Source organism: Pituophis catenifer, unplaced genomic scaffold (genome assembly GCF_029215685.1).
Source record: "Pituophis catenifer annectens isolate HBS135680 unplaced genomic scaffold, rPitCat1.0.hap2 SCAF_2, whole genome shotgun sequence".
In the NCBI taxonomy this organism is placed as follows: domain Eukaryota; kingdom Metazoa; phylum Chordata; class Lepidosauria; order Squamata; family Colubridae; genus Pituophis; species Pituophis catenifer.
The window spans coordinates 35,926,428-35,998,516 of record NW_027256882.1 but is presented as its reverse complement, the minus strand read 5'-3'; the positions used below and the strand labels follow the sequence as shown (position 1 = coordinate 35,998,516).

The 72,089-nt window shown below is 38.8% G+C and overlaps 2 protein-coding genes across 2 annotated transcripts; both read left to right on the top strand.

Moving 5' to 3' along the window:
- The first annotated feature begins 14,858 nt into the window (after positions 1-14,858).
- On the top strand, positions 14,859-33,170 carry LOC139310109 (vomeronasal type-2 receptor 26-like). Its single transcript, XM_070934265.1, has 6 exons — positions 14,859-14,923; positions 15,596-15,881; positions 19,052-19,879; positions 28,250-28,477; positions 31,710-31,836; positions 32,269-33,170. Exons 1-6 carry the CDS (start codon positions 14,859-14,861, stop codon positions 33,168-33,170), a joined length of 2,436 nt encoding a protein of 811 aa, XP_070790366.1.
- Positions 33,171-40,621: 7,451 nt separating this feature from the next.
- On the top strand, positions 40,622-71,686 carry LOC139310107 (vomeronasal type-2 receptor 26-like). The gene is made up of 6 exons (XM_070934264.1): positions 40,622-40,779; positions 53,263-53,548; positions 54,345-55,172; positions 68,787-69,014; positions 70,219-70,345; positions 70,785-71,686. The coding sequence occupies exons 1-6, from the start codon at positions 40,622-40,624 to the stop codon at positions 71,684-71,686; spliced, it is 2,529 nt and encodes an 842-aa protein (XP_070790365.1).
- Positions 71,687-72,089: the final 403 nt, after the last annotated feature.

The following is a 72,089-nucleotide window of genomic DNA, read 5'->3' as shown; positions in this document are numbered from 1 at the left end:
TGCTCTTTAACATCTATATGAAGCCATTGGGTGAGATCATTCGAGGTTTTGGGGTGTGGTATCATCAGTACGCTGATTATATCCAACTGTACATCTCCACCCCGGACCAACCTAGGGATGCCCTTTCCGTGATGTCTAAGTGCCTGGAGGTGGTATGGGTCTGGATGGGTAGGAACAGGCTCAGACTCAACCCCTCCAAGACAGAGTGGCTGTGGATTCCGGTGTCCCATGATCTAGCTGCCCCATCATTGTTGATGGGAGGGGAGTGTCTTGCTCCCTCGGATAGGGTCCATAATCTTGGCATCCTCCTTGATTCATGGCTGTCTTTAATGGACCATCTAATGGCTGTGACAAGGGGGGCATTTGCGCAGGTTCACCTGGTGTGCCAGTTACGCCCTTTTCTAGACAGGGACGCCCTCCGTACGATCACTCAGGCTCTCATTATCTCTTGGTTGGATTACTGCAACGCCCTCTACATGGGGCTGCCCTTGGGGTGTACCTGGAGGCTCCAACTGGTCCAGAATGCGGCTGCGCGAGTAGTTACAGGTGCGTCCTGCTACTCCCATATAACACCACTATTGCGCAAGCTGCACTGGCTGCCGGTGGTCCTCCGAATTCGCTTCAAGGTGCTGGTACTCATCTATAAAGCCCTTCATGGCACAGGCCCAGGGTATTTGCAGGATCACCTCCTACAGGCCTCCCACCGCCCAGTGCGCTTACATAGGGCTGCCCTCCTCCGGGTCCCCTCAGCTAGACAGTGTCGGCTGGCAGTCCCCAGGATGAGGGCGTTCTCTGTGGCCGCACTGACCCTCTGGAATGGGTTGCCCACCGAGCTCCGGACGGCCTCTGACCTCTGCACCTTCCGCGCCGACCTAAAGACATGGCTCTTCCACCAACTTCCCTGATCTGCCGCGGATTTTAATTTGGATATTTGGGTATTTTTAATTTTGTTTTAATACTATCTAATTTTTACTTATTGTCGGTTTTTTTCTATTGTTGTGAGCCGCCCCGAGTCCTATGGGAGAAGAGCGGCATATAAATCTGACTGACTAAATAAATAAATAAATAAATAAATAAATAAATAAATAAATAAATAATGAAAGGTTGCTGATTTCTATTGAGTTGTTACTTTCTTGCTTGGTTTTGGGAAAGAGGACAAGTTTTGAGAGCTGATAATCACATTCATCTTCAGCCTTTAAAAAGACAGTTTTTTTAAAAAATATTTTTTATTGAACTTTTTTTTTAATACAAACAAACCAACAAAAAAATAGATATTTACATCTTCTTTTCAACATCTTCACATCAGTAATCTATATTTATACATTTTCTCTTTCTTATCTTAATCTATCTCTTATACATATATTCCTAGTATATCATATACAGTATGTATATATATATATATATATATATATATATATATATATATATATATATATATATATTCTCTTAATCTAAATATTTTATTTACATTTAACATAAACAGGTACCTAGTTTCCTTTCCACAATTTATATCTTTCCATTTGTTTCCATATTTCTCCACCTAATTTAACCATTGTTTAGTTTTCTTTTGTCCCCCTTTTTTTCTTTTTCCCCTTTCTCCTCCAACCATTTATACCATTTCTCCCAGACTAAGTAGTAATCTGTTTCATCTTTTTCTTGTATCTCCTTTGTGAGTTTATCCATTTCCGTACATTCCATAATTTTTCTAATCACCTTGTCTTCTGATGGTATGTCATTGTTTTTCCAGTTTTGGGTGAAAACTATTTGTGCTGCTGTCAAATATGTGAATAATTAAGTATCTTATTTCTTTTTCATATGGCCCGGTAATTATTCCCAGTAAGAAAGTTTCTGGCCTCATTTCTATTTGTTGATTTGTAATTTCTTCTTTTTGTGTTTTAATTGTTTGCCAAAATTGTTTTGCCTTCTGGCAGGACCACCACATGTGATAATAAGTTCCTTTTTGATATTTACATTTCCAACATAGCGGGGAAGTATTTGGAAACATCTTTGCCAATCTGGCAGGTGGGAGATGCCACCTATAAAACATTTTATACATATTTTCTTTATAGGGTACAGACATTGTTAGTTTGTAATTTATATTCCATAGTTACTCCCATTTATCTAATTCAATATTGTATCCAGAATTTTTCACCCAAATTATCATATTTTCTTTAACTACCTCTTCTTCCAATTTGTATCTTAATAAATATAGTTTTTTAAAATCAATTTATCTTCTGTTCCCCGAAGAATTTAATCTAATTCATATGTTCCCTTTTGAAATCCAACTTGTGCCAAATCTGTCCTGTATCTAGATTTTATTTGCATATAGGGCCATCAATTAATGTCTGTATCCAATTCTTTCAATTCCTGTCTTGTTCTTATTTCTCCTTGATTATTCAGCAGATCTTTGTAAGTTTTCATTTTGGCAATATCTAGAGCATTTGGGTAGATTTGTGTCTCCATAGTGGATAGCCATTCCGGAATTTTGTCATAATGTTTCTTTTTTATCCCCTGCCATGTCTGTGGCAGGGGATAAAAATGCTTCCCTGATCAAATGTCTTTGAAAATATCCAGGCTGTCTACCTTTTCCCTCCCACAGGAAAGCATGCCATCCTCTTTGTAGGTCATACCCCTCTAATGACAATATTCTTTTGTTTTTTTTAGTTCCATCCAATCTTTAATCCATATCAATGAAGTTGCTTTGTAATATGTTTCCCAGTCTGGACGTGCTAATCCTCCTCTCTCCCTTGTGTCTTATAAATGTTTTATTTTGATCCTTGCTTTCTTGCCCTGCCAAATGTAATTCGCTATATGTTTGTTAAAATCTTTAAAAAAAATTCTTCCCCAGTTTTATCGGAATCACTTGGAATAAGAATAACATTCTTGGTAGCACATTCATTTTAATTGAGGCTATCTTCCCAAAAAATGGTAACTGTAGTTTGCTCCAAATTTCTAGATCTTTTTTTATCTGTCTTGTTAGTTTGTTGTAGTTGTCTTCTCTAATCGATGATCCTTTGTTTGTTAGCCATATTCCTAAATATTTTACTTTTTTTGTCATTTGTATACCCATTCTGTCTTCTAGTTTTTTCTCTTTTTGGTTTGTAAGATTTTTCATTAGTACCTTTGTTTTTTGCCTATTAATTTTGAGTCCTGCTACCTTCCCATATTCTTCTATTCTTGATAACAATTTGGGTCTTGTTGATATTGGCTGCTCTATGATGAAGACCAAGTCATCGGCAAAGGCTTGAAGTTTATATTCCTCTTTTTTAACTTTCAGTCCTTTTATTTCCTTGTCTCTTCTAATTTCATTTAACAGTATCCCTAAAAATAGTATGAACAATAAAGGGGATAAAGGGCATCCCTGTTTCACTCCTTTTGTTATTATAAATTGTTCCATCATATCTCCGTTTATTGTTATTTTTGCTGTTTGAGATGAGTATATTTTCTTTATCATATTTACAAATTTATCGCCGAATTTCATATTTTCCAACTGTAAAGTGAGAAATTTCCAATTTAAATTGTCAAAGGCCTTTTGTGCATCCAAGAATATTAGTGCCATTTGTTTATCTGAATTTGCTTCATAGTATTCCAAAACATCAATTATTATTTTCATATTATTTTTTATTTGTCTTTTTGGCAGAAAGCCATTCTGATCAGAATGAATATATTCATTTATTAGTTTTTTTAGTCTTTCCGTGATAATCAATGTGAATAATTTGTAATCTACATTTAGTAACGATATTGGTCTGTAATTTTTGATTCGAGATTTGTCTGTCTCCTCTTTTGAAATAAGTGTGTTAATGGCTTCCATCCAAGAATTGGGTATTTTGGCCTTCAAAAGTGCATCATTAAAAGTTTTGAGTATAATTTCATCTAGTGGTTGTTGACAAGACATAAAATTCTGCCAGGATGCCATCTGGACCTGGAGTTTTATTATTTTTCTGTTTGTTTGTTTTTTGCCGCTATTAATTCAATCATACTAATTGGCCTATTCAATATTTCCCTGTGTGTCTCTTCTAATTCCTTTAAATGAAGTAATTGATTTCTGATGCGGTTTTCATGCTCCTACAGCTGCAGAAACAGATTCATGCTAAGCATTTTTTTTCTCAGATGCAGCCCATTGTGAAAAGTGTCCAGATGACCAGTATTCCAATAAGAAGCGAGATCAGTGTGTCCCCAAAAATATAAGCTTCTTATCCTATGAAGAGTTGCTGGGACTCATCCTGGCTTTCTTTGCCATCGCTTTGTCCCTAACCACCACCTTTATTCTGGGATTCTTCATGAAATACTGAGACACTCCCATAGTCAAAGCCAACAACTGTGAACTCACCTACATCCTCCTGGTTTCACTCCTGCTTTCTTTCTTGACCTCCCTTCTATTCATTGGTCGCCCCGTGAAAATGACCTGTCTCCTTCGACAAACCATTTTCAGTATTGTTTTCTCAGTTGCTGTGTCTTCCTTGCTGGCCAAGACTGTCATGGTGGTGGTGGCCTTTCTGGCCACCAAGCCAGGCAGCAGCATGAGGAAATGGCTGGGGAAGAGTCTGGCCAACTCTATTGTTTTATCCTGCTCTGGTATTCAAGTAGGCCTCTGTATGATGTGGCTGGGAGTCTTTCCCCCATTCCCAGATTCTGACTTTCATTCCCAACCAGAACACATCCTGCTGCAGTGCAATGAAGGCTCTGTCACCATGTTCTACTCTGCTCTTGGCTACATGGGTTTTTTGGCTGCCATCTGTTTCTTGGTGGCATTTCTGGCTCGAAATCTGCCAGGGGCTTTTAATGAAGCCAAACTGATCACCTTCAGCATGTTGGTTTTTTGTAGCGTTTGGATCTCCTTTGTTCCCACATATTTGAGCACCAAGGGGAAATACATGGTAGCCGTGCAGATCTTCTCCATCCTGGCCTCTGGCCTGGGTTTACTGGGCTGTATCTTTATCCCCAAATGCTACATTATTATCCTGAGACCTGACATGAACACCAAAGAACATCTGAGGATAAAAAATCATTAAGTTTCTTTGTGTTGGGTTTTATTTTTGTACATTTACATGCAGCATAAAATCACATACTTTGAAGTAATGTTTCATGTGTTGTCACTTATCTTTCTTCATTCCATGTCAATTTTGAATTATAATAATTGAGTAGTAAAGTTGCTAAAACAACTCAAACTATTTGAAATAATCATATCCTTCAATTGTCCTAATCTGAATTCATATTATGACATTAATAAAATTTCTGAAACCAGGCCAGATAAACTGTTACCAGAGATGTTCTGATATGGTTTTAGATTAAATTAAAGTCTATGGCTAATGATGATGTGTGTTTTTGTCACTATATAGGTTGGTGTGCTGGTGTTATATTTTATTTTCTGGGGTGATGTTCTGACTTTGTTTAAAAAAAATAGTTAATTTCAAATACTGTATATATTTGATTGATCTCTTCTGGCTCGGTAATGTAAGATCATTCATAGTTAGATAAATGAGATAGATAGATAGATAGATAGATAAATGAAATAGATAGATAGATAGATAGATAGATAGATAGATAGATAGATAGGTTATCTGAGAGAGAGAGAGAGAAATCAAGAAAAACAGAGAGACAGATAATATTCTAGATGGTTTTAGTCTGCGTAGTAACTTTTCAATGTTATTTTCTGTGAAATCTATTTGTGTTAGAAATCTTTACCTATACCCACCTAAACCTTTACCTATCAATATATAAATTTGTTTTTGTGCATGTGTCTTTTCTTTGTCTTTGTCTTTTTGTCAGCCAACCCTTCAGTGTATTACAGATTAGGAAAGTTACATCATATAAATCAGTGCTACTTTTATCTGACCTTGCCTTGGCAATTGTCTCTCAATGTCATTACCTCTGCCTTCTACACTATCTCTCTTTGGATATTGAGAAAGCATTCGAAAAGCAAAGCAGTTGCAGTATATTTTTATTCACATACTGATCAGTTTCACTCATTATGCTAAATCAGGATTCTAGATTATCGTAATTTTGATTTCTGTCATTGCAGTATCGAATCTATCCTAGCCACTTCTAGGTTATCTGCAAAGATAGGAAAGATTTCCTCCCTCCAATTGTTTAACAAATCAAAGTGTCCAGACTCAATCCAGCACTCAACAAGAATGAACTCAACAAGAATAAAATGTTATATGGTTTCCTGCCTAAGCAGGGGGTTGGACTAGAAGACCTCCAATGTCCCTTCCAACTCTGTTATTCTATTCTATTCTATTCTATTCTATTCTATTCTATTCTATTCTATTCTATTCTATTCTATTCTTCAAGCATGTTTTGTCATATTTGGCGCTCGGTGAGTAAAAGTTTCACCACCACTATCATATAGCAATTGGCCTGGGCTCAGGTCCTCAAATTTTGTTTAGCCCTTCACCTTCAGCCATTGTGGGATTGTACTCATATAGCATCATCTCTTGGTTCCCTACTAGATACCTTATGTAAGAGACAGCAAATGTCCTCACATCAGGAGGAGGAGGAGGCACAGTGGTTAGAATGCAGTATTGCAAGCTATTTCTGCTGCCTTCTGGCTGCCCGCAAATTGGCAGTTTGATTCTCACTGGTTCAAGGTTGACTCAGCCTTCCGTCCTTCCAAAGTTGGTAAAACGAGGACCCAGATTGTTGGGGGTTATATAAGTCTACTATTGCGATTTCTATCATGAAGAAGTCAATAACGGGCCATTGTTTCAGATTAATGCCCAAGGGAATTTTGAGTAGATCTTCTTTGTAACCATTGATACTCTCTTCTACATTTTGAAAGATATAAGATATTTAACAAGGGGCTCCAATAGCAATAGCACTTAGACTTATATACTACTTCATAGTGCTTTACAGCCCTCTCTAAGCAGTTTACAGAGTCAGCATATTGCCCCCAACAATCGGGGTCTTCCTTTTACTGACCTTGGAAAGATGGAAGGCTGAGTCAATCTTGAGCCTGGTGAGGTTCGATCTGCCAAACTGCTGGCAGCCGGTGATCAGCAGAAGTAGCCTGCAGTACTGCACTTAACCACTGTGTCACCATGGCTCATCATCAACAATAATAATAGGTTGTTTGATATGTCATGAACTGGAGTTAACCATTCTAGAGTATCTAACATTCATTGAAGAAAATGGCCTCATCCACACCAGACAAAATAAGAAGGAATTATAATGGCCCACTGCCTACTTCAAGAGTGTTGAACTGTTTTTCCACATTTTAATCTTTACAATCACAAGAATAAGTTTAGAGACTTAAAAATAATAAAACTTCCCTGAATTGTTCCTTTCTCGACTCTCAAATTAGGATTATTCTCCTGAGTCAAAGAAAACTCTTTTCTCCAACGACACACTTTTATGGCCAAGGCTCGTTCCCAATTCCCCTTCTAATTATTAAAATCATGATTATTTATTCTCCTTTGAACAAGGTTCCTGGGATTTCCACCACCACAATTAGTGGCCAACCAATGTGACAACAAATGGGATAGACAGCATGTGATAATCTGATTTGTAACAGCCTCCTGTGATGAGATCAGAGTTTGGGGTAAAGCTGGGCAAAATACTGTAGCAGTCTGAAATTGCAGATAGTTCTTCCAAATCTGGAGGCAAACTGGACCTTCTTCACTGTAGTTGTGGTCTTTTTGTGATCTCTGAGATTTAGCTCTGTGCCGAAGAAAGAACTCTAGGAAGGATCTCCTGCAGTATACTGTATGTCAAATGTTGCTGCTGCTGCATATCCAGCTTTTTCTGCTTCAGTTTCTCTCTCAAATTCCCTGTGCCAGTATGCTGATGAAGTGTCCATTTAAGGTAATAATAGAAGAAAAGGAGTGGTTCCATTACTACAAGCCAGGAGACTACTGGATTACGGGAATAATGTCTGGAATCTTAGCTGCGTTGTACCAATTTTCCTACTCCAAGCCTCCAACCCACCAACTGAGAAGGTAATTGTCAACTCGTCCAAGGATTCTGGTGATTTTACCTGCTCCAATGTCTTTTATAATTGTGGAACTATAATACTGGAAATATAAATACAAAAATACATAAAGAAGAAGGAAGAGAAGATAATAGAATAATAGAAGGACTTGGGGATATGACTGAAAGATTGAAGGAGACTGATGCAATACTGCAGACATGTTCAACCAGAGGTTAAGTAATAAAAGGAAACAACTGAAAATAAAACAAAATAAATATAGAATGTGAAGTATGAAAAAGCAATCAATAGAGCTATTTATTGAAAAGGGGGGGGAATGTAAATGATGGTAAATGATTAATGAAGTAACGAATGAGTTAAGTGAGACAAATATATATATATAATATTAATAATTATATTGTGCAATATATAAGTATATAGTAAGTGGATAGAAAAAATACAAATTAATGTTATAAGATAAAGATATTAAGATAGACTGTCTTGGAAGTGTGTGGAAATAATAAACAAGAATTAGAGAAATACGTGTATAAAACATAATTAGGGATTACTGGTTTACTTTATCTCTTATAATGGTTGTATGATATTGTGGAAAAATTTTACCCAAGGCTTAAAAATGTCAATCACGGCAACTGTAATCAAAACAGGGGGAAAAAGCAGCTACAATTCCCCCACCAATAGCTGCCTCCCTGTCAAAACAAAGAACAATAGAAAACATGTTGGGGAAAGAAAAAGATAAGGCAGACTTGTCAGTAAACAGTATGCAGAGTATGTTGCAGATGATACAGGAAACATTAATGAAAACACAAGAGAAAATTGCTGATAATCATGAAGAAGCAAAAGTACATCATAAAAAAATTAAGAATGAAATAGGAGAGGTAAAAGAAGACATTAAATATATGAATGACAAAATAGAGCCCATACAACAATCAATGTTGGAAAACAACTAAAGAATTAAAAAAATGGAAACAAAAATGGACCAAATAGATGTCAAAATAGAAATGGTGGAACAGAAGTCATTACAACTAAATAAGGAGCTGTCAGACTCAATTGTGTTCTTTGAAATGGAGAAAGTGTCATATTTCCTATGGTTCCAAAATATCACGGAAGAGAAAGAGGAAGACTTGGGTGAAAAAATGGCAGATATTTTGGCAGAATTATCACAAAGAAACAGGACGGAAATAAGGGGACAGATAGACGAAATTTACCATGTGCACACCAACTATACATGAAGACATCGGCTGGCAAGGGAGGTACATATAAGATTTACAATAAAAGCAGTGAGAGATGAAATTTATAAGAAATCAAGGGAAGAAACATTATCATACAAAGGTAAAGAAATTATAATTTTGAAGCAGATACCAAAAAGAATTCGGAATCAACGACAACAATACCAGTTTTTGACAACCCAAGTGACCAAATACAAAGTGATGTTTAGATGGTTAATACCAGATGGCATACTTATTACATGGCAAGAGAGAAAATATAGAGTGGACACAGTAGAGGAAGCACAGGAATTTTACAAATGTTATCTTTCACAAGAAGAAGAACAAGAAAGTAAGGAAGAATCAGAGAGCAAAAGCCAGGAGGAAGATCAAATAGAAGAAATGGAAAGAGAAAGAGAAATAAGAAAAATACAGGAAAAAGCACGAGGAGAAAGAGAGGGAGCAAAAGGGAGAGTAAAAAGAGAGACAAGAAACACCAAAAAACAACATCATTAAGAAATGGTAGAGGCAATAAATCTCTTCTCTGTGAACATAAATGGTTTGAATGGGCTTGAATGCACCAAAAAAAACTAAATTTTACTAAATTAAAAAATCTTGAAACGGATGTGATATGCCTTCAAGAAGTACACATTAAAAAAGGATACCAGAAATTATTAGAGAACCCAAAATTAGGAAGACTATATATATCATTAATACAAAAGAAAAAAAGAGAAATCACGATATATGTAAAAGAAAGAATAAAATCAAAATTAATTCATTCAGATGAAGAAGGTAGAATGTTAATGGTAGAATTAGAAGTCGAACAAAAACAATTGTTATTAATAGGAATATATGCTCCCAATAAAAATCAACATGATTTTTTTAAAAAAATGCACAATAAAATAATAGAATTAGGATAATATTTGTTTAATTGGGGACTATAACACAATAGTGGATATCAAAAAAGATTTTAAGAGTAAAAAGAAAAATTAAAAAAGAAAGATATATTACCAAAAGAATTCTTTAATATGACAACAGAATTAAAATTGCAAGATGTATGGAGAGAGTCAATATACATTTTATTCACACCCACGTCAATCCTGGTTCAGAATTGATATGGTTTGGATGACAGCTGAAATACGGACAGGATTGGAAGACGTAGAAATAGGAGTAAATGAGTGGGCAGACCAGGGGTGAAATCTAAAATTTCTTACTACCAGTTCTGTGGGCGTGGCTTGGTGGGGGAGCGGGTTAATGTGACTGGGTGGGCATGGCCAATTTTTTTTTTACTTTTAAAACCATTTTTTCTACAACCTCTTCGGCTAAGAGGTTGTAAAAAAATGTTTTCAAAAGGCTCTGATGATCCAAGCTGAGTTCCCTGATCAGCAGAGGCTTTTTTAAAAAGCCTCTACCGATCAGGGAACTCATCTGGGATCGTCAGAACATTTAAAAGAAAAAAATCCTTGTTTTCTTTTAAATGCCTTTGACGAGCCGTGCGATCATCAGAGACTTTTTTTTACTTTTAAAAGCATTTTTTTGGCCATAGTTGTAGGAAAAATGCTTTTAAAAGTAAAAAAAAAAGCCTCTGATGATTGTGCGGCTCAGCTGGGCATGGGGGGGGCAGGGATTTTTGCTACTGGTTCTCCGAACCACCCGACTCCATTGCTACTGGATCGGGCGATCCGGTCCAAACCGGGAGCATTTCACCTCTGGGGCAAACCATAACCCAATAACAATAAAATGTAAAGGACAAAAAAGATTTAAAAGATGGACTTTGAATCAAAATATATGTAAAGACAAAGAGTACAAACAGATGTTGGAAAGTGAGTTGATATTTTTTAGTGTAAGTAAAAAAGAAGATACATCAATACAAAACCTCTGGGACATGCTAAAGGCATATATCCAAGGACTGACAATGGCTTATAACGCAAGGAAGAAGAAGGAAAGGAAATGTCAACAAGAAAAATCACAGGAAGAACTTAAAAAGTTAGAAAGAAACCTACAGGAAGATCCCCAAAATAAAAAAATAAAAGAGGAATGGAATATAGTCAAACATAAAATAAATTTAACAATCCAAAAGGAAATAGCACAGAAAATAAAGATGTCAAAACAAAACTATTTTGAACATGCGAATAAAATGGGTAGATGGTTGGCCTATAAATTTAAAATAGGAAAAGATAAAAGAATGATATATCAATTGGAAGATGAAAACGGAATAACCCAACACAAAAGGGAGGATAAAAAGGAAATTATACAAAAGTTTTTCTCAAATTTATATTGTCAGGAAGAGATAGCAGAAGAAAAAGTTAAAGACTATATAGAGGGAACAAACTTGTGTAAAATTACGGAGGAACAACAAGAAATACTAAATAGACCGATGACGGAAACAGAATTTGAAATGGCAATGAAAAAAAAAACCCAACAAAACACCGGGCCCGGATGGACTCCCAGTGAAGTTATATAAAAACACTCAAGAAATCCTGGGACGGATGATGTTGGAAATATTTAATGAGGCTCTAGAACAGGCAAATATATCTAAAACATGGACAGAAGCAATAATCACTCTTATTCCCAAAGAAGATACAGACCATCAACAAATACAGAACTACAGACCAATTTCAATATTAAATACTGATTACAAGATATTTATGTCAATTATAGCTGAAAGAACAAAAAAAATCTTGAACAAACATATATATTCAGCTCAAAATGGTTTCCTGCCAGGCTGACAAATTAAAAACAATATGAGAACAATAATAAATACCTTAGAGGTTTATGAAACATATCCAGAAAAAGAAGCTTCACTGGTTTTCCTTGATGCCCAAAAGGCATTTGATAATTTGAAGTGGAAATTTATGTTAAATCAATTGAAATTTATGGAATTTGGGACTAAATTTGAAAACATGATCGGAAAACTTTATACAAAACAAACGGTGAGGGTAATTATGAATGAAGATATGACAGAAAAATTTGATATAACAAAAGGGGTGAGACAAGGATGCCCACTTTCTCCAATTCAATTTATATTAACTTTAGAAACGCTTCTGAAGAGAATTAGGGAGGATTGAGAAATAAAAGGGTTAAAGATAAAGAAAGAAGAATATAAGCTTCAGGCTTTTGCCAATGATCTGGTGTTTATAGTGGAGGAAGCATTAGAATCAGGCCCAAAATTGATTAAAAAAATAGAAGAATTTGGCAAAGTAGTGGGACTTAAAATTAACAAAAATAAATCCAAATTATTAACCAAAACTCTTACAAAGAAACAAGAGAAAGAATTAGAATATAGTACAAAAATTCAAATAACCAAGAAAATATAATACTTAGGGATTTGGCATACTGCAAGATGCTCCTCAATTAAGGAGGACAACTATGACAAATTACTACAGCAAATTAAAAAAGATTTAGATAATTGGAAAAATTTACAAATTTCATTTATGGGAAGGATCGCCATGATCAAAATAAATATTTTGCCCAAAATACTATTTCTCTTCCAAGTTATACCAGTAAAATTAGAGAAAACTTTCTTTGAAACATTAAATAAAACAATTACTAAATTTATATGGCAAGGAAAAAGACCAAGAATTAGACTAAAAACATTGCAAGACACAAAAGATAGAGGAGGAGTAGCACTCCCAGAATGGGAAATATATTACCAAGCATCTTGTATAATCTGGCTGAAAGAGTGGATGGAGTTAAGGGATAAAAGAATGTTACTGTATGTTCTTAATGTTTAGTTGCAGAGGAATCACATTAACTCTAGTTAAGTGTCCTTCATGTCCTCTACCATCCCCCAGAATCCATTTAATCTCACGCCTACTTCTTCAGTGACTCCATCCAGCCACCTCATTCTCTGCCATCCCCTTCTTCTTTTGCCGTCAATCATTCCCAGCATTAGGCTCTTCTCCAGTGAGTCCTTTCTTCTAATTAGGTGGCCAAAGTATTTGAGTTTCATCTTCAGGATCTGGTCTTCTAAAGAGCAGTCAGGGTTGATTTCCTCTAGGACTGACCAATTGATCACCTTGCAGTCCAAGGGACTTGCAGGAGTCTTCCTGAGCACCATAGTTCAGAGGCCTCAATTCTTTGGCGCTCAGAGTCATGAGTATTTTGCAGCAAATCTCTAGATCTAAAGAAGGCTTGCTAAAGAAATATCCACTTTCAGATAGGTAACACCACTTGCTAATCTAGCACTTGAATCCCAACTGTTAGTCTTCTCCAGGGTGATATAACAGGAAGAAATCATATGATCAAAACATGTACATGTGGTGTACATGTACACTTGGTGGCATCCCTTATTAGCATTCTTGAAGACTGGGAAGATCCGGATCTTGTATAGTTCTTCTGTGTAATTTTGCAACCTCTTCTTAATCTCTTCTGCCTCTGGTATGTCCCTACCGTTTTGGTCCTTTATCATGCCCATTTTTGAATGAAACATTTCCTTCATATCTCCAATTTTCTTGAAGAGATCTCTGCTCCTCCCTATTCTATTGTTTTCTTCTATTTCTTTGCACTGTTCATTTAAGAAGGCACTCTTATCTCTTTTAGCTATTCTCTGGAATTCTGCCTTCAATTGGGTGTATCTTTCTCTTTCTCCCTTGCCTTTCATTTCTCTTCTTTCCTCAGCTATTTGCAAAGCTTCCTCTGACAGCCATTTTGCTTTCTTGAATTACTTTTTCTTACTGACGGTTTTAATTGCTACCTCTTGCACATTCCAGACTTAGCTCTCTCAAGACTGTATCCCAAGATTATCACAGCGGCTGGAGAGGAGTGATCTCAACAACCCGCAAAATTGCTCCATTAGCAAATATTATTGATGACACACCCTGGGGGGAGGGAGAAAACAGGGCCATGATTGGGGCATAAATTATATGGGGTCAGAGTTGGCTTCACTTGGGAATGTGCCAACATGAAGCTCCTAATAAATAACTGGATTTCTTTTGAAGCTTGGCTCAAGGCTCATGAGTTAATTAGGGCATCTGTTGGATCTCTGACATGAATAATGAGAAGTTGATTATCTTTTTTGGAATTGCACTATATAGATATAAATTTAATTTAATTTAATTTAATTAATTCAATGTATATGCCGCCCCTCTCCAAAGACTCAGGGTGGCTATAGTAAATATAAGATGCTTTCATGAAAATCCAGACTGAAGATTTATTTACTTCTTTATTGGAATTTGTCAAAGAAAAATGAGAACAAGAATAAGAGAATAAATGTACAATGACATGGACGATAGCAGTTGTGAAATTCAATTTCTTTTAAGCCACACCAAGCCACACCCACACACCAGTCTGTGGGTGTGGCTTGGTGGGCATGGTGTGGCTTGGTGGGCATGGCTTGGTGGGTGTAGCAGGGGAATGATGCTGCAAAATCTCCATTCCCACCCCAATCCAGGGGAAGGATACTGCAAAATCCCCATTCCCATCCTACTCTGGGGCCAGTCAGAAGTGGTAATTGCCAGTTATCTGAACCACTCAAAATTTCCACTACCGGTTCTCCAGAACCTGTCAGAACCTGCTGAATTTTACCCCTGGATAATAAGCACATTAGTGCACTTACACACGATCCTTCTACTGACCACTTAAATATGATATAAGGTCCACGGAAGTCAATTTGTGATTGAAAGTGTGAAAATTTGTAGCTGAGACAACTGAATCAGGTAAAACATTCCAGACTTTAACAACTCTATTACAGAAATGATATTTTTACAGTCAAGTTTAGAACGATTTACATGGAGTTTAAAGCAGCTGTTCGTACATATATTATTGTGATTAAAACAGAAAAAGTCATTTACAGGTAAAACATTATTATGTATAGTTTGGTATTCAATACCTAGGCCTGACCGCAAGCGACACGGTTCTAAGTTATCCAAATTGAGAATTTCGAGCCTAGTAGCATAGGGAATTCTATTGTGTACAGAAGAGTGCAAGACTTTTCTCGTGAAATACTTCTAAACCCTCTCAATTGTACTGATGTAAGATATATGGTGGGGATCCCAAACAGTTGAACAATACTCTAAGATTGGTCTAGGATAATTTTTATAAACTGTAATGAGCAATAAAATGTTTTACAGAAAAAAGGCTTCACAAAATTAAGATTACAACTCTTAATGCTTTTTTAGCAATGCTGTTACAGTGAGCTTTGGAGCATAAATCATCAGAGATAAGGACACCTAGGTCCTTAACAAGATGAAGATCATCTGCTAGATCAATGCCACCTAGCTTATACTTGATATTTTGATTACGTTTACCAAATATGTAAGACAGAGCATTTATGAATCGATATTTGAAGTTGCCAAATAGATGACCATTCAGACACATAGTCGAGATCACTTTGCAAAACAACAGAATTATCTGTAGAATTGAATATTTTTACGTCATCGGCAAAAAGAATGCAATTGCTTTTAAGTTGATCACAAAAATCATTGATATAGAGCAAATAAAGATGATGAAATTTATTACATTGCAGTGAGAACACCTTCTACTACATTCTGCCCTTCTTGTTGGCTGTTCATGAAGTCAACCAGAATTCAAAGCTCTCACCCAACATCACCCTGGGCTACAACATCTATCAGAACTTTTTCAATGCAAGAATGACATATGAGGCCATGCTGGATGTGCTGTCTACAGGACAGGAAAACATCCCAAACTACAGATGTGGAAAAGAAAAGAACCTGCTGGCGATTCTTGAAGAGATGGATTCTGAACTCTTTGATCATATTTCCAATGTCTTGAGCATCTATAAAATTCCACAGGTATAAAGCCAAATGAAATTAATTCCGTGTTGTAAAATGTTCAGATTTGCCTAGAAGGCAGCACTTGTATATATTTCTCCAAATAAAGTAAAAGTCAGAGAGTAAATTTTAGAAGAGCTGAAAGAACGTTTAATACACAAAGTATGTGTTCCAGATGGAGCTTGGGCCATTTCCTGAGGCTCTGGCACATGCCTTGACTGGAGACCTAGTGGCCGCCTGGGATAGGGCGGCTGATGGAGCTCTGGATCGGGTTGTGCCTTTGCGGCCTCTGACCCGGCGCCAATCTCAATTGGCTCCTTGGTTCTCCGAGGAGCTGAGGGAGTTGAAGCACCAGAAAAGACGCCTAGAGAGTAGTTGGAGGGCCAGTCTTTCTGAATCTGACCGGACACTAGTAAGATCCCATATTAGGAATTACCTAGTGGCGATAAAAGCAGCAAAATGTAGTTATTTTGCTGCTCTTATTGCGTCATCAGATAACCGCCCGGCCGCCCTCTTTAGGGTGACCCTCTCCCTGCTCCACCAGTAAGCGCGGGAGGACCCCTTGGAGAGTAGAGACTAGGATTTTGCTCAGTATCTGTATGACAAAATCACTCAGATTCGGGACGATCTGGACTCTGACTGGGTAGTCTCAGGGGGAGGGGCTGGGGCAGGTCTTGAGAATGTTATCTGGGATGAGTTTGATCCTGTGACCCCTGAGGATGTGGATAGGATTCTGGGCAGACTGAATGCGACTACTTGTTTATTGGACCCGTGTCCTTCCTGGTTAGTGCTGGCTTCCCGGGAGGTGACGCGAGGCTGGCTCCAGGGGATTATAAATGCTTCGTTGGGTGAGGGTGACTTTCCCGCCGCCTTGAAAGAGGCGGTGGTGAGGCCTCTCCTCAAGAAGCCTTCCCTGGACCCAGCAATGTTGGTAAACTATCGTCTGGTCTCCAATCTTCGCTTTGTGGTGAAGATTGTTGAGAGTTTGGATGCGCAACAGCTCCCCCAGCACCTGGATGAAACAACGTATCTGGATCCGTTCCAGTCAGGCTTCAGGCCCGGGTACAGCATGGAAACGGCATTGGTCGTGTTGGTAGATGATCTCTGGAGGGCTCGGGACAGGGGGTGCTCCTCTGTCCTGGTCCTATTAGATCTCTCAGTGGCTTTTGATACCATCGACCATGGTATCATGCTGCACCGGTTGGAAGAGTTAGGGATAGGAGGCACTGTGTTGCAGTGGTTCTCCTCCTTTCCCTCTGACCGGTCGCAGTCTGTATTGACAGGGGGGCAGAGGTTGACTCCTGGGCCCCTCATATGTGGGGTGCCGCAAAGTTCGGTCTTCTCGCCCCTCCTGTTCAACATTTATGTGAAGCCGCTGGGCGAGATCATCTGTGGTTTCGGGGTGAAGTACCACCAGTACGCTGATGACACCCAGCTGTACATCTCCACCCCAGACCATCCCAACGATGCCCTTGAAGTGATGTCCTGGTGCCTGGAGGCTGTGCGGATCTGGATGGGGAGGAATAGGCTCAGGCTCAACCCATCCAAGACCGAGTGGCTGTGGTTTCCGACGTCCCGATATAGTCAGTTGGTGCCATCACTGACTATTGGGGGCGAATCATTGGCCCCCATGGAGAGGGCGCACAACTTGGGCGTCCTCCTGGATTCACGGCTGTCTTTAGAAGAGCACTTGACGGCCGTGACCGGGAGATTTTTCATCAGGTTCGCCTGATTCGCCAGTTCCATCTCTTTCTGGATCAGGACTCCTTACGCACGGTCACTCATGCCCTCGTCACCTCCGGCCTGGACTATTGTAACACTCTCTACATGGGGCTCCCCTTGAGGAGCATCCGGAGGCTCCAACTGGCGCAGAGTGCGGCCGCACGGGGGGTAATGGGAGCGACATGGCGCTCCCATGTAACACCCCTCCTGCGCGAGCTACACTGGTTCCTGGTGATCTTCCGGGTGCGCTTCAAGGTTTTGGTTACCACCTTTAAAGCGCTCCATGGCTCAGGACCTGGGTACTTGCGGGACCGCCTACTACCACCAATAGCCTCCCACTGGCCGGTACGCTCTCATAGAGAGGGGCTCCTCCGGGTGCCGTCAGCCAAACAATGTTGACTGGCAGGCCCCAGGGGGAGAGCCTTCTCTGTGGGGGCACCTACTATCTGGAATGAGCTCCCCCCGGAGATACGGAGGATCCCGGATCTGCGCACCTTCCACCGCGCTCTAAAGACGTTTTTATTTCACCAGGCGGGCCTGGCCTAACTTTCTCCCTCTTTTTAAACAATTTTTAAACAATTTTAATATTTTAATATTTTCAATATCTTTTAATTTTCAAAGTTTAAATCTGTTTTAAATTGATTGGGGTTTTAATCTGTCTGGGCCAAATTATTTAATTCGATTTTAGTTCTGTTTTTTAAATTTTGTATGTATGTATTTTATTGTTGGCTGTTCACCGCCCTGAGTCCTTCGGGAGAAGGGCGGTATACAAATTAAATAAAAGTAAAATAAGGTAAAGTGTGTGTGTATATATATATATACACATATATATGTTTGTGTGTAAACATACACGTATGTGTGTGTGTGTGTGCGTGTGTGTCTCTATATACATACAATGCTGGGCTGCTGCCGGTTCAGACTAGTTCTAGTGAACTGGTAGTTCTGGTGCTCATTTGTCTCTGTCTATGTCACCTGCCCCCATCCTATCCTATCCTATACTTTCTCAGCTCAGATGATTTGCATGCCTCAGCTGTTTTACTTACTGGGACTGCTAGACCGAAGGTAAGCTGTAAATGTTAAAATTGGTGTATTTTGAATGATGCGCACAAAGCACACACTCACAGAAACACACACAGACACACAAACACATATGTGGTTGGGCTAGAAGACTTTCCAGCTCTATTCTGATTAACTAATTGAATGAGGGGATGGGTGACCCACAGAGTTATAATGTGACCAGAAGGGTGTGCTCTATGAGGACCACCAATGAACGTACAGATAATTCAGAGCTCCCTGGTTTCAAAGGGAGCATACAAGAAAAACAGGACAGAACATCAAGGGAACCAGCAAAATTCATGCAGTTATCATTTGAAGTATCTCTCAGCAGTGTGGAAAGGCCCTTAAATTTACCATCTGACTTTTATCATTAAAACTGGTACAAACTACCACTATTTTCTCTTTCATCTTAGATCAACTATAGTGTCATCAACCAGATGGCTGAGCAAAATCATTGTTTTCCTTTTTCATATCGGATGACCCCAAACCAAGAACCTCCTGACTCAGCAATTGTCAATCTGCTCCTGCAGTTCCAATGGACGTGGATCGGCCTCCTTTCTCGGGACAATGAAAGAGGAGAAAAATTCAAAAGACGCTTGGAAGTTCTCGCTCTAAAAAATGGGATTTGCATTGTCCTCTCAGGAACCATCCCAGAAGCCAATATGCAGACAAGTGCTGGAGAAACTTTCACGCAAGAAAAAAGAAAAATGTTCCATTCTCTTATCAAGAGTCAAATAAAAGTTATAGTATGCCAACTGGATTTTCAGGCCTCGGGAATGTTAGCAGCAATAATACAAAGATTTGATACATCCATTGTGGGAAGGGTGTGGATTGCAACAACTTTGACAGCTCCAAGTGTAGATACTTTTTACCTCTGGGTTGATCTCCAAAATAAATATGCTTTGATTTCCTTTCTCATCCAGACAAAGAGAAGGACTCAGTATTATGACATTAAATCTTTTGAATCTATGGTCTTATCGTATGGAAAGGAAGTGTTCCAGTGTTCTTATTCAAGTCCTGTGTTATCAAAGAAAGTTTGGAAAAAATGCAGAGAAAAAGAGAATTGGGAATTCCCACCCCATGATGTGATTGCCAGAATCCTGTATCTGGATTCCTCCGGTATTTCCCAAATAATTCAAATTGTGGCCTGGGTCCTCAGTGCTGCCTCTTCCTCCCAACAGAGTAAGAGGAGAATGCAAGTTGGAGACCATCAACCACCCCAGATTGTACAGCCATGGCAGGTAAGTCTTCTCCCTTGAGGTTCCATGGATTCTCCCCTTCCAATTCCTCAATATTAAATTAGATGTAGAAAGGGGTGAGATATTGGAAAGAGCAGTTGCCCAGTTTGTGGTATTTGAGAGTGAGCGTCAACCCTGAAGCTGACCTGAGCAAGGCCATCTTGGAGGCTTCAGATAGACATAGCTTGAGTTTTGTAGCCAAAACAAAATCCTTTCTCCTAGGAACCAAGGACATTCCCATTGATGGCCGGAGGGAGGATGAGTGAAGTCACAAGGCAACTGGATGACACTTTGATTGGACCATGTGACTGATTGTTTGAAAAGAGGAGGAAAACTTTTACTTTTAATTAGGTGAAAATTGTGGGAATATTTAGAGTCAGTTTTCACCAGCCTATGCCTATATGAAATGTCCAATAAATCTAATATTTGAGGAACCTGCTTGCCTCAGAGTTTTGTTTGCTATGGGTGTATTACTTCTAACCCTGACATTAAACCAACTGTAAATGTTTTTTCTTTTTCTTTTTTTTAAATTTTATTTAATTAAAAATAGACAAACAAAAACATACATACATACAAAACACAACCTAAATAAACTATGCATTTAAATCAAGTCTTACAACTTGAACCTTAAGAAAAAAGGTCTCTCTCTCTCTCTCTCTCTCTCTCTCTCCCTCCCTCCCTCCCTCCCTCCCTCCCTCCCTCCCTCCCTCTCTCTCTCTCTCTCTCTCTCTCTCTCTCTCTCTCTCTCTCTATATATATATATATATATATATATATATATATATATATATATATATATCATTCCTTATATAACAATATTTTAAGATCATTTCTTGATTATTGTTTCCTTAGTTGGTATTCCCTTTCTATCCTACTAATTATTTTTTATATCGTTTTCCTTTTCTCTAACCAATCGTACCATTGTTGTGAAATCAGGTAGTACTCTGTGTCTTCCTTTTCTTGTATTTCTTTGGTGATTCTGTCCATCTCTGGACATTCCATTACTTTTTGTATTATTTTATCCTCAAAAGGCGTATCTTCTAATTTCCACATTTGTGCAAATGTGATTCTCGCTGATATCAGGATATGGATTATTAAATATTGTATTTCTTTTTCATAGTGGTTTGTTAGTATTCCTAATAGGTATGTTTCTGTTTTCAATGGCACTCTCTGGGTAATAATTTCCTCCAATTGTTTTTGGATCATTTTCCAAACATTTTTTGCCTTTTGGCATGACCACCACATATGGTAATATGTCCCTTTGTGTGATCTGCATTTCCAACAGTCCTGTGTGGTATTAGGGAACATCTTTGCCAAATGTGCGGGAGGAAGATGCCACCTGTAGAAGATTTTGTAATTATTTTCCTTATAAGGTACAGACATTGTCAGTTTGGTATTTACTTTCCATATTTTTTCCCATTTATCGAGTTCAATATTATATCCAAATTTTTTTGCCCATGTAATCATATTCTCTTTCACCACTTCTTCCTCCAATTTGTATTTTAGTAAATAATTATAAATTTTAGTTATTAATTTACCATCTGATCCCAATAGAATTTTGTCCAATTCGTTTTGTTCTTTTTGGATTCCAAATTTTTTTCATGTCCATTTTATGTCTTGATTTTATTTGTCAATACGGCCACCAATCAATGTCTGTACCCTGTTCTTTCAGTTCTTCTCTTGTCTTCACTTTTCCTTCATTGTTCAGCAGTTCATTGTTTGTTCTCATCTTGTCTATGTCCATTGTGTTTGGATATATTTGGGCCTCCATGGTTGAGAGCCACCTTGGAATTTTGTCGTAATGATTTTTCCTTATTTCTGTCCAAGTCTTTGCAAGTGCCTCTCTGATGAAATGTTTTCTAAAATGTTCATGTTGTCTGAATTTCTCCTCCCATAAGAATGCATGCCATCCTTTCAGTAGGTCAAATCCCTCTAGTGCCAACATGTGTTTATTTTTTAGTGTTATCCAATCTTTAATCCATGTAAGTGATGCTGCTTTATAGTAAATTTGCCAGTCCGGTAATCCTAGGCCACCCCTCTCTCTGGTGTCTTGAAGATGTTTCAATTTGATTCTTGCCCTTTTTCCTTGCCAGATGTATTTTGATATCATTTTATCGAGGTCTTTGAAGTATGTTTTTCCTGGATTTATTGGTATTACTTGAAACAGATACAATATTTTCAGCAAGATATTCATTTTAATGGAGGCGATTTTACCTAAGAGTGATAATCTTAGTTTATTCCATATATCTAGGTCTTTTTGAATTTGTTTAGCCAATTTATTATAGTTGTCTTCTGTATTTTATTTTTGTTGTTGTCTGTATTTCTAATATGTCTTCCAATTCTTTCTCCTGTGCTTTCATCAAATTTTTCGTTAATAGTTTTGTTTTTTGTTTATTAATTTTCAATCCTGCTACTTTTCTGTATTGTTCTATTTTCTCTAATAATTTCATTCCCGATTGCTGTGGTCATTCTAAGATAAATACCACATCGTCGGCGAATGCTTGTAATTTATATTCCTGATTCTTTATTTTTAGTCCTTTTATTTGTTTGTCTTTCCTAATTTCATTCAACAATATTTCTAATGCTAGTATGAATAGTAGGGGGGATGGGGGCAGCCCTGTCTCATCCCTTTAGATATCTCAAATTGGTCCGTTGTCTCTCCATTTATCCATATTCTCGCCGTTTGTTTGGAGTATATCCTCTTAATCATATTTAGGAATTTATCACCTACTCTCATTTTTTCTAATTGTGATGTTAAAAATGTCCAGTTGAGATTGCCAAACGCTTTTTGTGCGTCTAGGAAAATTAATGCCATTTGTTCGTCCGGTTTTTGCTCATAATATTCAAGAATATTAATCATCATTCTTGTATTATTTTTAATTTGTCTTTTTGGGATAAATCTGTTTTGGTCTGGGTGAATGTAATCAGTTATAATATTTTTCATTCTCTGTGAAATAATTAGAGTGAATAGTTTATAGTCCACGTTCAGGAGTGAAATAGGTCTATAGTTTTTCATTTGAGTAAGGTCGGAATCTTCTTTTGGTATAAGTGTAATAATTGTCTCTGTCTATGATTGAGGAATTTTGGCTTCTGAGAGTGCTTCATTAAAGACCTGTAATAAGATATTATCTATTAATTGGTGCCCAATTTTATAGAATTCTGATGGTATACCGTCAGGCCCTGGGGTTTTATTGTTTTTCTGTTTTTTTCTTGCCTCCATTAATTCAAACATCGAAATTGGTCTATTCAATAATTCTCTTTGGATATCGTTTATTTCTTGGATGTTGGTTTTACTTAAATAGTCTTTAAACTCTTCTTCTCAGATTTCTTCCTGTGTATATAAATTCTGAAAAAAGTTCTTTACAATTCTTTTTTTATCCTAATTCCTGTGGTACATTTGTCCTTGTTCATCCTGTAATTGGTATATTATTCTTTTTTCCTTTCCTTTTTTTAATTTGTAGGCCAGCCAATGTCCTGTTTTATTTGCATATTCAAATTGGTTTTCTTTTGCCATTTTAATTTTCCTCACTATTTCTGTTTTTTTTTTTTTTAAATTTGATTTATATGCCGCCCTTCTCCAGAGACTCAAGGCGGCTTACAATGAGTTAAGCAATAGCCTTCATACTTTTGTATATTTTATACAAAGTCAGCTTATTGCCCCCACAAACTGGGTCCTCATTTCACCTACCTTAGAAAGGATGGAAGGCTGAGTCAACCTTGAGCCTTGGAGAGATTCGAACCAGCAGAAATTGCAGGCAGCTGTGTTAATAACAGGGTGCGTAGACCACTGTACTATCAAGGCTGTTGTTGTTATTAAATTTATTTTATGTTTGGTAAGATTTTTTTTTCTTTAGTCATTTTACTGTGTGGTTCTTTCTGTAGTTCCGCTTCATATTTTCCAAGTTCTGTCAGTAGATTATCTTTCCTTTGCTGTTTGTCTCTATTTTTCTTCGCTTTATAGGAAATTGTTATATAGGCTTTAGTGGTATCCCATAAATTTTGCAATGATGTTTGTTCTCTCGTATTTATTTGAAAAAAATATGTTCATCTCTTTCTTAATCATTTCTATGTATTCCTTATCATTTATAATCTCTTTGTCCATCATCCATCTTTTTTGTTTTGGTTGGCCTTTCCAAATTACTATTATTGGGTTATGATCCGCCCATACATTCGGTGCAATTTCGATTTCTTTTATGTCCTTCCTTAACTCTGTGGTCATCCAGGCCATAGCAATCCTGGACTAGTATTGATGCAGATTCAAATAAAATGTGTATTGTTTCTTGATTTTGTTCAGTTCTCTCCATGTGTCCTGTAATTGTAGTTCTTGGGCCATATCTTTGAAGGTATCTGGAAGTGTCTTTTTCCTAAATTTATTATTTTTGCTACTTTGCTACTTTTGCTACTTTGGTAATCATTTTCTATATCTACAATCGCATTGTAGTCCCCTACAATACATATATGTTCATAGTCTAATTCTTTAATTATGTTATGCATTTTTTAAAAATATTCTTTTTGATTTCCATTCGGTGCGTAAATTGATATTAGTAATATATTTTTGGTTTCCATCTTAATATCAATCATCAGGACCCTGTCTTTTCCGTCTGTGTAAATTTGTTTTGCTTGTATATGATTTTTGATATATACTGCGATTCCCTTTTTTTTTTTTTGTTCTGTTAATGAAGTGAATAGTGTTCCTAGTCTTCTATTTTCTAATAACTTTTGGTGTTGCCTTTTGATATGCACTTCTTGTAGGTTTATGATATCCATGTTTAATTTTTGTAATTTTTTAAATGTGTATGTTCTTTTAGTTGGTAAATTTAGTCCGTTTATGTTGATTGAAATCAACCTTATTTTTTGTCCCATTCTTCTTACTTATCTGTTTGTTATTCTAAGTCTTCTTGTGTTCCTTGTTATCATTCGTGTTTTCCCCCTAGCTCCTTCTCGTTCCATCTTCTCCCTTTCAGTTCGTCTTTTTTCTTCTTGTTCTCTTTCCTTTTCCTCAGTAGAGTGTTCTTGGTTTTTGTTATCTGGATCTTGTCTGGTTTCCTGCTCTTCTTCTAATATGAAATAGTGATCAAAAAATTCTTGTGCTTTCTCTAGTGTGTCAATTTTATGTTTCTTATCTTCCCAGGATATCAGGATTCCTTCTGGCACCAACCAGCAAAACATTATTTTATGTTTATTCAATTGTGTTGTTAGAAAGCTATAATTCTTACTTTGTTCTCTAATTCGTGTCAGAATCTGTTTTACGTTATTATTTCCTTCCCCTTATAACTAATTGTTTCTTCTCTCATTAATTTGTAAATCTCTTCCTTCACTGTTTTGTGTGCAAATCTAATATGGATCACAGTTCTTATTTTACACATTTTCCTCTTTCACTTTCCTGCAAGAATTGAACTCGCAGTAATTGCAGGCAGCTGGCAGCTAAATACTACTTTAACAGTAGTGTAGTCCACTGCGCCACCATAATCTTACATTATTTAATTATTCAATATTTCAATATGTTATTTTTATGCCAATCACCATATTATTCAAACATTCTTAATACTACCATCGTTCACGTTCTGATTTCCCCTCTTATTATTACTTCACCTTATTATATAAAGATGTGTATTCCATTAATTCCTCTCTCTAGTTTCCGTTCCCTTTCTAACTTTTAATTTTGCCACTATTATATTGAAAAATATTCTATATTCTAAATATTCTATCTACATTTTAGTGAAGATTTAGAGTCAGTTTTCACCATCCTAGGCCTATATGATATGTCCAATAAAACTGATATTTGAGGAACCTGCTTGCCTCAGAGTCCTGGTTGCTATGGGCATATTACTTGGAACCCAGACGGTGAGTTAGAGAGAAATAATAGAGAAAAATCTTCCAAAGTTAAACAAACTGTTCTAGTTTGGGATGCTTTTGTGACAGAAATAGCTCTATGGTGACAACATAATTTTCAAAACTAAATAAGCATCAGAATATTCAAGCAATCCTCAATCTTTTATTGTGATCACAAAGTGATCTCTCAGCTAAGGAGTTCCGCTGGATTGTTTGTTCTGGATTAAGATTGAATTGTGCTGGCTAAAAGTTTCTAACATAGCAACAAGATATAAATCAAAGCATCTTCTGGAGCCAACAAAAGGTTCATCCACACATCTCCTGAACTAATCAATATGCTTCCATAGCTCTTCTTTGAAAGAGATAACATCACTATGCAACTTTTGTTACATTCCTAGCCCAAAGTTAAACTCCGCTAACTTCATCTTGATCAGGATTGATGGCAAAATTGTATTCTCCATCTTCTCCCATTACAAGTTTTCCCATGTCTGCCAGTGGTCTTGCCTCCGATGGGCTGTGATGGTGAAGCAGCAAAACATAGAACATAAAACATAGAATAATAAGAGTTTGAAAGGACCTCAGAGGTTTTTCTAGTCCAACCCACTAATCAAGCAGGAGACCCTATACCATTTCAGACAAATGGTTGCCCACATCTCTTTTTGAAAGCCTCCAATGATGGCGCACTCACAACTTCTGAAGGCAAACTATTCTATTGGTTGATTGCTCTCACCATTAGGAAATTTCTCTTTAGTTCTAGGTTGCTTCTCTTATTCGTTAGTTTCCAACCATTGTTTCTTGTCTTGCCTATTGGTGCTTTGGGAAACGTTTTGACCCCCTCATCTTTGTAGAAGCCCCTCAAATATTAGAAAAGTGGTATCATTTCTCCCCAGTCCTTCTTTTCCTTAGACTAGACATATCAGATTCCTGTAACTGTTCTTTTTATGTTTTAGCCTCCAGCCCCCTAATCATTTTTGTTGCTCATCTCTATAGTCTTTGCAGAGTTTCAATATATCTTTTTTATATTGTGTTGACCAGAACTAAAGACAGCCTAGGATTGCTTTGGCATTTTTTCTACTGCCAGATATTGTTGGCTCATATTTAAGTGATTGTCCACTAGGACTCCAAGATCCTACCCCTCCAAGATCTTTCCTATTCAATTCCCTTGCCTAGATCTTTTTTGAACATATTGAAGAGTGCTGGGCCTAAAATGGAAGCTTGGGGTACCCCATTGCTTTCTTCCCTCCATGTGGATGAGGTTACCCAGAGGACTACATGTTGAATATAATTTGTCAGCCAGTTACAAAGCCACCTGATGGTGTTGTTATCTATTCCATGTTTTCAAGAATGTGAGATCAATGCCATATTCTTTGGACTATGAAATGCACCTGACACACCTTAATTTAGACAAGGAAAAAAAGTTTTTGACCGCTGAACACTTAATTTTTTGCCCGCCCTTTTTTTGCCCTTTTTTTTTTGCCCTTTTCCAACCTTTTTCTAACCTATTTTTGGGGCTTCTCTTGCCATGTTTTTGAGGCTTTTTTCAGCCCTTATGCCTAAGTGTAAGACCTTACTTTTATCTATGTTGAATTTCATTTTGTTAGATAGGGGAACATGTTAAATTTGTCAAGATCTTTTTGGATCTTGAGCTTGTCTTCTGGGGGTGTTGGCTATTCCTGCCAGCTTAGTGTCGTCTTCAAATTTGATCAGTTCCCCTTCAATTCCCTTACCTAGATCTTTTTTGAAGATGTTGAAGAGTACTGGGCCTAAAATGGAAGCGTGGGGTACCCCGATACTTCCTTCCCTCCATGTGGATGAAGGTCCCCAGAGGATTACATGTTGAATATAATTTGTCAGGCAGTTACAAAGCCATTTGATGGTGGTGTTATTTATACTATGTTTTCAAGAATGTGAGATAAATACCATATTTTTTGGACTATAAGATGCATATTAATATAGAAATGGAAAACAAAAACAAAAGTTTTTGGCCTCTGCACCATCCTTTCTTTGTCCCTTTTTTATCCCTTTTCCAACCTTTTTCCAGCCTGTTTTCGGGGCTTTTCTTGGCCCATTTTTGAGGCTTTTTTCATCCCCCCAGAAAAGCCTCTAAAACAGGCCAAAAAAGCCTCAATAACAGCCTGATAAAAGCTCCAAAAATGTGCCCAAAAGGCCTGAAAAATGCTGAATAAAAGCTGAAAATGGGCTGTGCAGAGATCAAAAAATGGCCAGTGGGTGGGCAAGGCTTCAACAATATTTGGTCTATAAGACCCAAAGACATTTTCGTCCCCTTTTGGAAGACAAAATTGTGCGTCTTTTAGTCAGAAATATACAGTATTTGAAAAAGAGCTGTAAACTCCTGGAGAATGACTGAAAGAAGCTTCCCATGAAATGTTGAATCAACCTGTTTCAGACTGCAGTGATGATTTGAAGAGGTTGAAATATTAAGAGTACCTCCAATCCAGAATAATAGCAAAAAAAATAAAATAAAAAACAACACTGAATAAAGGCTCAAATTGAAATGTCTTTTTTTCTATGTTTCTGTAGCTTCATAGGTTCCTGAGAAACTTCCAACATCACAATATTTCCAGAGATGGGATTTCTTTTGATGAAAATGGAATTCCTGTTGGAGACTTTGATATCATGCAGTGGCCATCAGTTTTTAACAAATCAGATGTGGGGGTGAAAATTGGGAACGTAGAAAGACAAGCCTCCTCGGAAGTCAAGATTTCTGTCAATCAAAGTGCCATCCAATGGCCAACTTTATTTAACAAAGTAGTTGAGGCTGCTTGGATTTTGCACTTCTATTTATCTCCATATATTTCTGCTCAGAAATAATTCTTATTGAGGCCAATTGAGATAAATTCCAAATAAGAGAACTTAAGGCCTCATTAATTTATATCATTTTACTTTAGAGGTTTTATAATAATCTATCACACGCTGGAACCTGTTGCATTGTATTGAGGGATTTGCAATCTACATTATTAAACTGGGATATGTTGCCATAATTTATAGTACATCAAATTATCTTGTTTTCAGAAAGAGAAAATCCAGAATGTCTATGGAGATTCTCAGTCATCCAGGTCATGATTGTGGCAAAGGGGCTTTTTCAAAAGGCACCTGGACTTTGTTTTCCCTTCAGGAAGTTTCACTTCTCATCCAAGAAGCTTCTTCAGTTCTGGCTGAATGTTGGAGTATGGAAAGATTTGGAAATGCTGAATCGTCCGGCCGCCCTGTTCAGGGTAACCCACTCCCTGCTCCATCCGGGAGTGCGGGAGGATCCCTTGGAAGGCAGGGCGGAGGATTTCGGACAATACCTGTATGACAAAATCGCTCAGATCCGGGGGGATTTGGACTCTGACTGGGTAGATCAGGGCAGGGTGACGAGGAATAGTCTTGAGAATGTTATCTGGGAGGAGTTTGATGCTGTGACTCCCGATGATGTGGACAGGATTTTGGGGAGACTTATTGCGGCCACATGTTTACTGGACCCGTGTCCCTCCTGTTTCGTACTGGCTTCCCGGGAGGTTACACGAGGCTGGCTCCAGGGTGTTATTAATGCTTCATTGAGTGAGGGTTACTTCCCCACTGCCTTGAAAGAGGCGGTGGTGAGGCCTCTCCTCAAGAAGCCGTCCCTGGATCCGGCAATATTGGCCAACTATCGTCCTGTCTCCAACCTTCGCTTCATTGCGAAGGTTGTTGAGAGTGTGGTTGCATGACAGTTTCCGCAATTCCTGGAGGAAACATCTTATCTAGATCCGTTCCAGTCGGGTTTCAGGTCTGGGCACAGCACGGAAACGGCATTGGTCACGTTGGTTGATGATCTCTGGAGGGCTCGGGACAGGGGTTGTTCCTCTGTTCTGGTCCTGTTAGACCTCTCAGCAGCTTTTGATACCATCGACCATGGTATCATGCTGCACCGGCTGGAAGAGTTGGGGATGGGAGGCACCGTGTTACGGTGGTTCTCCTCCTTTCTCTCCGACCGGTCGCAGTTTGTGTTGGCAGGGGGGCAGAGGTCGACCTCGAGGCCTCTCATTTGTGGAGTGCCGCAGGGATCGGTCCTCTCGCCCCTTCTGTTCAACATTTATGTGAAGCCGCTGGGTGAGATCATCCGTGGCTTTGGGGTGAGATACCACCAGTACACTGATGACACCCAGCTGTACATCTCCACCCCAGGCCACCCCAACGATGCCCTTGAAGTGATGTCCCAGTGCCTGGAGGCTGTGCGGGTCTGGATGGGGAGGAACAGGCTCAAGCTCAACCCTTCCAAGACTGAGTGGCTGTGGCTCCCGGCATCCCGATATAGTCAGTTGACTCCATCACTGACTATTGGGGGCGAGTCATTGGCCCCCACAGAGAGGGCTCACAATCTGGGAGTCCTCCTGGATATGCAGCTGTCCTTGGAGGAACATCTGACGGCTGTAACCAGGAGGACCTTTTGTCAGGTTCGCCTGATTCACCAGTTGCGGCCCTTTCTTGATCGGGATTCCCTGTGCACAGTCACTCATGCCCTCGTCACCTCTCGCCTTGACTACTGCAACGCTCTCTACATGGGGCTCCCCTTGAGGAGCACCCGGAGGCTCCAGCTGGTCCAGAATGCAGCAGCGCGGGTAGTGACGGGAGCAGCATGGCGCTCCCATGTAACACCGCTCCTGCGCGAGCTGCACTGGCTCCCGGTGGTCTTCAGGGTGTACTTCAAGGTGTTGGTTATCACCTTCAAAGTGCTCCATGGCATAGGGCCTAGCTATCTTCGAGACCGCCTGCTGCTACCGACGACCTCCCATTGACCCGTGCGCTCCCATAGAGAGGGCCTCCTCAGGGTGCCATCAGCCAGACAGTGTAGGCTGGTGACCCCCAGGGGGAGGGCCTTCTCTGTGGGGGCACCTACCCTCTGGAATCAGCTCCCCCCAGAGATAAGGAGAATCCAGGACCTCAGTGCCTTCCGTCGTGCCCTTAAAACCCATTTTTTCAAGCAAGCCGGGCTGGCTTAAGATGAAATTTTTAATTGTTTTTAAATGTTTTAAACGTTTTAATTGGTAATGAGTTTTAATTGGGCCAAATTTATATATCTTTTAACTGTTTTTTAATATTTGTCCTGCATGTTTTTTAATTTTGGCTGTACACCGCCCTGAGTCCTCAGGGAGAAGGGCGGTATAGAAATTCAATAATAAAATAAAATAAAATAAAAAAAGACTGTGTTGTAAACAGGATATAGATTCAGCAATTGCAGGAAGATTCCACACCCATTTGCACTATTCACGTGACTCTGAGGGCACAGATAAATTCCAAGTGGCCTCAACAACTTTCAGAAAGACTGCTAGCCACCAAATGACTGCAAGGAATATAAATCCTTCCATACTTCACCATTTAGTCAGAACTGAAGATGCTTCTGGAATGAGAAGCGAAAAGTCTTCAAGGGAAAACAAAGATCAATTGTCTTTTGAAAAAGCCCCTTTGGGAGAAAATACAGAATATGAAGGGTTTAGCCCTCTGAATTGCATAAGAGAAAGATATCATTAAGAATGTGGCAAGGAAAGTGAGGGCTAAAATAGTCATTTACATATGATGATACAATGATCAGTTGTAGGAGAGAAAGATAGGGACTCTAGAGAAAGCTCGATATTGGAGGTTTCCTGAGAAAGCAAAGATGAAGAAAAAATATATACCGTATTTTTCGGAGTATAAGACGCACCTTAGTTTTGGGGGAGGAAAATAAGAAAAAAAAATCTGCCTCTGGCTACCAGCATCCATCCGTATTCATCTGGATAGTATCCTGTTGGTGTGTGAAAGAGTTGAGGGCTGTTTGGAAACTGAAAAAGTATTTCCTGGTGAGCAACATGGAAGGAGCCTTGGCGTGTCTTAGGTCAATTGTTCTAAAGCTGCATGCTGTGCTGATTTCTGGAACTAAAACTTCTGCAAAAACTTCTGAGCTTCTGGAAGCCACTTGATTTCAGTAAATACTTCTAATGCATATATTACCCTGACTAATGTTTCTGTTTATGTTTAGATGGTGCCTTATTCAAGATGCACAGAAAGTTGCTCCCCAGGTTATGCCAAGCTTGTGAGAGAGGGAGCCCCAGTTTGCTGCTATGACTGTTCTCTGTGTATGGAAGGAACATTCTCTGTGCAAGAAGGTACAGTAGGTGGCTCCAAAAAATAATAATAATCAGTATACAATCAATGTTGTTTTTGAGGGAGTGTTGGATAAATAAGTAAGAAAAATATTACATTTCTTGAAGGCATCCAAAAACTTCAAATATTTGGCACTATCACCAAATTTGGATGATGATTTGAGCATTAAAATAAATAATGAAAGGTTGCTTATTTCTATTGAGTTGTTACTTTCTTGCTTGGTTTTGGGAAAGAAGTTTTGAGACCTGATAATCACATTCATCTTCAGCCTTTAAAAAGACTATTTGATTATTTTGACTAATGTTGTGTTGTATGGATATCCCTGGGGAGAAATATTATATTATTCCTTGAAAATGAAGTAACTGATTTCTGATGCGGTTTTCATGCTCCTACAGCTGCAGAAACAGATTCATGCTAACCATTTTTTTTCTCAGATGCAGCCCATTGTGAAAAGTGTCCAGATGACCAGTATTCCAATAAGAAGCGAGATCAGTGTGTCCCCAAAAATATAAGCTTCTTATCCTATCAAGAATTGTTGGGACTCATCCTGGCTTTCTTTGCCATCGCTTTGTCCCTAACCACCGCCTTTATTCTGGGAATCTTCATGAAATACCGAGACACTCCCATAGTCAAAGCCAACAACTGTGAACTCACCTACATCCTCCTGGTTTCACTCCTGCTTTCTTTCTTGACCTCCCTTCTATTCATCGGTCGCCCCGTGAAAATCACCTGTCTCCTCCGACAAACCATTTTCAGTGTTGTTTTCTCAGTTGCTGTGTCTTCCTTGCTGGCCAAGACTGTCATGGTGGTGGTGGCCTTTCTGGCCACAAAGCCAGGCAGCAGCATGAGGAAATGGCTGGGGAAGAGTCTGGCCAACTCTATTGTTTTATCCTGCTCTGGTATTCAAGTAGGCCTCTGTATGATGTGGCTGGGAGTCTTTCCCCCATTCCCAGATTCTGACTTTCATTCCCAACCAGAACACATCCTGCTGCAGTGCAATGAAGGCTCTGTCACCATGTTCTACTCTGCTCTTGGCTACATGGGTTTTTTGGCTGCCATCTGTTTCTTGGTGGCATTTCTGGCTCGAAATCTTCCAGGGGCCTTTAATGAAGCCAAACTGATCACCTTCAGCATGTTGGTTTTTTGTAGCGTTTGGATCTCCTTTGTTCCCACTTATCTGAGCACCAAGGGGAAATACATGGTAGCCGTGCAGATCTTCTCCATCCTGACCTCTGGCCTGGGTTTACTGGGCTGCATCTTTATCCCCAAATGCTACATTATTATCCTGAGACCTGACATGAACACCAAGGAACATCTCATGATAAAAAATCATTAAGTCTCCTTATGTTGGTGTTTATTAAAGTGTTACCAGAGATGTTCTTATATGGTTTTAGATTAAATTAAAGACTATGGCTAATGATGATGTGTGTTTTTCTTACTATATAGGTTGGTGAGCTGGTGTTATATGTTACTTTCTGGGGTGATGTTCTGACTTTCTTTAAAAGAAATAGTTAATTTCAAATACTGTATATTTTTGATTGATCTCTTTTGGCTCGATAATGTAAGATCATTCATAGTTAGATAAATGAGATAGATAAATAGATAGATAGATAGATAGATAGATAGATAGATAGATAGATAGATAGATAGATAGATAGATAGATGGATGGATTGGGGAGATAAAGAAAGAGAAAAACAGAGAGACAGATAACATTCTATATATTAAGAATAGATAAAATATCAACATGAACATTGGAGCAACTTTAATTTTTTTCTCCATCCTTTTGAATAAATTAATGAGGCAAATTATTATTTGTCAATCAAAATTAAAATATGTACAACTCTGAATGATTTGGGGCAGGGGAAATCATGTAGACATGATGTGACAATGAATATGTGCTTATGAGTATTAATATCCAATTCCATTTCCATATACTGTACATACAGTGTCTGTGTGTCTTTGTGTGCGTCCTGCCAACCTAACAATTCAAAAGCATGTAAATGCAAGTCGATAAATAGATACCACTTCAGTGGGAAAGTAACAATGTTTGTGCATCTTCAGTGCATAGTCATGCCAGCCAAATGACCATGGAAGCATCTTCAGATAAAGGCTCTTCATTTGTGAATCAAAGATGAGCACCGCCCCTTGGGTTGGTCATGACTGACAGGGGAAATCTTTACCTATACCCACCTAAACCTTTATCTATAAATATATAAATTTGTTTTTGTGCATGTGTCTTTTCTTTGTCTTTGTCTTTTTGTCAGTCAGCCCTTTAATGTATTACAGATTAGGAAAGCTATATCATGTAAGTCAGTGCTATTTTTAACTGACGTTGTCTTGGAAATGGTCTCTCAATGCCTTTACTTCTGCCTTCTACACTATCTCTCTTTGGATATTGAGAAAGCATTGGAAAAGGAAAGCAATTTCAATGTATTTTTATTCACATACTGATTGGTTTCACTCATTATCCTAAATCAGGATTCTAGATTGTCCTAATTTTGATTTCTGCCATTGTAATGTCGAATCTATCCTAGCCACTTCTAGGTTATCTGCAAAGATGAGAAACATTTCCTCCCTCCAACTATTTACCAAATCAAAGGGTCCAGAACCCAGCGCTCAACAAGAAAAAAATCTCTTGTGCATGTCCAAGATGGCTGCTCTCAGCTGAGCAGCGGCAATGCCGGGGGGAATATTCCCGGCTTTTGGGGGTCTCGGGGGCCAGACCAGCTGATTGTGCCCCATGCCCGGTGAGGGGAGCTTCTCACCAACCTCTCTGTCATCTTGGGAGCTTGATGCTCCCCAGGACGTGATGGCCGGGACAAGAGAGTGGAGCAGAGAGCGGAGGCTGCTATGCTGCAGTTTTGCAGCCGGGTGTGAGCGGCCTTGGCGTCTCCCTGCGGTCGCCGGGCTGGTGGAGTGGTGGCGACAGTGTCAGCGATGCTGCTCTTTGTTGACGCTCCAGGGGAGGCCATGGGGACGGCGGGAGTTCCTGCGAGACCCAACGGTAGATGGAGGTGACTTTGGAGGGCTGGCAATGCCGGTGTTGGCACTGGCTACAATGCTGGGACGAGCGGCTGTGGGGGATGATGTCAGAGAGGGCGAAGAGGGAGAGCATTGGGAGAGCGAGGGGCACTCCGACTATTATACCATTTATGCTACCAACACTGTTTTTGGGACTCCCTGTGCGGCCATGGGGCGGTGACCCACTTGGAGAGGGCCCACCCTTGGTCGTTTCAGAGGCTCTCCCCCCTCCCTCATATGGATGGGGGTGAGCTAGAGCCAGAGGCATTGTGGACCCTATTGGCCGTGAAACATCTCTGGCCAGGTCTTCCATGCCTCGTATAGTCTATTAGCCTCTGTGAGGCTATTTATCACCTGGAGGTGACCTCTGGACAATGTGATATCTGCCTCCCATGGACTTTTTGGCCTCCCGATCCACCTAAGGTGCAGCCACCAGAGTCTCTTCCTGGCCCGTGGTCCTGTAGATTGGTGGTTGTCAGCAATTGCTCTCCTATTGTAGTGGGATATACTCTGGATTTCAAGTCTGGTATGGAGTCAGACGATGACTGCGGTTCTTGGCCCTTCCCAGCTTTCCCCCCTCATCTGTGATCTTATTCAGGAGGGGGGAGTGGACCTGGCAGGCATTATGGAGACCTGGTTGGGCCAGGAGGGGGGAGTTCCCCTCGTAGATATGTGCCCACCAGGCTTCCGTGCATTCCACCAGCTGAGAGCTCAGGGCAGGGGCGGGGAGGGTGGCGGTTATTATAAAGGAAAGTCTTGATCCGAGGGAGACCACTGTTCCACAGATAGCCGGATGTGAGTCCCTTCTTGTGAAGTGGGGCCATGGAGTGCAGATAGGTTTGTTGATCACGTACCTGGCTTCCTGCCACGTGGCAACGACCCTGCCTGAGCTGCTTAACGTCATAGCCGAGGTGGCGGTTGATACCCCCAGACTTTTGGTCATGGATTTCAACCTGCCATCTATCGGTGAAACATCTGAGGTGGCTCGGGAGTTCATGGCTTCCATGATGGCCATGGACCTGACTCAGTTAATTCATGGCCCTACTCACTCGGGTGGGCACACTCTGGACTTAGTTTTTATCTCTGGTCAGTAGTCGAGTGGCCTTGATACACGGGATATAGTCATTGAACTCTTGTCATGGTCTGACCACTCGCTCCTTCGACTTGACTTTCTAACCACTGCACCCTGCTGCAGGGAGGCGGGACCGACTAGGTGGTTCCGCCCCAGGCGCCTGATGGATCCTGATAGGTTCCAGATGGAGCTTGGGCCATTTCCTGAGACTCTGGCTCATGACTCGGCTGAAGACCTGGTGGCCGCCTGGGACAGTGTGGCCGCTGGGGCTTTGGACCGTGTCGTGCCTTTGCGGCCTCTGACCCGGCACCGAACTCACCTAGCTCCTTGGTTCTCTGAGGAGCTGAGGGAGATGACACACCGGAAAAGACACCTGGAGACTGGTTGGAGGACCAGCAGTTCCGAATCCGACCGAACGTTGGTGAGGTCTCACATTAAAACCTATCTAGCTATTTTGCCACCCTTATTGTGTCATCAGATAATCGCCCAGCTGCCCTGTTTAGGGTGACCCGCTCCCTCCTCCATCTGGGAGCGCGGGATGATCCCTTGCAGGGTCGAGCTGAGGATTTTGTGCAGTATCTGCATGACAAGATCGCTCAGATTTGGGAAGGCCTGGCCTCTGACTGGGTAAGTCCAGAAGGGATGATTGAGGCAGGTCTTGAGAGTGTTACCTGGGAGGAGTTCGATCCTGTGGCTCCTGGGGATGTGGACAGGATTCTGGGATGGCTGAACGTGACCACATGTTTATTGGACCCGTGTCCCTCCTGGTTGGTGCTGCCTTCCTGGGAGGTTACACGAGGCTGGCTCCAGAGGATTATTAACGCTTCCTTGAGCGAGGGTGTCCTGCCAGCTGCCTTGAAAGAAGCGGTGGTGAGCCCCCTCCTGAAGAAGCCCTCTCTGGATCCGGCTGTTTTGGCTAATTATTGTCCAGTCTCCAACCTTCATTTTATTGCGAAGGTTGTTGAGAGTGTGGTGGCGTGGCAGCTTCCACAGTACCTGGATGAAGCTGTCTATCTAGATCCGCTCCAGTCCGGCTTCAGGCCTGGGCACAGCATGGAAACGGCATTGGTCGCGTTGGTGGATGATCTCTGGAGGGCTCAGGATAGGGGTTGTTCCTCTATCCTAGTCCTGTTAGATCTCTCAGCGGCTTTTGATACCATCGACCATGGTATCATGTTGCACCAGTTGGAGGGGTTGGGAGTGGGGGGCACCATTTTGTGGTGGTTCTCCTCCTACCTCTCTGACCGGTCACAACCTGTGTTGGCAGGGGGGCAGCAGTCGACCCCGAGGCACCTTGTTTGTGGAGTGCCGCAAGGGTCAGTCCTCTCGCCCCTTCTGTTCAACATTTATGTGAAGCCGCTGGGTGAGATCATCCGTGGCTTTGGGGTGGAGTTCCATCAGTACGCTGATGACACTCAGCTGTACATCTCCACCCCAGGCCACCCCAACGATGCTCTTGAAGTGATGTCCCAGTGCCTGGAGGCCGTGCGGGCCTGGATGGGGAGAAACAGGCTCTGACTCAACCCTTCCAAGACCGAGTGGCTGTGGCTTCCGGCGTCCTGATATAGCCAGCTGGTGCCATCGCTGGTTATTGGGTGTGAATCATTGGCCCCCACAGAGAGGGCTCGCAACTTGGGCATCCTCCTGGATACACGGCTGTCTTTAGAAGAGCATATGACGGCCGTGGCCAGGGGGGCTTTTTATCAGGTTCGCCTGATATGCCAGTTGCGTCCCTTTCTAGATCGGGACTCCCTACGCACGGTCACTCAAGCACTTGTCACTTCCCATCTGGACTACTGCAATGCTCTCTACATGGGGCTCCCCTTGGGGTGCACCAGGAGGCTCCAGTTGGTTCAGAATGCGGCCGCGCGGGGGACTATGGGAGCGACGGGGTGCTCCCATGTGACACCTCTCCTGCGTGAGCTGCACTGGCTTCCTGTGGTCTTCAGGGTGCGCTTCAAGGTGTTGGTGACCACCTTTAAAGCGCTCCATGGCTTAGTACGCTCCACCGGCCAGTATGCTCCCACAGAGAGGGACTCCTCAGGGTGCCGTCGGCCAGACAATGTCGGCTGGTGACCCCCAGAGGGAGAGCCATCTCTGTGGCGGCACCTGCCCTCTGTAATGACCTACCCCCAGAGATACGCACGATACCAGACCTCCGGACTTTTCGTCGGACCCTGAAAACACATCTTTTTCACCTAGCCAGGCTGGCTTGATCCCATCCCTTCGGTTTTAATTTGTAATTGGTTTTAATCCGGGTTGTTTTAAATGGATAGCCAAAATTTATTTAATGTTTTTAAACTGTTTTTAAATTTTATATGTTATGTTTTACCATGGCTGTTCACCGCCCTGAGTCCTGTTGGAGAAGGGCGGTATACAAATTAAATAAATAAAATAAATAAATAAAGAATGAACTCAACAAGAGTAAAATGGTATACAGAACTCCAAGGTCCCTTCCAACTCTGTTATTCTATTCTATTCTATTCTATTCTATTCTATTCTATTCTATTCTATTCTATTCTATTCTATTCTATTCTACTCTACTCTACTCTACTCTACTCTACTCTACTCTACTCTACTCTACTCTATTCTATTCTATTCTATTCTATTCTATTCTATTCTAATCATCAAGCTTGTTTTGTCATGTTTTGGCACTTGGTGAGTAAAAGGTTCACCACCACTGTCATATAGCAAAGGCCCTGGGCTCAGGACCTCAAATTTTGTTTAGCCCTTCACCTTCAGCCATTGGGGGATTGTACTCATATAGCATCAGCTCTTGGTTCCCTACTAGATACCTTATGTAAGAGAAAGCAAATGTCATCACATCAGGAGGAGGAGGAAGCACAGTGGTTAGAATGCAGTATTGCAGGCTATTTCTGATGCCTGCTGCCTGCCTGCAATTTGGCACTTCGATTCTCAACAGTTCAAGGTTGACTCAGCCTTCCATCCTTCCGAGGTCGGTAAAATGAGGACCCAGATTGTTGGGGGGAATAGACTGACTTTGTAAACTGCTTAGAGAGGCCTGTAAAGTACTGTGAAGTGGTATTTAAGTCTGTTATTGCTATCGTGAAGAAGTCAGTAACAGGCCATTGTTTCAGATTAATATCCCAGGGAATATTGACTAGATCTGCTTTGTAAGCATTAAGACTGATATCCTCTTCTATATTTTGAAAGATACAAGACATTTAACAGGAGACCCCAATAGGTTGTTTAATATGTCATGATCTGGTGTTAATCATCCTGGATTTTTCATCAGGTTCGCCTGATTCGCCAGTTGTGTCCCTTTCTGGATCAGGACTCCCTACACACAGTCACTCATGCCCTCGTTACCTCCCGCCTGGACTATTGTAACGCTCTCTACATGGGGCTCCCCTTGAGGAGCACCCGGAGGCTCCAACTGGCACAGAGTGCGGCTGCGCGGGTGATTATGGGAGCAACATGGCGTTCCCGTGTGACACCTCTCTTGCACAAGCTGCACTGGCTCCTGGTGGTCTTCCGGGTGCACTTCAAGGTTTTGGTTACCACCTTTAGAGCGCTCCATGGCTCAGGACCTGGCTACTTACGGGACCGCCTACTACCACAAACAGCCTCCCACCGGCCGGTACGCTCTCATAGAGAGGGGCTCCTCCAGGTGCCATCAGCCAAACAATGTCGACTGGCGGCCCCTAGGGGGAGGGCCTTCTCTGTGGGGGCACCTACTATCTGGAACGAGCTCCCCCCGGAGATACGGAGGATCCCGGATCTGCGCACTTTCCGCTGTGCTTTGAAGACACTCCTATTCCAGCAGGCCGACCTGGCCTAATTTTTTCCCCTTCTTCTAAATTTTTAAACTCAAATTTTAATTCGTTTTAAATTATTGGGGGTTTTAAATTGTCTCAGGCAAAAATTATTTAATTGGGTTTTAATCATGTCTTAACTTTTGTATTTATGTGTTTTATTTCATGCCTGTTCACCGCCCTGAGTCCTTCGGGAGTAGGGCGGTATACAAATTTAATAAAATGAAAAATGAAATGAAAAATGGAATACCTAACATTCATTGAAGAAAATGGCCTCATCCACACCAGACAAAATAAGAAGGAATTATAATGGCCCACTGCCTACTTCAAGAGTGTTGAACTGTTTTTCCACATTTTAATCTTTACAATCTCAAGAATAAGTTTAGAGACTAAAAAACAATCAAACTTCCCTGAATTGTTCCTCTCTTGACTCTCAAATTAGGATTATTCTCCTGAGTCAAACAAAACTCTTTTCTCCAACGGCACACTTTTATGGCCAAGGCTCATTCCCAATTCCCCTTCTAATTACTAAAATCATGATTATTTATTCTCCTTTGAACAAGGTTCATGGGATTTCCACCACCACAATTAGTTGCCAATCAATGTGACAACAAATGGGATAGACAGCATGTGATAATCTGATTTCTAACAGTCTCCTGTGATGAGATCAGAGTTTGGGGAAAACCTGGGCAAATACTCTAGCAGTCTGAAATTGCAGATAGCTCTTCCAAATCTGGGGGCAAACTGGACCTTCTTCACTGTAGTTGTGGTCTTTTTGTGATCTCTGAGTTTTAGCTCTGTGCTGAAGAAAGAACTCTAGGAAGGATCTCCTGCAGTATACTGTATGTCAAATGTTGCTGCTGCTGTATATCCAGCTTTTTCTGCTTCAGTTTCTGTCTCAAATTCCCTGCGCCAGTATGCTGATGAAGTGTCCATTTAAGGTGATCATAGAAGAAAAGGAGTGGTTCCATTACTACAAGCCAGGAGACTACTGGATTACGGGAATAATGTCTGGAATCTTAGCTGTGTTGTACCAATTTTCCTTCTCCAAGCCTCCAACCCACCAACTGAAAAGGTAATTGTCAACTCGTCCAAGGCTTCTGGTGATTGATTTTACCTGCTCCAATGTCTTTTCTTTATATATATATTTATAACATTTCTCTTCTTAATTTATTTGTCTTTATAAAACATATAAAGTTTAGTGACTGATTAGTGATTGACAATACAAATATAATTGTGGAACTATAATACTGGAAATATAAATACAAAAATACATAAAGAAGAAGGAAGATAAGATAATAGAATAATAGAAGGACTTGGGGATATGACTGAAAGATTGAAGGAGACTGATGCAATACTGATGCAATACTACTGCAGACATGTTCAACCAGAGGTTAAGTAATAAAAGGAAACAACTGAAAATAAAACAAAATAAATATAGACTGTGAAATATGAAAAAGCAATCAATAGAGCTATTTATTGAAAAGGGGGGGAAATGTAAATGATGGTAAATGATTAATGAAGTAATGAATGAGTTAAGTGAGACAAATATATATATTAATAATTATATTGTGCAATATATAAGTATATAGTAAGTGGATAGAAAAATACAAATTAATGTTATAAGATAAAAATATTAAGAGAGACTCTCTTGGAAGAGTGTGGATATAATAAACAAGAATTAGAGAAATACGTGTATAAAACATAATTAGGGATTACTGGTTTACTTTATCTCTTATAATGGTTGTATGATATTGTGGAAAAAATTTTACCCAAGGCTTAAAAATGTCAAACACGGCAACTGTAGTCAAAACAGGGGGAAAAAGCAGCTACAATTCCCCCACCAATAGCTGCCTCCCCGTCAAATCAAAGAACAATAGAAAACTTGTTGGGGAAAGAAAAAGATAAGGCAGACTTGTCAGTAAACAGTATGCAGAGTATGTTGCAGATGATACAGGAAACATTAATGAAAACACAAGAGAAAATTGCTGATAATCATGAAGAAGCAAAAGTACATCATAAAAAAATTAAGAATGAAATAGGAGAGGTAAAAGAAGACATTAAAAATATGAATGATTCAATTGTGTTCTTTGAAATGGAGAAAGTGTCATATTTCCTATGGTTCCAAAATATCACGGAAGAGAAAGAGGAAGACTTGTGTGAAAAAAATGGCAGATATTTTGGCAGAATTAACACAAAGAAACAAGACGGAAATAAGGGGACAGATAGATGAAATTTACCATGTGCACACCAACTATACATGAAGGGAGGCAAGGGAGGTACACATAAGATTTACAATAAAAGCAGTGAGAGATGAAATTTATAAGAAATCAAGGGAAGAAACATTAACATAAAAAAGTAAAGAAATTATAATTTTGAAGCAGATACCAAAAAGAATTCGGAATCAATGACAACAATACCAGTTTTTGACAACCCAAATGACCAAATACAAAGTGATGTTAATACCAGCTGGCATACTTATTACATGGCAAGAGAGAAAATATAGAGTGGACACAGTAGAGGAAGCACAGGAATTTTATAAACGTTATCTTTCACAGAAAGAAGAACAAGAAAGTAAGGAAGAATCAGAGAGCAAAAGCCAGGAGGAAGATCAAATAGAAGAAATGGAAAGAGAAAGAGAAATAAGAAAAATACAGGAAAAAGCACGAGGAGAAAGAGAGGGAGCAAAAGGGAGAGTAAAAAGAGAGACAAGAAACACCAAAAAACAACATCATTAAGAAATGGTAGAGGCAATAAATCTCTTCTCTGTGAACATAAATGGCTTGATTGGGCTTGAATGCACCAAAAAACCCTAAATTTTACTAAATTAAAAAAACTTGAAACGGATGTGATATGCCTTCAAGAGGTACACATTAAAAAAGGATACCAGAAATTATTAGAGAACCCCAAATTAGGAAGACTATATACATCATTAATAGAAAAGAAAAAAAGAGGAATCACGATATATGTAAAAGAAAGAATAAAATCAAAATTAATTCATTCGGATGAAGAAATAGAATGTTAATGGTAGAATTAGAAGTCGAACAAAAACAATTGTTATTAATAGTAATATATGCTCCCAATAAAAATCAACATGATTTTTTTTAAAAAAGCACAATAAAATAATAGAATTAGGATATGATAATATTTGTTTAATTGGGGACTATAAGACAATAGTGGATATCAAAAAAGATTATAAGAGTAAAAATAAAAATAAAAAAAAGAAAGATATATTACCAAAAGAATTCTGTAATATGACAACAGAATTAAAATTGCAAGATGTATGGAGAGAGTCAATATACATTTTATTCACACCAAGGTCAATCCTGGTCCAGAATTGATATGGTTTGGATGACAGCTGAAATATGGACAGGATTGGAAGAAGTAGAAATAGGAGTAAATGAGTGGGCAGACCAGGGGTGAAATCTAAAATTTGTTATTACCCTTGTTTTCTTTTAAATGCCTTTGATGAGCTGTGCAATCATCAGAGGCTTTTTTTTTTTTACTTTTAAAAGCATTTTTTTTGGCTGTAGTTGTAGAAAAAATGCTTTTAAAAGTAAAAAAAAAAGCCTCTGATGATTGTGCGGCTCAGCTGGGCATGGGGGGGGGCAGGGATTTTTGCTACTGATTCTCCGAACCACCCGACTCCATCGCTACTGGATCGGGCGATCCGGTCCAAACCGGGAGCATTTCACCTCTGGGGCAAACCATAACCCAATAACTATAAAATGTAAAGGACAAAAAAGATTTAAAAGATGGACTTTGAATCAAAATATATGTAAAGACAAAGAGTACAAACAGATGTTGGAAAGTGAGTTGATATTTTTTAGTGTAAATAAAAAAGAAGATACATCAATACAAAACCTCTGGGACATGCTAAAGGCATATATCCAAGGACTGACAATGGCTTATAACGCAAGGAAGAAGAAGGAAAGGAAATGTCAACAAGAAAAATCACAGGAAGAACTTAAAAAGTTAGAAAGAAACCTACAGGAAGATCCCCAAAATAAAAAAATAAAAGAGGAATGGAATATAGTCAAACATAAAATTTAATAATCCAAAAGGAAATAGGACAGAAAATAATGATGTCAAAACAAAATTATTTTGAACATGTGAATAAAATGGGTAGATGGTTGGCCTATAAATTTAAAATAGGAAAAGATAAAAGAATGATATATCAATTGGAAGATGAAAACGGAATAACCCAACACAAAAGGGAGGATAAAAAGGAAATTATACAAAAGTTTTTCTCAAATTTATATTTTCAGGAAGAGATAGCAGAAGAAAAAGTTAAAGACTATATAGAGGGAACAAACTTGCGTAAAATTACGGAGGAACAACAAGAAATACTAAATAGACCGATAACAGAATTTGAAATGGCAATGAATAAACAACAAAACAACAAGCCCGGATGGACTCCCAGTGGAGTTATATAAAAACACTCAAGAAATGCTGGGAGGGATGATGTTGGATATATTTAATGAGGCTCTAGAACAGGCGAATATAGAACATAGCTGAAAGAACAAAAAAAAATCTTGAACAAACATATATATTCAGATCAAAATGGTTTCCTGCCAGGCCAACAAATTAAAAACAATATGAGAACAATAATAAATACCTTAGAGGTTTATGAAACACAACCGGAAAAACAAGTTTCACTGGTTTTCCTTGATGCCCAAAAGGCATTTGATAATTTGAAGTGGAAATTTATGTTAAATCAATTGAAATTTATGGAATTTGGGACTAAATTTGAAAACATGATCGAAAAACTTTATACAAAACAAGGGTAATTATGAATGAAGATATGACAGAAAAATTTGATATAACAAAAGGGGTGAGACAAGGATGCCCACTTTCTCCAATTCAATTTATATTAACTTTAGAAACGCTTCTGAAGAGAATTAGGGAGGATCGAGAAATAAAAGGGTTAAAGATAAAGAAAGAAGAATATAAACTTCAGGCTTTTGCCAATGATCTGGTGTTTATAGTGGAGGAAGCATTAGAATCAGGCCCAAAATTGATTAAAAAAATAGAAGAATTTGGCAAAGTAGTGGGACTTAAAATTAACAAAAATAAATCCAAATTATTAACCAAAACTCTTACAAAGAAACAAGAGAAAGAATTAGAATATAGTACAAAAATTCAAATAACCAAGAAAATATAATACTTAGGGATTTGGCTTACTGCAAGATGCTCCTCAATTAAGGAGGACAACTATGACAAATTACTACAGCAAATTAAAAAAGATTTAGATAATTGGAAAAATTTACAAATTTCATTTATGGGAAGGATCGCCACGATCAAAATAAATATTTTGCCCAAAATACTATTTCTCTTCCAAGTTATACCAGTAAAATTAGAGAAAACTTTCTTTGAAACATTAAATAAAACAATTACTAAATTTATATGGCATGGAAAAAGACCAAGAATTAGACTAAAAACATTGCAAGACACAAAAGATAGAGGAGGAGTAGCACTCCCAGAATGGGAAATATATTACCAAGCATCTTGTATAATCTGGCTGAAAAAGTGGATGGAGTAAAGAGATAAAAGAATGTTACTGTATGATCTTGTATAGTTTTTCTGTGTAATTTTGCCACCTCTTCTTAATCTCTTCTGCCTCTGTTAGGCCCCTGCCATTTTGGTCCTTTATCATGCCCATTTTTGAATGAAACGTTCCCTTCATATCTCCAATTTTCTTGAAGAGATCTCTGCTCCTCCCTATTCTTTTGTTTTCATCTATTTCTTTGCACTGTTCATTTAAGAAGGCACTCTTATCTCTTCTAGCTATTCTCTGGAATTCTGCCTTCAATTGGGTGTATCTTTCTCTTTCTCCCTTGCCTTTCGCTTCCCTTCTTTCCTCAGCTATTTGCAAAGCTTCCTCTGACAGCCATTTTGCTTTCTTGAATTACTTTTTCTTACTGACGGTTTTAATTGCTACATCTTGCACATTCCAGACTTAGCTCTCTCAAGACTGTATCCCAAGATTATCACAGTGGCTGGAGAGGAGTGATCTCAACAACCTGCAAAATTGCTCCATTGGCAAATATGATTGATGACACACCCTGGGGGGAGGGAGAAAACAGGGTCATGATTGGGGTGTAAATTATATGGGGTCAGAATTGGCTTCACTTGGGAATGTGCCAACATGAAGCTCCTAATAAATAACTGGATTTCTTTTAAAGCTTGGTTCAAAGCTCATTATTTAATTAGGGCATCTGTTGGATCTCTGACATGAATAATGAGAAGTTGATTATCTTTTTTGGCATTGCACTATATAGATATAAATTTAATTTAATTTAATTTAATTAATTCAATGTATATGCCGCCCCTCTCCAAAGACTCAGGGTGGCTACAGTAAATATGAGATGCTTTCATGAAAATCCAAACTGAAGATTTATTTATTTCTTTATTGGAATTTGTCAAAGAAAAATGAGAACAAGAATAAGAGAATAAATATACAATGACAGGGACAATAGCAGTTGTGAAATTCAATTTCTTTTAACTACCAGTCTGTGGGTGTGGCTTGGCTTGGTGGGCGTGGTGCGGCTTGATGGTCATGGCTTGGTGGGTGTAGCAGGGGAATGATGCTGCAAAATCTCCATTCCCATCCTACTCTGGGGCCAGCCAGAAGTGGTAATTGCCAGTTATCTGAACTACTCAAAATTTCCACTACCGGTTCTCCAGAACCTGTCAGAACCTGCTGACTTTTACCCCTGGATGATAAGCACATTAGTGCACTTACACACGATCCTTCTACTGACGACTTAAATATGATGTAAGGCCCACGGAAGTCAATTTGTGATTGAAAGTGTGAAAATTTGTAGCTGAGACAACTGAATCAGGTAAGACATACCAGACTTTAACAACTCTATTACAGACTTCCGGTTGGCTCCGCGAGCCTCGAAGACGCTCTTTTACGAGGGCCCCATCCCTGGTTCCATAAAAGCCCCAGAACAGCCGAAAAACAGCTGTCTGGAGGTTTGGAACCCTCTCCCCGGGCAAAGGGAAGAGAGAAGAGCTGACAGGCAGAGGTAGAGCCCCCCACGTGCGCTAGAAGAAATCCGGGGGCGCAAAGGGTGTGGGTTCCCTATTGAAGCCTGTCAAGCTGCTCCGGACCAGGGAAGACTCCGCTAAAGCGGAGCTAGAAGCCGCAACAAAAATCTGCTGAAAATAAATGAGGGGACTTTTAACATCTTTACTTTGATTGCAGACAGAGCAAATCAGGAGAAAAAAGGGAAAAATTGCAAGTAACACTTTAACTCCGTTTTAAAATGCAGAAAATGGCGCCTGAGGATGGGAGGAGGAAGCTACTAGGGAAAGTGCCTGTTAACGCTTGTTAACGTTTGCAATAGTGATACAGCTACTGAATTACACCTTAAGAGAAAGTTTTAAAGTGGAAGCGGCCAGGAAAAGAATTTGGTATTGACTTTAACTAAAATTTTGCTTGTATACTGTGTGGAAAATAGTTGGAATTGTCGTCCTGATAACTGGATGAATACAAAGTGGCTGAAATATGGCTGACATCAGGGCTGGTGAATCAGCAAATTCTCAAGCTGTGACTGTTCAGGTTTTTCAAGAACTTCTAGACTCTTTTAATTCTGCTCTTTTGGATACAATTGAAAGAGCTTTTTCAAAAAACAGCTTGGAAAATCATAAGCAGTTGTTGGAGGGGCAGCAGGAAATTACTCAGAGGAGTTTGCTTTTGGAAGATCAAGAGGCTGTCAGGATTGAAAGGCAGGCTGGCACAGTTGAAACAAAGGTTTTGGCAGATGTTTCCATTCAACTGATAGAAAAGCAACAAATAGACTCTTTATTGCAAGCTGACAATCTTTATGGCAACAAATTTTGGCTATATGGACAAAGGAATGGACTGAATGATTATACAAGCAAGAAGAGTCGAAATGGGGATTTCAAATTAGAAAATGTGACTTCAAGAAGAGAGCGAGTATTTCAGAAACATCAACCTCAAATCAACATTTTAAAATTTTCAAAAATAAAATTGGGGGGAATGTTGAAAGAATTTATTAAAAAAAAGGATTGGAAAAAATATAGAAAGAAGAGAAGAACAGAAGATTAAGTATTTGCTCTTTTTTTCTTTTTGGGGAAGGAAGACTCTAGTAATAAACTGAAAAGTTTAATTACATTGGTATTGTTAAAGGCTACTTTAGGACAAAATGATATAATAAAAAAAAGTCAGAGGTATTAAAATGGCTAAATGAAAATTTGAAAGATATCTTCCTGTAGATTCTGAAATTTGTAGTTGTAAATATGTGTTTTAATCGTATTAAGAGATTATAAAATGTTTAACATAAGATTATGTTATTTTAAAAGATATATGAGATAAAATGTCTAAGATTTTAAGATGCCCAATTTTTTTGAAGGAAAGAGGATTAATGTTAAATTTAGAACTCTATTAGGGAGTAATGCTTAAAAAGAATGATGTTCGGGGGTGTGGAGATGAAACTTAGCCATGATTTTCACTGTTTGTAACATTGTTAAAGTATTGGATTATACATTAAGAAAAAGTTTTTTATAACTAGGAAGAATGAAATTAACTTAATTGGTCTTGAGAATTTATAAAAGGGAGGTTGATGAATTGGAGTAAGGTGAGTTAAAGAACGCGTGTGAGGTTTTTTTTTATTATTATTATTGAAAAAGTTTTCAAATACAAGTTTTTCCCCCTTTTCCCCCCCTCCCCCTCCCTAACCCCCCCTCACCCCTCCTCCCCCCCTGTGACTTCTTCATAACAAAAAACCAAATTCATAACAGATTACTTACTCCCTCCTCTAAATACTGACCTTTACTTACTAGAAATATTATTAATATTATAACATCCCCTTTTAACCATACATTTCAAAAAAGAGAAAAAAAAAGAAAAGAAAAAAAAGAGAAAGAGAAAAGATTCTACTATGACATTATATGATGACTTCTAATTTAACATATTTTTATAACCCCCAATTTAACAATAATCTGCCCTTTTTCTCCTCTTTCAAACTTTTATCTATATATTATTTTACAACATTTCAAAACCACCTTCCGCTTTAAAAATATATAGTAAATCCTGCTTTAACATTTAATCTTTTGTGTATATTAATATAACATTTTAAAGCGGCCTGCCCCATAAATCCTAATTTAACATTTATTCAACTCTGTCCATTTCCTCCACTCCCCTAAATATATCACTTAAACATCCCTTTTCTTAAACTAATCAGTCTGTAAACTAGCTTATTCACCCACTTTCCTGCAAAATTGCCATACACAACAATTCTTAATATCTTGAATCACTACCCACTCTGCTTAAATATATATATATATATATATATATATATATATATATATATATATATATATATATATATATATATACACGTATATATTCCAATATATCTAAATAGAAAAGAAAAGACAATGACTTTAAGTTTATAGTCCATATAATATCTTCTTTGAAGTCTTTCCGCTGGATTATTAAGACCATCATCCATAATAGGGTAACATAGCTTCCTGATGCAACAGTTTGTTCAAAATCTTCAATCATATCTGCCCCCATCAGTAGTAAATATCCTCATATATATATAAAAGTAAAAACAACCACCCGAGTGACATTATAGTTATATTCCATATAGTTGTAATTGTGGCTTTCATCAGGATTATTGATTCCCATCATCCTAGTGGGTAACAACCAGATCTTCTGCATGCCCCAACGTAACTCTCTTGCCTTGTAACTCAAGATAGTTATAATATATTTATCAGTACAAAAAAAAAATCCAAAGTAGATGATTCAAATCCAACAGTTTAAGGCTCTTTTCACATCCCAGAATTACGGCAATGCAGAGGTCTGTCACTGTCCTCAGGATAATATTAACCAATACTTCGCCTCCACTATCTTTTCACATATTCATACATTTTTTAAAGTCACTGGCTTCACTGTTGCTTGGTTTAGAAATTTCTATTTTTGTACGACCTATTTCTTTTTTTCTTTTCTTTTTGTGGGTTTAATTTCCATCCTGGTTTCCTTTCTACAGATTGTATATCAACTAATTGGTTTTCATTCTGCTTTATAGGTTGATCTTGTTGGTTTTGTTTTTGTATCTCATGTTTCTTTTTTGCCCCTTGTATATCATCTGGTTGGTATCCATACTTGTCTTTGACTTGATAAATCATCACGTTAGAGTCAGATGGCACTTCTCTCAAATTTGTAAATAATCCGGCTGGGGTATCCAAAAAATCCAAAGGCAATTTATCTGGTACAGTCTCTGTAATTCGATATCTTCCCTTTATTTCCAACTCCTTCTGCTTATCCTGTATTGTGCCTAAAGATGTTAAATTCATTTTCAAAATGTTTTGATAAAATTCTTCTGCTCTTTCAACAGTATTTAACTGGTATCTTTCTCCTTGATATCTCAATATAATACCAACTGGGACGTCCCACCTAAATGGAATATTTCTTTTTTTTAACTCAGTCACCAAAAAACCAAATTTCTTCCTTTCCGTTAATATCTTAGGTGGGAGTTCTTTGTAAATCCAAATCTTTCTTCCATACAATTGCAAATTAGAATTGAAGGAATTTTGCACAATGTTATTCCTAATTTCTTTATCTGTAAAATAAATCACCACATCTCTAGGCAATTGCCTTTGCTTTGCAATCCAGGAGTTTATTCTGTAAACTCTGTCAATCCTACAAAACACTTCCTCAGGTTGAACCTTTAAAATCCCAGCTAGAATTTCAGAAGATATTTTCCTTAAATCATCTCTGTTATTTTCCTGCAAACCTCTCAGTCTTATCGCATATTCAGTGAAATTATATTGTACCATTAAAACCTCTCTTTCAATCCTCTGTTGCAAATTTTCTACATTGCCAGTCTTTTGATCAGCCTCCATTTTAGGTTTTTCTTCTGAGCTATTATCTTGAATATTTATCAAATCATTTTCAATTTTTTGAATTCTATTGTCCAAATTATCTTGAGTTTCTTCCATTTTAGACTCTAGTAACTTAGTATTTGCATCCAACTGTATCATAAATTCTGAAAAGCCATTAGCCATTTTTAAAATTTTTCGCTCCAAAAAATCAAACTTAGATTTCACCAATTCTTTAATTTCCTGCTTAAATTTTTCAAGGTGCTGATTCACAATCTCATCCCTTCTTACAATATCCTCTAAGAGAAATTCTATTATATTAAAATCAGGTTTCTGAGACTGGAGACTTAAAACTTGTTCCTTTAGCTTGTTAGTGGGGGAATCCCCCCCACTACTTGTTTGTCTGACTTTATAAGTCTCAGTGCCATGTTTCCGCCCAGGCAAGCTTTGTGAAAAAAAAAAAAGACTTCTTTCCAACCAGAAGCAATATCCAATCCCCAGGAAAAAAAGAGAGAGAAAAAGAACACGGGAGCGAAGTTTTGTCTACAATTGTAGCCAGTGGTATTTATTCCGCTACATTGTAATAATAGAGAACGGAAGGACTTTCCCTTTCAGCCTCTTCTCAAGCCTCGGCAGACGCCATTTTAAAAGTCCTTTTTTTTTTTTTCCTCTTTCCTTTCCCCTTTTCTCTTGAATAGTTTTTATAAAATAAGTAAAATACTTGCGATTCTGTATCACAGCTCCAGCTCACATTTTCTTTAATCAATCTGTTAAATTCGCAGGCTTGCTCTTGTCGCCTGGCTCTGCATATAGCAGAGGTCTCCCAAAGCCCGGAGCAGCGGCTGGGGATATGGGGAAGCTCATCCGCTCCGTCCCAAAAGTAAAAGAAAAACTTTTGGGACTATGCAGAGAGTTCTACCCACCCCAGCCGGCTCTATCTCTGTTTCCTCATGGAAACGGAGTTTTTTCGAGCCGCCATTCCATTGTGAAGGCGGCTCTAACAGGCAGTGGAAGCTGACGATCCCACGTGTGAGTTTTGAATTTTATAGATAGCTTATTATAGCGTATATTTGTTAGATGCTATACCCTGTTTTTGCTCTGGGAAGTCAGGGGGAGTGGGGAGGCTGGGATAAAGGGTGGGGTGGGATAAAAGTGTTGAATAGAGAAATGTTTTAACAGAAAATTAAATGTGGGGGAAATGTATAAATAATGAAATGACAATATTAAGAATGATAGTTATTGGAGGAGTAAGATGTAATGTTTTAATAGAAAAGCAAATGTGGGGGAAATGTAATAATAAATGAAATGATAAAATTAAGTTGCAATAGTTAGAAGATTATAGGAATAAATGTACAATTAGGATGATAATGCAGATAGATAGAATAAATCTGAAAAGAAACTGAAAGAAAGTATCTATGATTAGAATACAGGAGTTGCTCAGATACTAAAGGAGGAGAATATTCCACAGCAAAGAAGTAAGGAGAGAGGAGGAAAGGGTAGAAAGAGGAAAGGGAGGGAGAGGGATGGAAGAAAGAGAGGAGGAAGGGAAGGGGATAGGAGTAGGAGAGAAGGTGAGAAGGGGGAAAAGAAGAGAGAAGTGGGGGAAAGGAAAAGGAAGTAGGATGAGGTAGGAGAGGAGGAAGGAGAAAGTAGGAGAGAAGAGGAGGGAGGGAAGGGAAAGAAAGGAGGAGAAGAAGAAGGTTTGTTGTGGAATGAGGGAAGAAAGAGAAGAAGAGCAACTCTGAATGTAATTAAAATGCCTTATTTTAATGCTTTCTTTAAGGGAAACATGTATATGGAGGATTTCTTATGTATAAGAAATGTACAATTTATGTGGGGAAGGGGAAAGGGTGGGGAGGAGAAAATTGTTTGTATTTCTTATAAAACTTTTCAATAAAAAAACAACAACTCTATTACAGAAATGATATTTTTACAGTCAAGTTTAGAACGATTTACATGGAGTTTAAAGCAGCTGTTCGTGCATATATTATTGTGATTAAAACAGAAAAAGTCATTTACAGGTAAAACATTATTATGTATAGTTTGGTATTCAATACCTAGGCCTGACCGCAAGCGACACAGTTCTATGTTATCCAAATTGAGAATTTCGAGCCTAGTAGCATAGGGAATTCAATTGTGTACAGAAGAGTGCAAGACTTTTCTCGTGAAATATTTCTAAACCCTCTCAATTGTACTGATGTAAGATATATGGTGGGGATCCCAAACAGTTGAACAATACTCTAAGATTGGTCTAGGATAATTTTTATAAACTGTAATGAGCAATAAAATGTTTTACAGAAAAAAAGCTTCGCCAAATTAACCTTACAACTCTTAATGCTTTTTTAGCAATGCTGTTACAGTGAGCTTTGGAGCATAAATCGTCAGAGATACAGTAAGTACACCTAGGTCCTTAACAAGGTGAAGGTCATCTGCTAGATCAATGCCACCTAGCTTATACTTGATATTCTGATTACATTTACCAAATATGTAAGACAGAGCATTTATGAATTGAAATTTGAAGTTGCCAGATAGATGACCATTCAGACACATAGTCGAGATCACTTTGCAAAACAACAGAATTATCTGTAGAATTGAATATTTTTACGTCATCGGCAAAAAGAATGCAATTGCTTTTAAGTTGATCACATAAATCGTTGATATAGAGCAAAAAAAAAAGATGATGAAATTTCTTATGTTGCAGTGACCACACCTTCTACCACATTCTGCCCTTCTTGTTGGCTGTTCATGAAATCAACCAGAATTCAAGGCTCTTACCCAACATCACCCTGGGCTACAACATCTATGAGAACTTTTTCAATGCAAGAATGACCTATGAGGCCATGCTGGATGTGCTGTCTACAGGACAGGAGAACATCCCAAACTACAGATGTGGAAAAGAAAAGAACCTGCTGGCGATTCTTGAAGAGATGGATTCTGAACTCTTTGATCATATTTCCAATGTCTTGAGCATCTATAAATTTCCACAGGTATAAAGCCAAATGAAATTAATTCCGTGTTGTAAATTGTTCAAATTTGCCTAGAAGGCAGCACTTGTATATATTTCTCCAAATAAATTAAAAGTCAGAGAGTAAATCTTAGAAGAGCTGAAAGAATGTTTAATACACAAAGTATATGTATATGTTTGTGTGTAAACACACACGTATGTGCGTGTGTGCGTGTGTGTCTCTATATACATACAATGCTGGGCTTCTGCCGGTTCGGACTAGTTCTAGTGAACTGGTAGTTCTGGTGCTCATTTGTCCCTGTCTATGTCACCTGCCCCCATCCTATCCTATCCTACACTTTCTCAGTTCAGATGATTTGCATGCCTCAGCTGTTTTACTTACTGGGACTGCTGGACCTAGAAGGTAAGCTGTAGATGTTAAAATTGGTGTATTTTGAATGCTGCGCACGCGCACAAAGCACACACTCAAAGAAACACACACATACACACAGACACATATGGTTGGACTAGAAGACTTTCCAGCTCTATTCTGATTGACTAATTGAATGAGTGGATGGGTGACCCACAGAGTTATAATGTGACCAGAAGGGTGTGCTCTTTAAAGACCACCAATGAACATCACCCACAGATAATTCAGAGCTCCCTGGTTTCAAAGGGAGCATACAAGACAACAGGACAGAACATCAAGGGAACCAGCAAAATTCATGCAGTTATCATTTGAAGTGTCTCTCAGCATTGTGGAAAGGCCCTTAGATTTACCATCTGACTTTTATCATTAAAACTGGTACAAACTACCAATACCTTCTCTTTCATCTTAGATCAACTATAGTATCACCAACCAGATGGCTGAGAAAAATCATCGTTTTCCTTTTTCATATCGGATGACCCCAAACCAAGAACCTCCTGACTCAGCAATTGTCAATCTGCTCCTGCAGTTCCAATGGACGTGGATCGGCCTCCTTTCTCGGGACAATGAAAGAGGAGAAAAATTCAAAAGACGCTTGGAAGTTCTCGCTCTAAAAAATGGGATTTGCATTGTCCTCTCAGGAACTCTCCCAGAAGCAAATATGCAGACAAGTGCTGGAGAAACTTTCACGCAAGAAAAAAGAAAAATGTTCGTTTCTCTTATCAAGAGTCAAATAAAAGTTATAGTATGCCAATTGGATTTTCAGGCCTCGGGAATGTTAGCAGCAATAATACAAAGAATTGATACATCCATTGTGGGAAGGGTGTGGATTGCAACAACTTTGACAGCTTTAAGTATAGATACTTTTTACCTCTTGGTTGATCTCCAAAATAAATATGCTTTGATTTCCTTTCTCATCCAGACAAAGAGAAAGACTCAGTATTATGACATTAAATCTTTTGAATCTATGGCCCAATTGGATGGAAAGAAAGCATTCCAATGTTCTTATTCAAGTCCTGTGTTATCTAAGAAAGTTTGGAAAAAATGCAGAGAAAAAGAGAATTGGGAATTCCCATCCCATGATGTGATTGCCACAATCCTGTCTCTGGATTCCTCCGGTATTTCCCAAATAATTCAAATTGTGGCCTGGGTCCTCAGTGCTGCCTCTTCCTCCCAACGGAGTAAGAGGAGAATGCAAGTTGGAGACCATCAACCACCCCAGATTGTACAGCCATGGCAGGTAAGTCTTCTCCCTTGAGGTTCCATTGATTCTTCCCTTCCAATTCCTCAATATTAAATTAGATGTAGAAAGGGGTGAGATATTCCAAAGAGCAGTTGCCCAGTTTGTGGTATTTGAGAGTGAGCGTCAACCCTGAAGCTGACCTGAGCAAGGCCATCTTGGAGGCTTCAGATAGACATAGCTTGAGTATTGTAGCCAAAACAAAATCCTTTCTCCTGGGAACCAAGGACATTCCCACTGATGGCCGGAGGGAGGATGAGTGAAGTCACAAGGCAACCGGATGACACTTTGATTGGACCATGTGACTGATTATTTGGAAAGAGGAGGAAAACTTTTAGTTAGGTGAAAATTGTGGGAATATTTAGAGTCACTTTTCACCAGCCTATGCCTATATGAAATGTCCAATAAATCTGATATTTGAGGAACCTGCTTGCCTCAGAGTCTTGTTTGCTATGGGCGTTTTACTTGGAACCCTGACATTAAACCAACTCTAAATGTTTTTTTTTCTTTTTTTTAAATTTTATTTAATTAAAAATAGACAAACAAAAACATACATACATACAAAGCACAACCTAAACAAACTATACATTTAAATCAAATCTTACAACTTGAACCTTAAGAAAAAAGAAAGTTTGTTCAGTATTATATATATATATATATATATATATATATATATATATATATATATATATATATATATATATATATACACACACATCATTCATTATATAACGATATTTTAAGATCATTTCTTGATTATTGTTTCCTTAGTTGGTATTTATTTTTTTATTTATTTTATTTTGAATTTGTATACCGCCCTTCTCCCTGAGGACTCAGGGCGGTGAACAGCCAAATAAAAACATCAAATACAAATATTAAAATACAGTTAAAAATATATATATAAATTTGGCCCCATTAATTAAAACGATAAACAAAACAATTAAAAACACTTAAAAAGAATTAGGCCAGCCCGGCTTGTTGGAAAAAGAAGGTTTTAAGGGCATGGCAGAAGGCACAGAGGTCATGGATTCTCCTTATCTCTGGGGGCAACTGATTCCAGAGGGTGGGTGCCCCCACAGAGAAGGCCCTCCCCCTGGGGGTCACCTGCCTACATTGTTTGGCTGATGGCACCCCGAGGAGGCCCTCTCTGTGGGAGCGCACGGGTCGATGGGAGGTCGTCGGTGGCAGCAGGCGGTCTTGAAGATAGCTAGGCCCTATACCATGGAGCGCTTTAAAGGTGATAACCAACACCTTGAAGCGCACCCGGAAGACCACCGGGAGCCAGTGCAGTTCACGCAGGAGCGGTGTTACATGGGAGCGCCACGCTGCTCCCGTCACTACCCGCGCTGCTGCGTTCTGGACCAGTTGGAGCCTCCGGGTGCTCTTCAAGGGGAGCCCCATGTAGAGAGCATTGCAGTAATCAAGGCGAGAGGTTACGAGGGCATGAGTGACTGTGCACAGGGAATCCCGATCAAGAAAGGGCCGCAACTGGTGGATCAGGCGAACCTGACAAAAGGTCCCCCTGGTTATAGCTGTCAGATGTTCCTCCAAGGACAGCTGCGTATCCAGGAGGACTCCCAGATTGCGAGCGCTCTCTGTGGGGGCCAAAGACTCGCCCCCAATAGTCAGTGATGGAGTCAACTGACTATATCGGGATGCCGGGAACCACAGCCACTCAGTCTTGGAAGGGTTGAGCTTGAGCCTGTTCCTCCCCATCCAGATCCGTACAGCCTCCAGGCACTGGGACATCACTTCAAGGGCATCGTTGGGGTGGCCTGGGGTGGAGATGTACAGCTGAGTTTCATCAGCGTATTGATGGTATCTCACCCCAAAGCCACGGATGATCTCGCCCAGCGGCTTCACATAAATGTTGAACAGGAGGGGCGAGAGGACCGACCCCTGAGGCACTCCACATATAAGAGGCCTCGAGGTCGACCTCTGCCCCCATTCCCTTTCTATCCTACTAATTATTTTTTATTTTGTTTTCCTTTTCTCTAACGAATCGTACCATCGTTGCCAAATCAGGTAGTACTCTGTATCTTCCTTTTCTTGTATTTCTTTGGTGAGTCTGTCCATCTCTGCACATTCCATTACTTTTTGTATTATTTTATCCTCCAATGGCGTATCTTCTAATTTCCACATTTGTGCAAATGTGATTCTCGCTGCTGTCAGGATATGGATTATCAAATATTGTATTTCTTTTTCATAGTGGTTTGTTAGTATTCCTAATAGGTATGTTTCTGGTTTCAATGGCACTCTCTGGGTAATAATTTCCTCCAATTGTTTTTGGATCATATTCCAAACATTTTTTGCCTTTTGGCATGACCACCACATATGGTAATATGTCCCTTTGTGTGATCTGCATTTCCAACAGTCCTGTGTGGTATTAGAGAACATCTTTGCCAAATGTGCGGGAGGAAGATGCCACCTGTAGAAGATTTTGTAAGTATTTTCCTTATAAGGTACAGACATTGTCAGTTTGGTATTTACTTTCCATATTTTTTCCCATTTATCGAGTTCAATATTATATCCAAATTTTTTTGCCCATGTAATCATATTCTCTTTCACCACTTCTTCCTCCAATTTGTATTTTAGTAAATAATTATAAATTTTAGTTATTAATTTACCATCTGATCCCAATAGAATTTTGTCCAATTCGTTCTGTTCTTTTTGGATTCCAAATTTTTTCATCTCCATCTTATGTCTTGATTTTATTTGTCAATACGGCCACCAATCAATGTCTGTACCCTGTTCTTTCAGTTCTTCTCTTGTCTTCACTTTTCCTTCATTGTTCAGCAGTTCATTGTTTGTTCTCATCTTGTCTATGTCCATTGCGTTTGGATATATTTGGGCCTCCATGGTTGAGAGCCACCTTGGAATTTTGTCGTAATGATTTTTCCTTATTTCTGTCCAAGTCTTTGCAAGTGCCTCTCTGATGAAATGTTTTCTAAAATGTTCATGTTGTCTGAATTTCTCCTCCCATAAGAATGCACGCCATCCTTTCAGTAGGTCAAATCCCTCTAGTGCCAACATGTGTTTATTTTTTAGTGTTATCCAATCTTTAATCCATGTAAGTGATGCTGCTTTATAGTAAATTTGCCAGTCCGGTAATCCTAGGCCACCCCTCTCTCTGGTGTCTTGAAGATGTTTCAATTTGATTCTTGCCCTTTTTCCTTGCCAGATGTATTTTGATATCATTTTATCGAGGTCTTTGAAGTATGTTTTTCCTGGATTTATTGGTATTACTTGAAACAGATACAATATTTTCAGCAAGATATTCATTTTAATGGAGGCGATTTTACCTAAGAGTGATAATCTTAGTTTATTCCATATATCTAGGTCTTTTTGAATTTGTTTAGCCAATTTATTATAGTTGTCTTCTTTGAGTGTTGATACTTTGTTGGTGAGCCAAATTCCTAAGTATTTTATTTTTGTTGTTGTCTGTATTTCTAATATGTCTTCCAATTCTTTCTCCTGTGCTTTCATCAAATTTTTCGTTAATAGTTTTGTTTTTTGTTTATTAATTTTCAATCCTGCTACTTTTCTGTATTGTTCTATTTTCTCTAATAATTTCATCGCCGATTGCTGTGGTCATTCTGAGATAAATACCACATCGTCAGCGAATGCTTGTAATTTATATTCCTGATTCTTTATTTTTAGTCCTTTTATTTCTTTGTCTTTCCTAATTTCATTCAATAATATTTCTAATGCTAGTATGAATAGTAGGGGGGATGGGGGCAGCCCTGTCTCATCCCTTTAGATATCTCAAATTGGTCCGTTGTCTCTCCATTTATCCATATTCTCGCCGTTTGTTTGGAGTATATCCTCTTAATCATATTTAGGAATTTATCACCTACTCTCATTTTTTCTAATTGTGATGTTAAAAATGTCCAGTTGAGATTGCCAAAAGCTTTTTGTGCGTCTAGGAAAATTAATGCCATTTGTTTGTCCGGTTTTTGCTCATAATATTCAAGAATATTAATCATCATTCTTGTATTATTTTTAATTTGTCTTTTTGGGATAAATCTGTTTTGGTCTGGGTGAATGTAATCAGTTATAATATTTTTCATTCTCTGTGAAATAATTAGAGTGAATAGTTTATAGTCCACGTTCAGGAGTGAAATAGGTCTATAGTTTTTCATTTGAGTAAGGTCGGAATCTTCTTTTGGTATAAGTGTAATAATTGTCTCTGTCCATGATTGAGGAATTTTGGCTTCTGAGAGTGCTTCATTAAAGACCTGTAATAAGATATTATCTATTAATTGGTGCCCAATTTTATAGAATTCCGATGGTATACCGTCAGGCCCTGGGGTTTTATTGTTTTTCTGTTTTTTTCTTGCCTCCATTAATTCAAACATCGAAATTGGTCTATTCAATAATTCTCTTTGGATATCGTTTATTTCTTGGATGTTGGTTTTACTTAAATAGTCTTTAAACTCTTCTTCTCAGATTTCTTCCTGTGTATATAAATTCTGAAAAAAGTTCTTTACAATTCTTTTTTTATCCTAATTCCTGTGGTACATTTGTCCTTGTTCATCCTGTAATTGGTATATTATTCTTTTTTCCTTTCCTTTTTTTAATTTGTAGGCCAGCCAATGTCCTGTTTTATTTGCATATTCAAATTGGTTTTCTTTTGCCATTTTAATTTTCCTCACTATATCTGGTTTTTTTTTTTTTTTTAATTTGATTTATATGCCGCCCTTCTCCAGAGACTCAGGGCGGCTTACAATGAGTTAAGCAATAGCCTTCATACTTTTGTATATTTTATACAAAGTCAGCTTATTGCCCCCACAAACTGGGTCCTCATTTCACCTACCTTAGAAAGGATGGAAGGCTGAGTCAACCTTGAGCCTTGGAGAGATTCGAACCAGCAGAAATTGCAGGCAGCTGTGTTAATAACAGGGTGCGTAGACCACTGTACTATCAAGGCTGTTGTTGTTATTAAATTTATTTTATGTTTGGTAAGATTTTTTTTTCTTTAGTCATTTTACTGTGTGGTTCTTTCTGTAGTTCCGCTTCATAGTTTCCAAGTTCTGTCAGTAGATTATCTTTCCTTTGCTGTTTGTCTCTATTTTTCTTCGCTTTATAGGAAATTGTTATATAGGCTTTAGTGGTATCCCATAAATTTTGCAATGATGTTTGTTCTCTCGTATTTATTTGAAAAAAATATGTTCATCTCTTTCTTAATCATTTCTATGTATTCCTTATCATTTATAATCTCTTTGTCCATCATCCATCTTTTTTGTTTTGGTTGGCCTTTCCAAATTACTATTATTGGGTTATGATCCGCCCATACATTCGGTGCAATTTCGATTTCTTTTATGTCCTTCCTTAACTCTGTGGTCATCCAGGCCATAGCAATCCTGGACTAGTATTGATGCAGATTCAAATAAAATGTGTATTGTTTCTTGATTTTGTTCAGTTCTCTCCATGTGTCCTGTAATTGTAGTTCTTGGGCCATATCTTTGAAGGTATCTGGAAGTGTCTTTTTCCTAAATTTATTATTTTTGCTACTTTGCTACTTTTGCTACTTTGGTAATCATTTTCTATATCTACAATCGCATTGTAGTCCCCTACAATACATATATGTTCATAGTCTAATTCTTTAATTATGTTATGCATTTTTAAAAAATATTCTTTTTGATTTCCATTCGGTGCGTAAATTGATATTAGTAATATATTTTTGGTTTCCATCTTAATATCAATCATCAGGACCCTGCCTTTTCCGTCTGTGTAAATTTGTTTTGCTTGTATATGATTTTTGATATATACTGCGATTCCCTTTTTTTTTTTGTTCTGTTAATGAAGTGAATAGTGTTCCTAGTCTTCTATTTTCTAATAACTTTTGGTGTTGCCTTTTGATATGCACTTCTTGTAGGTTTATGATATCCATGTTTAATTTTTGTAATTTTTTAAATGTGTATGTTCTTTTAGTTGGTAAATTTAGTCCGTTTATGTTGATTGAAATCAACCTTATTTTTTGTCCCATTCTTCTTACTTATCTGTTTGTTATTCTAAGTCTTCTTGTGTTCCTTGTTATCATTCGTGTTTTCCCCCTAGCTCCTTCTCGTTCCATCTTCTCCCTTTCAGTTCGTCTTTTTTCTTCTTGTTCTCTTTCCTTTTCCTCAGTAGAGTGTTCTTGGTTTTTGTTATCTGGATCTTGTTTGGTTTCCTGCTCTTCTTCTAATATGAAATAGTGATCAAAAAATTCTTGTGCTTTCTCTAGTGTGTCAATTTTATGTTTCTTATCTTCCCAGGATATCAGGATTCCTTCTGGCACCAACCAGCAAAACATTATTTTATGTTTATTCAATTGTGTTGTTAGAAAGCTATAATTCTTTCTTTGTTCTCTAATTCGTCTCAGGATCTGTTTTAGGGTTATTATTTCCTTCCCCTTATAACTAATTGTTTCTTCTCTCATTAATTTGTAAATCTCTTCCTTCACTGTTTTGCGTGCAAATCTAATATGGATCTCCTTGGGTAATTTATTCCTGTGGGCATAATTCGTATGGACGTTGTAAATTTCATCAATTTCCCTACTGATTTCATCTTTCTCCTTCTGGGTAGCTTCCGCTAATATTCCCATCATCAAATTCTCTTAAGTCTTCTTCTCTAGTTTCCGCGATGTTTTGGAACCATAGGTAAAAGGATGCTTTCTCCATTTCTAAATAGGTAATTGAGTCTTCCAATTCTCTATTTAGTGCTGTTTGGCTTTGTTCCATATTGTCAATCTTTTTCTCTGCTTGATCCATTTTTACTTCTATATTCTGGATCCGTTGTACATTTTTTACAATATTTTGTTGTATTTTCTCAATCTTATCATCCATTTTTTTAATGTTGTCATTTATTTCTCCTACATCTAATTTCAATTCTTCATGGTTTCTTCTCAGTTCCTCGTGATTATTCGCTATCGATTCTTGCGTCTTATTTATTTATTTTTTATTTATTTATTTTTCATATTTGTATACCGCCCTACTCCCGAAGGACTCAGGGCGGTGAACAGCCATAATAAATACAAATACATATAGAAGTTAAAAACTATTAAGAAACAGATTAAGTAATTTAGGCTCAAAGATTAAAAAAACATCCAAATGTATCTAAAGAGGTTTAAAACCCAATTTAAAAGACAGTTTAAAAGCCAATTAAAAAGGGAGAGTTAGGCCAGACCAGCTTGTTGGAATAGAAATGTTTTCAGGGCTCGGCGGAAAATGCGTAAGTCTTGGATGTTTCGTAACTCCGGGGGAAGCCCGTTCCAGATGGTAGGTGCCCCCACAGAAAAGGCTCTCCCCCTGGGGGCCGTCAGTCGACATTGTTTGGCCGACGGCACCCTGAGGAGTCCCTCTCTATGGGAGCGAACTGGTCGGTGAGAGGCTATTGGTGGCAGGAGGCGGTCTCGTAAGTACCCTGGTCCTGAGCCATGGAGCGCTCTAAAGATAGTAACCAAAACCTTGAAGCGCACCCGGAAGACCACTGGGAGCCAGTGCAGCTCGCGCAGGAGGGGGGTTACATGAGAGCGCCACATTGCTCCCATTACCACCCGCGCGGCCGCATTCTGGACCAGTTGGAGCCTTCGGGTGCTTCTCAAGGGGAGCCCCATGTAGAGAGCATTACAATAATCCAGGCGTGAGGTGACAAGGGCATGAGTGACCGTGCATAACGAGTCCCGATCCAGAAAGGGATGCAACTGGCGAATCAGGCGAACCTGATAAAAAGTCCTCCTGGCTACGGCCATCATATGCTCTTCAAAAGACAGCCGTGAGTCCAGGAGGATGCCCAAGTTGCGAACCCCATCTGTGGGGGCCAACGACTCGCCCCCAATAGTCAGAGATGGCGCCAACTGACTATATCGGGACGACGGAAACCACAGCCACTCGGTCTTGGATGGGTTGAGTCTGAGTTTGTTCCTCCCCATCCAGATCCGTACGGCCTCCAGGCACCGGGACATCACCTCGAGGGCATCATTGGGGTGGTCTGGGGTGGAGATGTACAGCTGGGTGTCATCAGCGTACTGATGGTACTTCACCCCAAAACCACGGATGATCTCACCCAGCGGCTTTACATAAATGTTGAATAGAAGGGGCGAGAGGACCGATCCTTGTGGCACCCCACATATAAGGGGCCTCGGGGTCGACCTCTGCCCCCCTGTCAACACAGACTGCGACCGGTCAGAGAGAAAGGAGGAGAACCACTGTAGAACAGTGCCTCCCACCCCCAACCCTTCCAACCGGTGCAGCATGATATCATGATCGATGGTATCAAAAGCTGCTGAGAGGTCTAAAAGGACAAGGACTGAGGAGCAACCCCTGTCTCGAGCCCTCCAGAGATCATCAACCAATGCGACCAATGCTGTCTCTGTGCTGTACCCGGGCCTGAATCCCGACTGGAACGGATCTAGATAATTCGATTCATCCAGGTACTGAGGCAGTTGTCGTGCAACCACACTCTCAACAACCTTTGCAACAAAGCGAAGGTTGGAGACAGGACGATAATTTGCTAATACAGCTGGATCCAGGGAGGGCTTCTTGAGGAGGGGCCTCACCACCGCCTCTTTCAAGACGGTGGGAAAGACACCCTCACTCAAAGAAGCATTTATAATCTCCTGGAGCCAGCCTCGTGTCACCTCCCGGGAGGCCAGTACCAACCAGGATGGACACGGGTCCAATAAACATGTGGTCGCCTTTAGTCTGTTCAGTATCCTGTCCACGCTTTCGGGAGTCACAGGATCAAACTCTTCCCAAATAATATTCTCAGGACCTGCCCCTGTCATATCCTCTGGATCAATCCAGTCAGAGTCTAGCTGTTCACGAATCTGAGCAATTTTGTCATACAGATATTGTACAAAATCTTCAGCTCTACCCTCCAAGGGGTCTTCCCGCGTCTCTTGATGGAGCAGAGAGCGGATCACCCTAAACAGGGCGGCTGGGCGATTATCTGATGACGCAATAAGAGTAGAAAAGTAGTTACTCTTCTCTACTCTTATCACCACTAGGTAATTCTTAATATGAGATCTTACCAGTGTTCGGTCGGATTCAGAACGACTAGCCCTCCAACTGCTCTCTAGGCGTCTTTTCCGGCGCTTCATCTCCCTCAGCTCTTCAGTATACCAAGGAGCCAGGTGAGACCGGCGCCGGGTCAGAGGCCGCAAAGGCACATCATCCCCTCCTGGATCATGGCTTAGACTGATTGGATATTTTGTATATTGAATGTAGTGGAGGTTTTTTCTTTGTCTGAGGATAGCATTGTATCAATTGTTTTTTGTTGTGCTGGTGAGGATATTGTAGCTGTCTGATATTAATTTTTGTAGCTGTTTGATATTAATTTTTTCCCTGTCTTGGTTATTGTTGATGGGACTGTTGTTATCATCTTTATTTTTTGTTTTACGATTTCCCAAATTCTCATACACTGTGTTTCTTATAGAACTGATGTACTTTTATTTCTATATTAATATTAGTATTAGATTTGTTCGATATGTATGATTGAGGAAAGGAATCAGTGTGTGAGATATCTTATCTGTTTTCTTACTTTTTTGTTATGTAGTGACTAATTTGTGTATTTCTAATAATTTCACTTAAAATATTGTTATATAAGGGTGAGGTAGGTCAGTTGAGGAGTAGGGAGAAAATAAAATAGTTCAGCAATTCATTACTCTATTCTTATTCCTATTCACTATAATATTTATATATCAGATAATAAGATTAATAAATCACACTTTTTTATTCTAAATACTTAATTATCAATGATTTTTGTGTACAGTCTAAAATCGTCAACCAGCTTATTTTACGATTACTTAAAATTGCTATAAAAATTACTATATCTAGGCAATATCTATATAATAAATGTATATAGTTATAATCAAAACAGTTTCAATTAATCAATATATCTCTATAGAAGTCTATCAAGTTACTCACAGAAAAGAGGAGAAAGTAAGAAAAGATAATACTAATCAATATAGTTAATATGCAATATAATAATTCTAATTTTTAGACAATATCAATACCTAAATCTAAAGTCTATAATTAACTATCTAAAATGATATGGCACTTATTACTAGTATTGTATCAATCGTTCAATATCTAAGATTATTTATGAATATATATAATTTATAATATTTCTTATTTATTTATGTTAATTACTTAAGCAAAGTTGAGTAAAATCTAAATTTAAATATATAAAGTAAATGAAAATAACTAATTACATATATTATTAAGTATATAATAGATTAAGTTTATCCACTATATCATGTTTAAACAGTTAGATTTTACTTCCGTGATCTTCCTTCTTCAGTCCATCTTCTATCACTCCAGTTTTAACAGTTTTAAAGAAATTTGCTTTAAATAAGTCAGTATCTTCCGATTCTTCAGTAGAAAAAGGTCTCTCATTTATATCTTTTTACAGAGGGATTCAATGTATCCTTCTGGTATCTAGTTACAATGTCTCGTGTCTGTTGTTCACCTCACTGCCGTCTCTAATTGTAAAGTGAAAGTCTCTCTTCTCCAAGTCTTTTATCCACCATTCATTAAAGTTTCCGCTATACGCTTATCTCTCAGTCCGTGGTTTTTTTCCTGGGTCTTGCTTTCCCGTTGTCTCTCACCAAAATCACAGTTCTAATTTTACACACTTTCCTCTTTCACTTTCCTGCGAGAATTGAACTCGCAGTAATTGCAGGCAGCTGGCAGCTAAATACTACTTTAACAGTAGTTTAGTCCACTGCGCCACCATAATCTTACATTATTTAATTATTCAATATTTCAATATGTTATTTTTATGCCAATCACCATATTATTCAAACATTCTTAATACTACCATCGTTCACGTTCTGATTTCCCCTCTTATTATTACTTCACCTTATTATATAAAGATGTGTATTCCATTAATTCTCCTCTCTCTAGTTTCCGTCCCCTTTCTAACTTTTAATTTTGTCACTATTATATTGAAAAATATTCTATATTCTAAATATTCTATCTACGTTTTAGTGAAGATTTAGAGTCAGTTTTCACCATCCTATGCCTATATGATATGTCCAATAAAACTGATATTTGAGGAACCTGCTTGCCTCAGAGTCCTGGTTGCTATGGGCATATTATTTGGAACCCTGACGGTGAGTTAGAGAGAGATAATAGAGAAAAATCTTTCAAAGTTAAACAAACTGTTCTAGTTTGGGATGCTTTTGTGACAGAAATAGCTCTATGGTGACAGCATAATTTTCAAAACTAAACAAGCATCAGAATATTCAAGCAATCCTCAACCTTTTATTGTGATCACAAAATTATCTCCAACCTAAGGAGTTCAGATGGATTTTTTGTTCTGGATTAAGATTGAATTGTGCTGGCTAAAAGTTTCTAACATAGCAACAAGATATAAATCAAAGCATCTTCTGGAGGCAACAAAAATTTCATCCATACATCTCCTGAACTAATCAATATGCTTCCATAGCTCTTCTTTGAAAGAGATAACATCACTATGCAACTTTTGTTACATTCCTAGCCCAAAGTTAAACTCCGCTAACTTCATCTTGATCAGGACTGATGGCAAAATTGTATTCTCCATCTTCTCCCATTACACGTTTTCCCATGTCTGCCAGTGGTCCTGCCTCCGATGGGCTGTGATGGTGAAGCAGCAAAACATAGAACATAAAACATAGAATAATAAGAGTTTGAAAGGACCTCAGAGGTTTTTCTAGTCCAACCCACTAAGCAGGAGACCCTATGCCATTTCAGACAAATGGTTGCCCACATCTTTTTTTGAAAGCCTCCAATGATGGAGCATTCACAACTTCTGAAGGCAAACTATTCCATTGGTTGATTGCTCTCACCATTAGGAAATTTCTCTTTAGTTCTAGGATGCTTCTCTTATTCGTTAGTTTCCAACCATTGTTTCTTGTCTTGCCTATTGGTGCTTTGGGAAACGTTTTGACCCCCTCATCTTTGTAGAAGCCCCTCAAATATTAGAAAAGTGGTATCATTTCTCCCCAGTGCTTCTTTTCCTTAGACTAGACATATCAAATTCCTGTAACTGTTCTTTTTATGTTTTAGCCTCCAGCCCCCTAATCATTTTTGTTGCTCATCCCTATAGTCTTTGCAGAGTTTCAATATATCTTTTTTATATTGTGTTGACCAGAACTAAAGACAGCCTAGGATTGCATTGGCATTTTTTCTACTGCCAGACATTGTTGGCTCATATTTAAGTGATTGTCCACTAGGACTCCAAGATCCTACCCCTCCAAGATCTTTCCTCTTCAATTCCCTTGCCTAGATCTTTTTTGAACATATTGAAGAGTGCTGGGCCTAAAATGGAAGCTTGGGGTACCCCATTGCTTTCTTCCCTCCATGTGGATGAGGTTACCCAGAGGACTACATGTTGAATATAATTTGTCAGCCAGTTACAAAGCCACCTGATGGTGTTGTTATCTATTCCATGTTTTCAAGAATGTGAGATCAATGCCATATTCTTTGGACTATGAAATGCACCTGACACACCTTAATTTAGACAAGGAAAAAAAGTTTTTGACCGCTGAACACTTCATTTTTTGCCCCCCCCCTTTTTTTTGCCCTTTTTTTTTTTTTGCCCTTTTCCAGCCTTTTTCTAGCCTATTTTTGGGGCTTCTCTTGCCATGTTTTTGAGGCTTTTTTCAGCCCTTTTGCCTAAGTGTAAGACCTTACTTTTATCTATGTTGAATTTCATTTTGTTAGATAGGGGAACATGTTAAATTTGTCAAGATCTTTTTGGATCTTGAGCTTGTCTTCTGGGGGTGTTGGCTATTCCTGCCAGCTTAGTGTCGTCTTCAAATTTGATCAGTTCCCCTTCAATTCCCTCACCTAGATCTTTTTTGAAGATGTTGAAGAGTACTGGGCCTAAAATGGAAGCGTGGGGTACCCCAATACTTCCTTCCCTCCATGTGGATGAAGGTCCCCATAGGATTGCATGTTGAATATAATTTGTCAGGCAGTTACAAAGCCATTTGATGGTGGTGTTATTTATACTATGTTTTCAAGAATGTAAGATAAATACCATATTTTTTGGACTATAAGATGCATATTAATATAGAAATGGAAAACAAAAACCTCTGGCCTCTGCACGGTCCTTTCTTTGTCCCTTTTTTTATCCCTTTTCCAACCTTTTTCCAGCCTGTTTTCAGGGCTTTTCTTGGCCCATTTTTGAGGCTTTTTTCATCCCCCCAGAAAAGCCTCTAAAACAGGCCAAAAAAGCCTCAATAAAAGCCTGATAAAAGCTCCAAAAATGTGCCCAAAAGGCCTGAAAAATGCTGAATAAAAGCTGAAAATGGGCTGCGCAGAGACCAAAAAATGGCCAGTGGGTGGGCGAGGCTTCAACAATATTTGGTCTATAAGACCCAAAGACATTTTCGTCCCCTTTTGGAAGACAAAATTGTGCGTCTTTTAGTCAGAAATATACAGTATTTGAAAAAGAGCTGTAAATTCCTGGACAATGACTGAAAGAAGCTTCCCATGAAATGTTGAATCAATCTGTTTCCGACTGCAGTGATGATTTGATGAGGTTGAAATATTAAGAGTACCTCCAATCCAGAATAATAGCAAGAAAAAAAAAACACTGAATAAAGGCTCAAATTGAAATGTCTTTTTTTCTATGTTTCTATAGCTTCATAGGTTCCTGAGAAACTTCCAACATCACAATATTTCCAGAGATGGGATTTCTTTTGATGAAAATGGAGTTCCTGTTGGAGACTTTGATATCATGCAGTGGCCATCAGTTTTTAACAAATCAGATGTGGGGGTGAAAATTGGGAACGTAGAAAGACAAGCCTCCTCAGAAGTCAAGATTTCTGTCAATCAAAGTGCCATCCAATGGCCAACTTTATTTAACAAAGTAGTTGAGACTGCTTGGATTTTGCTCTTCTATTTATCTCCATATATTTCTGCTCAGAAATAATTCTTATTGAGGCCAATTGAGATAAATTCCAAATAAGAGAACTTAAAACCTCAGTAGTTTATTAGATATCATTTTACTTCAGAGGTTTTATAATAATCTATCACACGCTGGAACCTGCTGCATGGTTTTGAGGGATTTGCAATCTACATTATTAAACTGGGATATGTTGCCATAATTTATAGTACATCAAATTATCTTGTTTTCAGTAAGAGAAAATCCAGAATGTCTATGGAGATTCTCAGTCATCCAGGTCATGATTGTGGCAAAGGGGCTTTTTCAAAAGGCACCTGGACTTTGTTTTCCCTTCAGGAAGTTTCACTTAAGCTTCTTCAGTTCTGTGTTGTAAACAGGATATAGATTCAGCAATTGCAGGAAGATTACACACCCATTTGCACTATTCATGTGACTCTGAGGGCATAGATAAATTCCAAGTGGCCTCAACAACTTTCAGAAAGACTGCTAGCCACCAAATGACTACGAGAAATATAAATCCTTCCATACTTCACCATTTAGTCAGAACTGAAGATCTTCTGGAATGAGAAGCAAAACATCTTCAAGGGAAAACAAAGATCAATTGTCTTTTGAAAAAGAATCTTTGGGAGAAAATACAGAATATGAAGGATTTAGCCCACTGAATTGCATAAGAGAAAGATATCATTAAGAATGTGGCAAGGAAAGTGAGGGCTAAAAAAGTAATTTACATATGATGATGCAATGATCAGTTGTAGGAGAGAAAGATTGGGACTCTAGAGAAAGCTCGATATTGGAGGCTGCCTGAGAAAGCAAAGATGAAGAAAAAATATATACAGTATTTTTCGGAGTATAAGACGCACCTTAGTTTTCAGTGAGGAAAATAAGAAAAGAAAAATCTGCCTCTGGCTACCAGCATCCATCAGTATTCATCTGGATAGTGTCCTGTTGGTGTGTGAGAGAGTTGAGGGCTGTTTGGAAACTGAAAAGTATTTGCTGGTGAGCAACATGGCAGGAGCCTCGGCGTGTCTAAAATTGTTTTAAAGCTTCATGCTATGCTGATCTCTGGAACTAAAACTGGAAAAACTTCTGAGCTTCTGGAAGCCACTTGATTTCAGTAAATCCTTCTAATGCATATATTACCCTGACTAATCGTTCTGTTTATGTTTAGATGGTGCCTTATTCAAGATGTACAGAAAGTTGCTCCCCAGGTTATGCCAAGCTTGTGAGAGAGGGAGCCCCAGTTTGCTGCTATGACTGTTCTCTGTGTATGGAAGGAACATTCTCTGTGCAAGAAGGTACAGTAGGTGGATCCACAAAAATAAAAATAAAAAAAAATCAGTATACAATCAACATGCTATGTTGTTTTGGGGGGAGTGTTTGATAAATAAGTAAGAAAAATATTACATTTCTTGAAGGCATCCACAAACTACAAATATTTGGCACTATTGCCATGTTTGGATGATGATGTGAACATTAAAAGAAATCATGAAAGGTTGCTGATTTCTATTCAGTTGTTACTTTCTTGCTTTGTTTTAGGAAAGAAGATTGAGAACTGATAATCACATTCATCTTCAGCCTTTAAAAAGAGTGTTAACTAATGTAGTATTGTATGGATATCCCTGGGGAGAAATATTATATTATTCCTTGAAAATGAAGTAACTGATTTCTGATATGGTTTTCATGCTCCTACAGCTGCACAAACAGATTAAGGATAACCATTTTTTTTTCCCTCAGATGCAGCCCATTGTGAAAAGTGTCCAGATGACCAGTATTCCAATAAGAAGCGAGATCAGTGTGTCCCCAAAAAGATAAGCTTCTTATCCTATCAAGAATTGTTGGGACTCATCCTGGCTTTCTTTGCCATCGCTTTGTCCCTAACCACCGCCTTTATTCTGGGAATCTTCATGAAATACCGAGACACTCCCATAGTCAAAGCCAACAACTGTGAACTCACCTACATCCTCCTGGTTTCACTCCTGCTTTCTTTCTTGACCTCCCTTCTATTCATCGGTCGCCCCGTGAAAATGACCTGTCTCCTCCGACAAACCATTTTCAGTATCGTTTTCTCAGTTGCTGTGTCTTCCTTGCTGGCCAAGACTGTCATGGTGGTGGTGGCCTTTCTGGCCACAAAGCCAGGCAGCAGCATGAGGAAATGGCTGGGGAAGAGTCTGGCCAACTCTATTGTTTTATCCTGCTCTGGTATTCAAGTAGGCATCTGTATGATGTGGCTGGGAGTCTTTCCCCCATTCCCAGATTCTGACTTTCATTCCCAACCAGAACACATCCTGCTGCAGTGCAATGAAGGCTCTGTCACCATGTTCTACTCTGCTCTTGGCTACATGGGTTTTTTGGCTGCCATCTGTTTCTTGGTGGCATTTCAGGCTCGAAATCTGCCAGGGGCTTTTAATGAAGCTAAACTGATCACCTTCAGCATGTTGGTTTTTTGTAGCGTTTGGATCTCCTTTGTTCCCACTTATCTGAGCACCAAGGGGAAATACATGGTAGCCGTGCAGATCTTCTCCATCCTGGCCTCTGGCCTGGGTTTACTGGGCTGCATCTTTATCCCCAAATGCTACATTATTATCCTGAGACCTGACATGAACACCAAAGAACATCTCATGATAAAAAATCATTAAGTCTTCTTTTGCTGGTGTTTATTTTTGTACAGTTTACATGCAGCATAAAATCACATACTTTGAAGTAATGTTTTATGTGTTATTGCTTATCTTTCTTCATTCCATTTGAATTTTGAATTATAATAATTGAGTAGTAAAGTTGCTAAAACAAGTCAAACTATTTGAAATAATCATATCCTTCAATTGTCCTAATCTGAATTCATATTATGAAATTAATAAAATTTCTGAAACCAGGTCAGATAAACTGTTACCAGAGATGTTCTGATATGGTTTTGGATTAAATTAAAGTCTATGGCTAATGATAATGTGTGTTTTTGTTACTATATAGGTTGGTGTGCTGGTGTTATATTTTATTTTCTGGGGTTATTTTCTGATTTTGTTTTAAAAAATAGTTTATACAATA

Excerpts from the sequence above, each read along its gene's own strand:
- LOC139310107 (XM_070934264.1), top strand. The coding sequence starts at position 40,622 with ATGCTGATGAAGTGTCCATTTAAGGTGATCATAGAAGAAAAGGAGTGG. Across the intron at positions 55,173-68,786 it reads AGATTGTACAGCCATGGCAG|CTTCATAGGTTCCTGAGAAA; the intron begins GTAAGTCTTCTC and ends ATGTTTCTATAG. Across the intron at positions 70,346-70,784 it reads AACATTCTCTGTGCAAGAAG|ATGCAGCCCATTGTGAAAAG; the intron begins GTACAGTAGGTG and ends TTTTTCCCTCAG.
- LOC139310109 (XM_070934265.1), top strand. The coding sequence starts at position 14,859 with ATGGAGTTTAAAGCAGCTGTTCGTACATATATTATTGTGATTAAAACA. Across the intron at positions 19,880-28,249 it reads AGATTGTACAGCCATGGCAG|CTTCATAGGTTCCTGAGAAA; the intron begins GTAAGTCTTCTC and ends ATGTTTCTGTAG. Across the intron at positions 28,478-31,709 it reads GGCCAACTTTATTTAACAAA|ATGGTGCCTTATTCAAGATG; the intron begins GTAGTTGAGGCT and ends GTTTATGTTTAG.